This window comes from Buteo buteo, chromosome 4 (assembly GCF_964188355.1).
Source record: "Buteo buteo chromosome 4, bButBut1.hap1.1, whole genome shotgun sequence".
Taxonomy (NCBI): Eukaryota; Metazoa; Chordata; class Aves; order Accipitriformes; family Accipitridae; genus Buteo; species Buteo buteo.
The window spans coordinates 62,637,849-62,709,937 of record NC_134174.1 but is presented as its reverse complement, the minus strand read 5'-3'; the positions used below and the strand labels follow the sequence as shown (position 1 = coordinate 62,709,937).

The following is a 72,089-nucleotide window of genomic DNA, read 5'->3' as shown; positions in this document are numbered from 1 at the left end:
AAACCTTTTGTCCCTTCTGTTTCCTTTGTGCTTCTCAGACGGCACCGAGGGGATACCGAGAAAAACCAGCAAGGAATGTCCGTATTTATGAAGTTAGAATCAGATGATGCAAGCCGAACAAGCATGTAAGCAATTGTTTCATTTACTGTGGCATTCCCTCTGTGGGGGAAGAAGAAATACTGGCCCCATATTTTGGGGACGTGAGCACTAAGAACTTCAAGAAAAGTTTTAAAAACTGAAGGCAGGAAAGGTGTGCCAAAACCTAGCTATGACGGTGAACCTCCCTAATGAGAACCAAGAAGGGGTTTACTGGGGGTAAAAAAGGGTCAGCTAAAGGGGCTATATAGCTCCCCATTAGCAGTGCCTGATGAAGTCCTCGTTTGTGGGTTGATAGGACACAGCTGCAGCTGCCCAGCCAGGCTGGGCTGCGTACACCCTGGCACACGTTCCGTTTGTGCTGGCCAAAGAGTGCTTTTCTGGTCTAGCCTGAAACAGTTCTGCAAACAAGGCAAGCTGTATGAGCAAAAATCACTTGATGCCAGTATAAGCTCTGTTTCCCTGAAAGCTTTTGCCAGCGTGAAGTGTTCTTAAAAACTGTAAAAATAAAAACCAAAAAATGTCACACCCTTGGCTGGCATTGGCATGTGTGCAGACGTTTTAAAGATATATTTGGCCCAGGTTTGCTTTTGCTGGATAAGACTGTACCAATGTAATTGAAGAATGTTATGTTAATAATAAATGTCATGTTTATTAACGTATTTAACAACATTAATAACTGGGAAGCTGTCAAACTGGTGTTACCCTGAGCAAAGACCATAATAACACTAAGTGGTAACTCTAGGGGACTACGTGAAAACAAGAACCTTTCTTCTGATGGAGCTGCAAAGTACTGTAACTGAAAAATAAAACAATATCTCTCCCGTCTTTGTGAAGACCAACTTTTAGATAGGGCAGGTTACTTAGGCAGGGTCTAGAACATACAATGAGAGCAGGAAAGGGAAAAGAAATGAGCTTGTACTATAACAGGTCAAGGTCTCCGGGTTCCCAAAGGCTATTCCTTTGCTAATAAAAGTGCTTTGCTGTCTATGAAACAGAGATAGTGTATGCATTTGTCTACTGAGGAGCATCTAAAGTGATTTAGCCTGCCACAGTGAAATGAAGACTTCCACGAGAGAGTCCCTGAGGAAAAATTAGTGGCCCTGAATATACCTGCCTGGGACAAAGCACTTGTCCTCCCAGGGACAGACAGGCCAAACTCTCCCCTAGAAGTCTGAATACAAATCCTTGAAAACTAAAATTAAAAAGTAATTACCTGAATAAGGGTCACAGAATCCATTACTTCGTAGATAGGGCTTATTAGAACAAGAGAATATCAGACAGATATGACAAGCATGACCTGCCATAATCCAGCTAAACCACAGCTGCATATAAAAATGCACTATTTTATTCTGCAAAGCTGCCTGATTTTCAGAGCACTGTTAGCGGTGCAGTATAGCTTTGCTCTGTGGCAAACAAGTGATTGCCTACCTTCTTCATAACTGGCATATAACGGGGGCTATAAACTGGGGAGACTAAACAGTTGGGATTCAGAATAGACCATTTGCCAGTTGAGGTTTGGAGAGGGGAGGTTTAAAGTATATTTTAGCACCACAATTTTTCCTATTCAGCCAGCACTTTTTTCCATAATTGCTTGCAGGTTAGAAGGACATTTGGACCCTGACCAGGCAAAGCTCATGAGTATTTCCAAGTCAAGAGCTTGGAAGTCAAGAGGATTACTCACCTATTTGAGAGCTCAAAGGAGCAAGGGAGGCAAGGTTTGTAGGGAGAGGTAATGTATTTTATGAGGAAAACTGATACCACTGGAAAAAATGGACAAGCTCTCACGGACACAAGTTCTAAGTGCGAGCCCTGTCAAAGGCTTTCATTTCTGGTGCGGATGAATTACTTGATTCACACCTTCTGTTGCCTTAAAACACCTCAGGGCCAGTTTCCTCCCATTTTCAGGCACTTGGCTGCGGTGCCTTTTCCCACAGCCTCGTCAATGAGATCTGAACTGCTCTCTAGACGTACCTATCTTTTTTTTTCCCAGGGCACCTGAGGCACCGCCTGAATTATGTGCCTATAATTCAGGGGGATTTAGGACACCTGACGTGTCATTTAATGTTACACAATTACATCCCAGATCCTGGCTTTCAACATCTAAAATCCAGCAAACCTAGATGAGGTGATTGCAGGCTGAGTTTCTTTGTGATTCCATTATGGTTTTTTGGACAATGATTAGCTGCAACATAAAGCGAATCTAAAAAAAACTGGCTCTGAATTCTCTATATACTCAATCCTCTAATCCACCCCCGCATAATCTATTATATCATACAGCCCTTGGTGTAGGTGTGTAGTTCAGATCTGATGACTGAACGCTATTATGTGAACACCCACACAGCACTGGCAGATGGAGCGATGCTGCAGTTCTCCCCCCTGCACAGCAGCCAAGCTTGAGCATCCTTACTCCCCCCCAACCTTTCACCCCATCCGCGCTCTCTTCTTTAGCGCACCCCAGTGCCAGAGAATCGGTCCCGACTGGTGTCTGTGCTCCACTCCCTCCTCTGAATCTGCTTCAGCAAGGTGGAAAAAGGTACTTACTTGGGTTTGACCTCACCAGAGCAGCAGGATCCCAGCTCTGCAGGTGAGAGTGGAAAATATGATGTACTGTGCTTCGTATTGCGTAAACCCATGAGCTGACGGTTAGGTTTTGGGAAGATGAGCAAGAGAAGAAGAGGGCGGGCATAAGGATTTCAACTGCATGTTGCCCAGATGTTCCACTGCATTTGACATACGAGGTCTTCATTTAGTTGAACTCCTGTTGGGGAGACTGAAACCCTACTAGAAGTCATGTCGGCAAGATAGCTGCTCTTACAATATATATACACCAGTATATTGCCATTTTGTGCTTTCAAGAGAAAATCATGCCTTCTACTTGCATATAGCGCACATTCTTACTGCCTGCCTTCCTCCACATATATTATTTATGCCAGAAATGCAACTTTGAAACCAAATGACTTCTTATACCAATTTATAGTTGCCAGCCTTCACAATATGTGCTGAATGCAGAGTTCCTGAAAAACAAGGGGCTGGTGAACAAGTGCTACTGCCTGCCAATTAAGTAAGTTGTGCTACAGAAACTTAATACGAAGCTTGTTGAATGTTTAAAAAAATACCAACAACTTCCACCCACCCAAATATTAATTGAACAAATTGGCCAAAAGCCTCCTATTACATAAAGCTACTTTATTATTATTAAGGAAAGATGTACGAAGGAAGATTCAGTCCCTAGCAGGATGAAGCTTAAGAAATTGGGAAGTAGCAAAAGGGAGCTTAGAAAAAGCAATGTCAGTAAGATATAGGACAATGGCAATACATCCCATAGATGTTACTTGTCTAAAGGAATCCCTTCTCATTTTGAAATCTAATGAAAAATTGTTACCAAATATCACTTTAGCTGATTCCAGAATCTGTTTCATCAGCTCAAAACTTTTTCGTATCATTGGGGCTGCACAGGTGAATACAAAAGTATAATTTGAATTTGTTTCTTATGAAACAGCTCATAAGTAAAAAACACACTGTTTTAGTTACTATCAGACATATTTTTCTAGGTGCCCATAATGGCAAAACTAGCGCAAGTCATTCACATCATTAAAGCTTTGGGAGCTGACCAGGCTTGATACACAAGCTCTATGAAACCATAAAACAGAGGGACTCGGAGCAGGAGTCTGTGCGCACTAAGGACAGAACAAATCAACCTGTGTCATAAATCAGCTTTATTCTTACAGGAGCCAACCTTGGAGGTTCCTTTGTGAGCTCTGGAGGTAAAACCAAAGCAGTCAAGCTCCCACTCAGGCTGTTCTTAATCAAGCTGGCATATTTTGTCCAACCATGCATCACTGACCCAGAATCCCAGACAAATGACCAAAGTCTTTGTATTCAGATAACATTTCCAAGCAGAAAAATATAGACTGTGTTGTAGGAAACCTAGGTGGGTATGAGTCTTTTTTTTTTTTTTTTAAAGTAGTAACACATCCTCATTCTAAAATTCACTATCACATCATTTAACAGCTATGGCTTATGCCAGCTCTCTGGATTAGTAAATCAAAATAGTGAAATTGTGAAATATCTTCCCACCATCAAGAAAAGAAAAAAAAAAAAAAAAAGAGTTTTAGGGCTTTCTCAAGCATTTGCAGTGAAGAGCTTGCCAATCAATTCTTGTTGTGTAGTGAGCAGAAAAGAACTAATTATGTGACTTTTTTTTTTTTTTAATTTCAGAACAAAGAACATATAATAATTGTTGGTCCTGGAAACTTAAATATAGAATATGCTATAATCCAGAGTTCATTATGACTTGCGGGACTGGTAATAATAATAAGGCATTATGCAGTCCTAAGGAGCTTCATATCTAGAAGGTAAATACTTAAAAGCCATGGTACCTCAGCAAATCCAGAGGCAGGAATAGAGATTATTATGGTTTTAGGTGGGGGAACATTATAATTCTTGTTTTTAAATCAGCTTTAAATCTGATTGCAGAAGAGCTTGATTTCAAAAGGGAGATTTGGTGTTCAACAACATGGGAAGGACCTACATTTCAGGTACTTTCTACCACTTCTCTGTTGATATTTCTCAGTAAAAAAAGCAGCCTGAAAATCATTCAGAATTAAACAAACTGAAGTTAAAAGCTTTGATCATGTAGTGGAAATAGGAAGCAGATAAGTGTGTAGCGTTTTCCTTTATTGTTCTGCCCTCAGACCAGGACAACTGAAATTTAAAACCATAGTTTGCTGATTTTTTTTTTTGTTTACACTTTATACATATAATGTTTTGATCATCTTGGTTCAGTTCTTCATACAGAAGGACTCTCACTGCAAAAAGCAACCAGAAAACTGCCCTTGTTTTTGACAAGCTACAAAACCTGGGTGGTTAAATTTATTAAATGATCTCCTTATCCTTAAAGCAATGAATAGCACCTGAGCCATAATTCTACATCAATAATAACATATAATCTACATGACATTATATAACTCTAGTTATAGAGCCTAACTATCGTTCCTCTATAAGCCTAGTAAATATATTAGTGGTAATTAATGAAGGGTTGCAATGGGGTGTTCTGTCTCCTGAAGGGCCAGGCTGCCTTCAGTCACCTACCCTGTGCTTTGCTTTGACCCTGAGTAACTCAAGCCTTGTGGAGGAAAAGGAGTGGAGAGATCACCCTTGGGGCACTCCGGATTTACTTCTTGGAAGTGGCAGTGGTTTCATAGTCCTGCTCCAAATAAGATAGAGGATTTCAGTCACGGGCTACCCATGTCCCAGCTACATATGCTAGCCATTGGACTACAGGAGAGAGGGATTAGTGGTAGACTTGCTCTTTGAAATACAAATTTTGGTTGGAAATGAATCCTGCAGAACTGACTTTCCTACCCGTTGTGTTTCTGAATGGCTGCTTTAGCTAGCTCTGCTGCTGTGACTCCTCTCGTTAAGATGCTACCTCTCCACAAACACCAGGAGTAGCACAGGTCACAGAGCCCACTAGTCAGCATAAATATTCCGTTCCTATAATGCTTGACGCTGGCTGTAAGTTGCTTTCTGGATTTAGCACTGATGAGTGACAAAGAGTAACTTGTCATCTTATTGAAATGAGCCTCCTCCTGCAGCAAGGGACTCTTGGGGAAACGTTCTGTACAACTAAGGGTGGAAAAGACAAGACGACGAGAAAAGCATCCCAAAGAACCCCCTGAATTGAGGGAAAGGTAACAGCTGGATTAATGTTCAACTGCTTCATTTTGGGGTTTGCCATGAATAATTAAGTGTAATTAATAAATAGTGCCCTGAAGATAGGATCAAACAGACTTTGGGTGTGGTGCTTAATCCTTCCTGAGTTGGGGAGTAAGGCCAGCAGCCTATAATGGATTTAACTAATTCTCTTAATTGCAGCTTCATTTGCCTGATCTTTCTAAATGGTATTAATCTAGTGATTTGCAGAATAAGCACATGGAAAAGACTTACCAAAATCACGTTAGGATCTCAAAGATATATTTCTCTTCTTAGACTTTCTTTCAGTGGGAGAAGAGAATTCATTGACAATGCAAATTCTATTAATTTGGCTAAGCATTCACAGTCTTTGTTGGTATAAAATAAGAATTTAAAATGCCATTAACAAATTCAACCTTTAGAATCAACATTGGTAATGACAATTCTGCAGGGCTCCTAATTAGTTATTTATAGATTAAATATTTTGTAAAAGACACAACTGCAGCATTTCACTCTCATTGCCATGCTGGGTACTAAAGCATTGCACAGATTTCTGTGTCTCACAGAAGCATGCACAAGAAACTCCTCCAGCGACCACACTGGGAGACAAGGAGATAATCACATTTCTTTGTCACCCTTTGCCTGGACAACAACAAATCTGTGCAAGAAGCCTTTAGCTCTGAGGAAATTCCAGCTAACAGAAGTTATAGCTCGTATCCTCAGGTTTTCCATATCAGATCTGCTCTCTGCTCCCACCACACACCACCACTCAGGTGTTCCATTCCCTTCTCTAAAGAGCTCGCTAAGTTCAGCCCAGCAGAGCTAAAACAATTAATGAAATCTTGAGATGCAGACTACTGCCAACAGTTTCCCTCCTTGGGCACAACAGAAAATTTCTTCTCTGACAGCGGTTTGTCAGAGAAAAAGCTAATGAACTGCAGCTCACGTGGAAAGAAGTGAGGCTGAATGAATGCCGTTGACTTGCCATAGGTGACTGACTCTGCCAGTTTTGACTCTTGAGCCATTTTGAGTTTGATTCCATTCATAAGTATTGCAGAGGTAACTTCTGTTCTCCTTGCCTGAAACTCAACAACATCATTTGTGCTTTCACCCGTGCAAATAAATGGCAAAGTTCCCACTGGCTCAGCGGTGCAGCATCTACCAGCTAAGTCCAGTTCTGCTGTGCCTTTAGCTCATGGGAAGGATTCTTCTATTTTTTAATTACAAGCTACAAATAAGATATATAAAAAAACTTAATCAAACACCAGTAACGTGGGCTGTCCAACCACGCACACAGCTGTGCTGGCTTAATGTAGGTTCACACTGCTTGTCCTTCTCCTTCCTATGGTTTGCTGCCTCCATGGCTGTTTTGCCTTCAGCTGGGCTGTAAGTTATTAGGAAAGACTTTTTTTCTGCTCTGTGTTTGTACAGCATCAAGCACAGTGAGAGTCCAAGGGCCTCTCACTCTACTGTACTATTAATAATTAAGAACAGTCATTATTTTATTCTCATTATCAAATCAAAGAAATAACGCTCCTTCGAAGCTATACATGCTGTTGCAAGTAGCAAAGTGCTTGTGATACCCATGGCCCTTTCGCTGCTCTTAGCTAGCCACTAACTCACTTAATTTTGTGTAGTTTAGCACATTACAAGATTGTTCAAGAGTGCCATAAATGATGTCAGGCACCATCAGAAACCACTTCAGAAAATCATTGCCTGTAGCCAGATCAAAAGGTGAACACCTGGAAACTTGCAGTTCTGGGAAAGCAGAATAAATCTTTTTTTTTTTTTTTTTTTCTTTCTCTTCCTCTTGGAGATTTGTTTCTTTTTGCCTTAAAGAATTTGAAAGGTTTATTTACAGCTTTTCAAATGACCCCTAATCTATTTAGAAAAACATAGCATGGCAAATTCATCTCGGGTGTAACTCCATTTGTTGACTTAAGCAGACTTGTGCCAGAAGGGAGCCTAGCCCAGGAGTTTCTCTGCAGAGAAAAACAAAGCATTTGAATACAACACTTAATTGGCTTGTTGAGTCCCATCACAGACTGTCCTGGAATATATTTATTAAAGGTAATTCTTTTATTTTGGTAAGATTGTATCAGTAACTGAAACTCATGGTATTAGCTTTAAACCTTGTCTTGTTCCCCAGGCTTCACTGCTTGAGACTGATAATTTCCACAGCACCTGACAACATTTAAAGAGACATTGTATTATGTAGTTTAGTGAAATCTAAGACTATAAATAACTGGGAATGTTGCTTATTCTGTCAGATATCAGCAATATAATTAATTAAACAATCCATCAGGTTTTACTTTTGGGAAGTAATATAAAAAGTTTTTTATTGTGGTACTGCAGAATTTAGAGACGTGCTGGGAGCCTGTTGCAAAGACACACAGAGTCCATAAGTAATACTAAAATGATGTCTGCTATAGATAGTTTAATCAAAAGATATTTGGTTGGTTTAAGCTCTCAAATTGCTGGCATTCTTCTCTTGGTCAGGTATATATTGATTCATTGAGTCCCAAACCGTGAATACTTTTATGAACACATAAACCCCAGAAAAAGAGTCTGGGGCACAAACAGTCCCGTCAAAATTGGTCGCTGCCACTTTTCATGTGATACTGCCCTAAATGTAGAGCACGCATCTGGCTGTTGGAGCCCTCTCCACATGTTGTATGTGGAGTGGGGGCACGGGGCGAGAGTGGAAGGACTTTGAGGGAAAGGACTGGCAAAAAGGATAAGAGACAAAGCAGAAAGCAAGGAGAAAAATAGGCAGGGATAGAGATATTTTGAAAAGCAGGAATAAGCAAATGAGATTGGGAGGTAGGGATGGAGCCAAAGCATCAATGGACAGCGAACCCTTTTCCCTGCATGGCTGTTGAGTGGCTATACCAGTTTATAGCATGAATTCTCCCGGTCCTGTCCCAAGAAACAAGTCTTTATTAACAAACCAGTGATGAAGTCAATAGAAAACTGCTGAATAACTCGTGTATGTTTTGGAAGAATTGGTTGCTTTGTTTTCATGTGGATGCTAACAATGTTGTGACTGTGTTAGGGTAAACTGGTTTTTGGTTTTCTCAAGTACAAAAAATTCTGTACAATCTTAATTATTTTACTATGAATGACCTCACTTTAAAGAGTAGCATTTTGTGTAGATTTGTAGAAGATTTCCATCCCTTTTCCTCTGACTTTAATATACCAGTGTGAGCATTGGGCTTACTGTACTATTCTGGCCTTTCACCATGGCTTTAGCCATATAGTTTAACAATTTATAGGAAAATCCTGAGGCCACAGAACATATGCAAATGTATATCAAGCTGAACTGATGGACCCAGCAGTAAGAGGGATATTTGTTTCAAAAATGGAAATGACCTTCCATGTGCAAGCAAACTGATTTGCAGAAAAAGAACTAATAAAACAGAGTCTTTTAATGAGATCCAAACAATTTTTTTTACAAACCAACTTCTTGCTAAAGAAGCTGGCTGGGTGTACGCACATGCGTTGCTGCTAAAACCAACTGGTTTATTGCATATGCTAATAACACATATGTATTATTAGCAAATACATATGCTAATAATTCAGCCAGGACAAAAATATTAAAGAAAAAAAGTAGTATTCTGTAGAAGGCTTGTTTCATATATCCAATAAATTTTTGAATTTATACACTGTGAGAGAGAAAAAGAACACTTTTTCTCATATGAAACAACAGCAGGTAATTTAAAAGCGACAAATATCAACAGTATCAAACCCTAAACAATTTTTTTGAGATAAAGTAAATGAAATGCCCAAATTACTTCTGTATATATATCTGATCCAGCATCGCTGGGATGTTAAAATTGACTTCATGAGAGAAAGATCAAGCTCTGTAGCAACAATGATATTAGAGACTCTATTTTGATCTGGAATTACAAAGTCCGAAAAATTTTGGTTTTGGTCCGGTGAGCTCTCCCGAATGAAGCACACTTACAATCCTTTCAGTGGTTCCAGGTTACAAACGACAAACCTAATCTGAAGAGAAACATTTATATGTTTGATGTTAACTGTAATAACAGCTTTATTCAGTTAGACCTCTTAAACCTTTTAATAAAGCAGATACTTGACACATAGTTTTTATTTTATTTTTATAATAGATGTATCCCCCAAAAGCTTGAAGTGATACTCAGAATATAGAGTAATATTTCTCAGTATTTGCCATATAGTTTGTATGTATCACTATTGCATAATAAATAGATGTTTTAAATATTTGTTCGTAGAGGTCTTTCCTTGAACTTAAGCATAAGTTATCTAAACAGTTGAAAAAAGATTTATAGTTATGAAGAGGCCTATATGTCAAGCAAAGTTTTATGATATGTTCCATAATAAATTAGCAATAAATGGATACAGGTGACTGTGGAATTTATGGCCTTTAATGTTTTAATGCTTCACTAAAGAAAAACCTATTATTAAGGTCCTAAAGGGTAATACAGGAATACCATCTACAAATTGTCAAATTAAATAGTTGTTGCCAGGTATTTGAACAGCGGAACATTTTGGCTTGACCAGCAGCAGGGGTAGACAGAAAAAAAAGCAACAGAAAACTAGATCATTTCAGAAGCACGAATGATAATTTCACCCTGCAAACCCTACTCAAGCGTGTCACCTCTGCTCCCGTCGTACTGAAAACAACGGGCCTGATCCTTAACCATCCCTCATTTGAAAAATCTGTAATTATGCAGGTAATCTAAGCCTACTCGTAGGGCTCTGAATTACTCATACAGGCAAAGGCTGCGGGACTCATCCCAGTTTAACTGATGGCTGAGTGAAGCACCGTGCCCCGCTTTGCTTGCTGGAGACCTTTTCGAATGTTTCTATGCACCTGAAAACTGTTGCTTGAATCCAAGAAATAACACACTGTGGGAAAGAAAGGGATTTTACTGTCCTAACACTGTGACCTCAGGTAACACTGGAAATTGCCCTGAAAGAGATTCGGACAAATGCCGAAACTAGATGATGCACCTACTGCAGATGCCTGCAAATCCTTTCTGCTAACCCCTCTTGAGTGGTTAAACTCCATCAAAAGACAAAAATATCAATAAAGATGATGAGAATCTGACCAGAAGTGAAACCAAACCTTTGGATCAAAACAGGGATGGTATTTGGTGGGGTAAAGGGAGAGAGATTTATCTTTGAAGGGAGATCAGACCTGGCAGTAAGGAATTAAGATCCCAAAGCTGCTTGGCAGCGCCTGCCCGCTCCTGGGAAAGAGCCCTCCCAGAGATATAACACAGACCCAGCCCAGCACTCACGAAAAGACTGGGTCAAAATTGCTTTTTAAGATTAGGCATACCCAAGCCATTAGCACGATGTCTGCACGTTAACACATCAGCACAAAGATAGGGCAAGGGGGAGGGGGAAAGAGTTATGCCAAAGTGCTCTGCGACTGCCACTGGGGCAGTTCATCTCTAAAAGGAAACACATGTTATCCAACCCTACACCTAATAGGGTTGGACAGTAATTAAAAAATATCTTTTATTTGGAGAGCTGGGTCTTGAAACTACCAACTCGCACCATTAATCTTTTTGATCTACTGCAAAGACCTGCAGCAAGGGTCAGCGAGCAGGATCTCTGCCGTTTGTAGAGGGACGAGCACACTGACAGGACAGGGAACTGTAAAACAGATAGAGTCACGACATACAGTTATCGATTAACAGTGGTCGGGAAAGGGATCGCACGGTAACCATTACCTGATCACATCACCATCTGCTCTCATATCACAGGGCTGCCTTTGGTAAATCACCTCGAAAACTACCAGCAGCTCCTCAGAAATAAAATTTAGGTGAGGCGATTGCACGGGGAAACTATTTGGATTGAATGGGAAGCAGGAACAGGGCTCAGGGAAAGGTCTCATTGCCCTCAGGCTGCCGTGTTCTGCTCACCAGAGATGGCAGAGCAAAACCTACTGCTAGGCTGGAAATCTTGAGATTTGCTCAAGACGTTCACACTCCCACATGTGAATGTGTCAAATGGGTTGGCTGAGCTTCAAGCTCAGTTCATGTTGACTGTGCCGTAACAGTCAAAGCAGCGGACCCAGCTCGTCTGTCCCGTGCGACACGCGTTCCTCCCGGCACCCACACAGGGCTGCTCCACCAAATGGTTACGTCGGTCCCATTTGCCCCAGCTGGGGAACCCTTCGGGTCTAACGCTCCTTGACATCCTCCACCAGTAAAACTAAATCCACAGAGGGACTACTGCCCATATAACCAGGCAGAGCTTGTGATCGGGGGAAAATCTATCCATAACCAGAACAGTCACCAAAAACCAGTTTCCTAGCACAGCTTGGAGGGCAGCGTTTTAGCCAGTCTCTAAGGCTACCTTGCTGTCTCGGAAGATGTGTCAGTTTAGGTCCTGTTGTCATTCAATTAATCTCCAGCGTGGCTTCAGTAAAGAAAGAAGCTCTCCACTCCAGATAGCTGGGATAATCATTAATTAACCCATTAGTCTTACTCACTTCACCATTCCTATCCTTTCTGTGCTTTACTGTCATGACACCACTAGATGTTTCTCCTTATTTTGAAGGGGCTAAGAATCTCCCTTTGTTTTTGTTTTAGATTTTGGGGTGTTTTTAAAAAGAATTTGATGAACACCTGTGATTTCATCTGGAAGTTGTTTATATTCTCACGCTGTGAAGAGCTAACTTCCAGATCACCCTCCTGTCCATATGTCTATCAGATGTGTTCGTGCTGTGCCGGGTTGGGCAGGGTCGGGGGGGTTCACTACGAACTCTGAGTTTACCTGACCCGCAGCAATGACTGCCGCAGGTGAGTTGTAAAGCTAGCTGCTGTTCCGATAAAACTCAGATGCTATGCTACAGGTGCGACCTCTGTTCCCAAGAGCCTTCTCCTGTGCTCTGTCCAGAGGGCCACCAGCTTTTGCTCCCCAGGGAAGGCTCCTTTGCCTCCAGGGAGCCTTATCGGCTACAGCAGAGTCAAATATTACGGAAACTCTAAATAATTGCTATGTTTCCTTGTGCTTTTATTTGTTATTCATCACTTGCCCTACAATTCTGTATCACTGTAAAAGATAGATTATCGAATAAAGATCCCGTGATTATTTCTTTGAATTCTTTCTCCCCCAGGACAGAACAAACTGAGATGATTGTGTGAGCAACGGATTAGTTTAGCTTGAGCAAGTGTTCCCAGATCTGGCTCTAGGGTATAATAACACCTTTCTGTTGTCTCTGAAGTACCTCCACTCAGGAAATATGGGGGGAAAGACACCCTCAGATACATTTTCTTTTTCTCCTTAGACAATAGAATTTAGCAGACTTAGAGCTAATCTGATCCCTCTTAGGTTAATAGTGTTTTTATGACTGACTTCAGTAGCTATGATGAAGAGCCCACATACAGAAATACTCTGGAAAGGTTAGTTCACAAGAACACTCGACTTCGGGGGACAGGGCAAGTAAAACAACTCTGATGTAAAGACAGTTGATATCTCCTTCTAAATAAAAAGTTACAAAAAATTAGGACCAATTTGCTGGTTCAAGCCAAGTTTTATTTAATTTACATATTTAGCTAGCATACTTGTGCAAACAAGATAAAAAAATGCACTACTACTTTACCGCAGGTAAGGTTCTTCATTATAACTACAGACTTCTAAAATATAGTTTTCAGGCTATTCTGCCTTTATATACTATTCCACCATGATAAATCTTTAAACATATTATATAGCTACATTTCATGAGATTTCCAATGTATGGATATTTTAATGGCACCTGCAGTAGTGTTTAAATGAGTATAAAGAAATAAAATTTATGGATTTCAGATGCTTGTGAGTTTAAAAGCAGACTGAAAAACACAAAAATGAGGAAGTGATGAAGTATAATGAGCTACAATTGCTTTGCATTTGGGATTTTCAAACATCTTTAAACCATTGGAATCTCTTCTTGCATTCAGATGTATTTCGAAGAGCTTTAAAGATTCTTTCTTCCTAGAGATGCTGTGCATGGGGAATGGGTGTGAACCAAAGCCTTACCCTGAACCCTCCTGTTCCAGCCCGTGGCTCTGCCCCACAACCTGAACTTTGGAGCTAAGGTCCCTCTCTGTTACGTCCAGGATTGCCAATTCTTGTAACACTTTGTGTAAGGTGCCCCCTCGAGTACTAAAATCGTATCAGTGACCTCCGAGGGCTACAACTGGGAAGAAGGGATGCTGAACTTCAGCTGGAGCCTCCAGACTGGTGCTTGGAGACTGGACTGCAGGGACAGATGGAGTTCCCAGTGACCACCTGGGGAAACGGCAGTACCGCCTGTCATGTCCTGCAAAATATGATTGCTCTTCTGCCTGAGCAGTGTGTACTGAGCTAAAAAACAGTACACGCTGCGGTGAGTAAAGATACAGGAGGTATGTGGCCTTCACATCCAGGCTGCTGGAACCACTGTCAGAGAGTAACTGGGACAGAAGGGAAAGAGGAGCAAAGCCTGCCTGCAGACACAAAGGTGAAGCGAGCTGGATGCAGGCAGGAGGTCTTCTCCTGTCAGGAAGATGCTGAGATACAGCAGCGTTTCAAAGAGTTGCTGTACACGTATCATACTGACGAAAAAGTCACAAAAGAAAAAAGAGGTATGTCAGTTCATTTGATTTTAGACGTTTCAGGAGTTACTGTAGAGTCTACACAGGAAAAAAAAAAGGCCAATGATGTTGAAAAAAGGAAAAATAAAACAGGACAGAGAAGTGAATGAGTCAGCCTCAAGAACTATGATGCTGGTGATACTTTCCACATGCTTAGTAGGGGCTTCCTAAAAAGTAGAGTGTCTTCTGATGCTGAAAGAGAAACAGATAAGAAAAGCACCAGTAGCTACAACTGTATCTCCATAAAACTTAAAGGTACACTTGCACATACAGCTTCACTATGAAGCAAGGGTCTAAAAGGTCTGGGTTACTGTGTGACTTCCTAGGTTAATTTATTTATTTATAGTCTATTTTTTCATGTTAAATATTTCCAAGTTGGTGATAATGGAGCGCGATGCTTTTTTTTCTTCTCCTCTCCTGAAAGTTTGCAGCAAGCTGAGTTTTGTATCCAAATATAAGTGTCTCCTTTGATACTGGTTTAATGACTACTTTCCCAAATACAATAATGCCTAGCCTCAACAACATTTCTACTGCAATTTATATAACAGTCAAGTGCAGGGCCATTTCTCCTTTTTCTCTTTGTCTTACAATATCTCATCTTTTTTTTTTTCTTGTTTATTTCAACTCAGGAGTGACTGGGGGCAGGGGGGAAGTGGAAGTTATGCTAATGAAATTCTGTGTTTCCCTTTTAAAGATACAAGCATAATCTTTTCCTAACATGCTTACTGCAAATTCAAGCATGCAGGATCCAAATTCAAAATTATTCTCACTCTCAAACAAATACATAAAAATCTCTAGAACACAAATTTAAACCACAGCAGAGAATACCACACCTTGAAATCAACAGACAAGTTCAAATATAAACCTGAAATCCCACCACTAAAGACACTGTGTGGTGAATCCAGCCCAAGACTTTGTCTGTAGATGCACTTTATCGAACAACCCCACCTGGGACTGGGAGAATGAAGCGATAGCAGAGACCTCTCCGGAGTCACCTCTCCAGGAACTAAACTGACTGCAACTGGTCTGGAGTGGGATGTCTGGTTCTGGTTTTATTTCTACAAGGCTGAAGTTAAACTATATACTCTTGCCCTCTGTCATTTGACAGAAGAATGTACTCAGACCCCTAACATTTGCACTGCCTGTCTTGCTGCCATGGTTAAGAGAACCTACTGCCTTGTAAAAATGTAACTACACGTGTTTCATAAAAATCAATATAAAAATAACAACACCAGGGTACTTACATCTTTCTGGAACAATTGAATTCTGAAACAAGCATCTCTGGTTCTTCCTCCTGCAAATGGATCAAATTACATTTCACTAGGTAATAAAGTGTGGTACAATAGCCTGCCCAATCTGTTTTCATCTTGTCTTGTACAAAGTCTCAGATATACTTACTCATTATTCAACCTAATGGGCCTGCATTTGGCATATATTGAATGTTAGCGCTCTCCTTGGAAGTTGCAGAGGTTAACTGCTCCTAACAGTCTCTTTCTTTCCTTTCTGGGCATGTTTTCACCATGAATAATAGGAAAAACAGAACGGAATGTCATAATACCCTAGAATGAAGGTGCCGGTACAAACCACAGAGATGAAGTAATGGTAGCAAATGTTTGTCCTAATCCCTGATCATCCCAATGGAACCTAGCCCATACCTGGAAATATTTTGAAATGTATCGGGGAAGGAATCTGCTTCTGCCAAAATGCTTGCAGAATTGAAGGCCCACATTGTTAAGCATTATTATCATTCTTTATTCACTTTATTGGTAGTGTTTGCATGATTGTGGCTACGCATGAGAAAAAAAAAATGCTGTCAGAAGCTGAACTGGAGATGTTACACCCTTCATTCAATTATCGTTTCAGAGGAGGAAAGAAATATTTCTAAATACAAATGACCTTACTTAATGTTAACTATGAGATAAATCATGGTAATTGTAGTCCTGGAAGTGGTCCTGCTGCAGCAAGTTAAAAGTAAAATTACTTTTGAAAACAGAAGCTTGAAAAATATTTGTATATAATTCCTAGGCTCTAGAGCAAGGAATTGCACAAACTGCTAATCATGCACAAAAAATGAAAAAACTGTTGATACAGCTGAAATTTTTTCTTTGCTCTTGTTTTGTGCTATAATATTTTTCTAGTCCCTGCACTCAAAGTAGATACATCACATTTTGATGTAGTTAGGCTCTTTTCAAGGTGTGAAATTGGTAAGTACCAACACCAAAGGAAAAAAATTCTTTTAATACTGCACTGTGCCACTTGAAGCAGTATTACCCTTTGGCTTCAAGCCAACAAACTCCAGTGAGAACTATTTTATAGCACATGACTATAATAAAAGATATTTAAACATGGCCTAACAATGGATTAAACTAGTAAGACATAGTTTCTGTTAGATCCCAAGGATGAATATCAAAAATAGAGGCAATAGTTTTGAAACAACAGCCAGCAGTGAAAAGTTTATTTCTAATATAAACCAGACAGTCCTCAAAATAATTTGTGGTTTATTTAATTCTTACCGTTCATCTTGTGTTCTTTTGAGTAAGCTAAAGTAAGACACCCGCCTAAAAACACCAGCTGGTTTAGATTTTGATTCTGGATCTCTAGTGAGCTGAAAAACTGTAATCTGCATCTGCAAGGGTGGGGAGTCATTTCTGTAAACAGGGAAAATAAGGATTTGCTGGGGGGGGGGAGGGCAGCGTATGAGAAGGTGAATTTTGGGAGAAGAGAGAAAAACCAACCTCGCTAATATATTATAATAAATTACTGTTTTGTCATTATCTGGTTATGTTTGCACAAACATCAATTGCATGTGAGCCCTGAAAAAGAATGTCTCATTGCCTTTAATATGCACTGCAGTGTGCACCCATACAAAATCATTACTGTAACAAAACCAGCTGCGTGTAATAGAAAGCAAATGATTTGCAATGTTACTATAAGAAACTACTTTATTTCATATTATCATAAAAAGCACAGCACTGAAAATTTGCATGACAAACACAAGAATCCAGGAAATTCCAAATCTAATTCATTTTTAGGTTTTAATAGGTATTAACTTACGGAGGTGAATTGTTAAGAACATTTCTTGAAGAATATTTCCAGAGAGTTTAGCTGCAATACTAGTCCAGTAGATGCAGAAAATGCAGAAGCCTTAAATAGCGGATTCACTGCTGGACCTAAAAAAGCATATTTATTTTTATCACCACGCTATGGCTGAAGGTTTGGGTCTATCAAGGACCTCTCTCTTAAGTCATTGGGACTTCACTCCTCTGAACAAAGACTGCTGGATCAGATGCTGTTCTTCTTAAAATTTCAGTTCTGTTATCAACCTGCACAGTTACAGTTCTCGACTATTGTGAAATTATAACAAATAAACACGAGCAGCTTCAAAGCCATGTTCTGCCCGGTCATACGGAGTAGTTGGGTTACTCAACTGATTTAGCAGATTACGAAGGATCAACTCCCAACTCTATCTCACACAAGTCATGAACCAAGTTTCTGTTGTCTTGTGGAAGGTAAGCCTATTTTATGTAACTATTGAAGGAGATAACAGCTGTTACCAAAAAGGTGGCAGGCATGTAAAACAAAAACTAAAGTCTTGAACAAATGAAGCTTTATAAGACCCAGGCAGGACTCAAACAAATGTTCAATGAAAGTCACTTTTATGGCTTTACTTTGGTTTATCGCAAGGCAGTAATAAATGTGTCTCATTAAAAGCCAGTAAAAGAACACCACCTACACCACCAATTGCTGTAACTGCAGATATAGCAGATCTGGAATAGTTACCTAAAGACCCTCATTTCCTAGCATTTAATGCTTCCATGTCCATATAAACTAGCCTTCTATGGATTTAAAGACTGTTGGATGCTAAAAGCAGCAGCTGTTGCTGGGAAAACGACACTTTCAAATCCCTCTTTCTTTCTCAAGGTGAAGTTAGAGGGAGGTTGAATGAACATGGAGCTCTCCTTGGCTAAAAAAAAAAATTGCCAGAGGAGAACACGCCAACAGAAAGACAAGCAATTCCCCTATTCTGGCTAGAGTGTAAGTGTTTTGCCTCAGCTTTATTGCTCAGCGGGTCAAATTCATTCCTGGTGAAATGGCAGTTCCCATGGTGAAGCCGCAAGAAAATTCTGAAACCTTCTGGCACCTGTCAAGAAATGGGGATGTGAAAGTGGGGGGAGGAACTGGCATGTAGAAGCTGGGATTAAGGGTGGGAGCCACCACATAAAAGGTTATTCTTGTTCTAGTTGTTAGAACTTTTTTATTGCACAGAATTTACATACATGCTTATTAAGTGGTTTAAAAAAGAAGCCTGACAGATATTAAACAGCATGCCACACTCTTTATGCTGCTGCCATACAGATGTGTCCAAAGCATAAACAGACTTACAGTCAGCACTCGGTTGCTCTATGGGAGAGTATCTCTGCAGTAAATTTCTCCAAACTTTTCAGGACAATTAACTTGAGAATTGGAAACTTTTTTTTCCCCCAGATTTGATCCTTTGCTTGATCTCTCACTGCTTTCCAATTATGCAGGGAAAATATATAGCAAGTGTTTTAATACCCTAGATTGAATTTCCTAAACCTAAGCTAGCAGCAGAATTACTGGGCCAGGGATTCTGGCACAAGAAGTACAGCTGTGTGTGAGCTGGTGGGAAAACTACTGGAATATCATGACTAGTCTTGGTGTTCACACTTCAAAGAAGCCATGGAAAATTGAAAATAGATCAGAAAAGAATGATTTCAAGAGCTGGAATATCTGCCTTGTAGGGATAGATGTATGCAGCCTAATCTGTTTACTTTATCAAAAGAAAGGTTAAGAGTCTTGATCATGATATATTAATACCTACATGTGGAGAAGATTTGTAATGGCTCTGTAATTTAGCATATAAAAATTCATCAAGACCTAGAAGCTGAAAATGGCCAAATTCTGATTATGGATAAAGCAGACAGGATTAGCAGTGAGGTTAATTAGTCAGCAGGAAAATTTCTACAAGAGGACTGTGGGTTCTTCACCCCAGAAGCTTTTCAGTCAAGACTGGATGGCTCTTTGGCATAAGGAGACCCGTGAACTGGGCTGGGTGCAGGATTCCCAAGTAAGGCATTCTGGCCAGGGCAAATCTGTCAATCGTGATGATCCCTATGACCAAGGATGTGCTGGGGCAGGTCAATCTTATTCAGTTGAACTAGTTGGCAAAATCAACATTGGTATATGAACCACGGTAAAACCTACATCTCAAATAGTCCCCTCTTCACAGCAACGCTGATGTTCTGGGAAGCCCTGTCACCTATGCCTGCCTTGGTGCGCAGCTCCTTCTTTCCTTCCCGATACCTCTCATGCCTGGACTTTTCTGTAGAAAATATAAAAATGGAGCCAAGTAATCTGCTTTGTCCGATCCCACTGTTGCAACACACAACCCAACTGCTCCAATCTTCCTTCTACCTCTCTACCCCTTTTCTGTCACAGACTCCTAAATTTCAGGCTTGCCACTGGATAGAAAACTCTGGAAAAAATGTCTTCTTTGGGAACATATGCTGGATACTTAAATGTTGAAGTGAATGTCTGTTTCTGTGATTTAAGTAATTTCAGGGATGAGCCTGAGTAAAGGTTATTTACACAGTAATGTTAGTTTTGTGCCTCTTTAGTCACCACTCTCTAGGCATTATCATGCTGCTCAAACCCAGCAATGGTGCAATTATCAATGCCTTACCTAAAACTTTCCATGAGCTCTTGATATTGTCACTAGGGATGGAAGGACCCACGTAGTGGCAGGACACTGTACAAAAGATCCTGAGATAAATCAATCAGCAAGAACATCTGATCGCCAAAGTGGAGCATTTAATTATATAGCCTTTTCTATCACTGTAAATGAAGGTGGACATGCTGTTGCAGTAGTATGGGAGAGAAATGGGAAAGGAAAAAAAATGAGATTGAGCAGCAGCAAAGAAACAAAGGAGAAGCTGAAGGAAAACAAAATATGGAGATGATTTAAAATCACTTATGAGACCTGTGCCTGCTAATGTATTTTTTCAAATGATTATGACTTACATAAAATACATTCAGACATCTTCTTCTCATTAGAAATACTGAGTTGAAAAAGATATAACCAGTATCCCAGTGTGTTCCTCTTACATGAGCTTTTGAATCACAGCTACGAAGTTGCATCCAACATTGGTATGCCTTAACATCATATGTTCTTGGATGATGAGACATCTGTGTTCTTACATGGACAATCACATTTACTCCAACATCAGTGAAAGTGTTTCTAGAGAACAATTGCTGATGTGTTAGCATGGCTTCTACTTTGCTATTGAGACTGGTATGCTCATCTTTGATTTCGTATTTTTCTAGCAGATGGGAATTTCAAAAGAGCTGCTATAGAGAACCTTCACTGTTATTCACTGCTTTTCACAGTGAGATAGACAATCCTCTCAAACATCAATGGAGAAAGAAGCACCATTGGCTTAAGCCATGAAGATGCAGTGAAAACCTAAGGTAATGACCAAAGTAAGAAAATAAATCACTTTTGCTAATGCAAGGTCCTTTCAAAGTGGTAGGTGAAGAAGCTCAGAGGGTGACGTCTGTATCCTAACACTGTTAGTATTGACTTTTTAGTGAGGTTCAACCAGAGAGCGCTCCAGTGGCAAACTTCCACAGCAACTCCTCTTTTAGAAGCAAAGACAAAGGAGCATGAAGTGCGAAGCTATATATCCAAGAAGAGATTGCAACACCAGGTAACTGTCTTCATCTTTATTTACTCAGACTCTAAAAAGAACTAAATCTGACTACATCGCTTTGCTTTCATGAGCAGGTACATTTTCTGAGCACAATTCTAAAGCGATAGTGGACAAAGTGACAGAAGAGCCTTGGTAGATTTCTAGTGTAGGGGAAAGGGCTTCAGAGCTGCAAATAATAACCAGAGGCTAAATTCTGCTCTCCATCCCACTGGAGAAAGTTCAAAGTAATTACCCCACTGACTTCAGTGGAGTGATCCTAGATTTATATTACTGTAAATGACAGAAAAAATTGGACACAATATAGAAATAATTTATTTAAGGCCCTAAGTACAGTTGCACAATTCAATCTGTAAATAATGCCACTAATGCACATATGGCTAATTTACATCTGGACTATGAGAACATATCCAGTGCTGATTTCCAGGATACTTGAAGCACCAGGCAGTGCCAAAATAAATTTGCAGTATTCCCATAGCCCTCACAATCTTTCCAACTTTTGGTGTTGAGAAAAAGATGCACTACAGATATTTTGAAAAACTGAAATTTTATCTGTTATATAACTAGGTATTGGATAATTCTTACAAAAAAAGGCATAGCAAGCTGTTAAGCAGCACTCCACATCTACTTGCATGAGCTCTGCAAGCTCTCTCCTCTCAATAAGTTGTTTTTATCTAATTTGTCTCTTACTGGGAGCAGAATTTTAGGAGCAGCTTGAGTTTTCTAAGAATAAACCATGCTTCAAAGAAAGAAGGGTTGTAAGTAACATTGGAGAAGAGTGCTTGGAGTACATACATTTAACGCACATAAAACTTAACTACAGCAATTTAATTTAGATTCCTTCTCTAATCACATATTTATATTAAGACCTTGCCGAAGCCAAATTGAAATTTATATTGCTAGGAGGCAAAGATGATATAAAATCTAAATTATTCATCAATTCAGTAAGAGAAAAAATTTCTCCCCCAACACCAAATATTGTTCTGGGTTTCTCTCAGCTCTGCAATGTGGGGTGGAGACTTAGAAAATCCATGTCTTGGTTTACCAGGGCTTGAAAGGAGACATGTTAAGTCAAAGTGTAGCAAATACATCAACCCTTCTTCCTTCCTTCCTTCATAAAATATTTTATGTTATTTTATTTTACTTTTTTTTTTTTTTTTTTGGTATCATCAGGGAAGAAGGGTTCTCTTGTTACCAACACGCAGGAGGTGTGGAGACCCTGCAGTTAACTGCAGATTAATCACGGCTGACTCAGTGCTGCAGGTGGATTCCATTAGACCCTTCAACAACAGAAGAGACATGGGGTAGTCCTCTGGTAGAAGCAAATCCCTGGGAAGAAATTTTGAGGGCAGCTAAGCCTGGGAAAAAGTCTTGGGAATGAGCAGGAAGTTTAAATGTGTTGTTTTAGTTAAGACGACCAAACTTCAAGAAGGACTTTTCACTTTTTTCAAGGGGCATGCTATACTTTAAGGTGGGTAGGTATTTTACCTGTTTGCTGCAATTGCTAACTTAGTAGACAAAGGAAAGATGTAAGTATAGCAATTTAATCTTCTTGCAAATAATTCCATTTTGTCTGCCTGTGTATGGCAGCCTACTGATGTTCAATGTGTAGGTCCTGTAAAGTATTTTGAGGCCCGAGAGGGGAAAGAAGTAGAGCAGTTCAGAACTTCCATTACTAAGAACATTTTTTAGGAGATAATTTTCTGGTATTTGCTGAGATTCTCCTTAAGAGAGTTGATAACTCTGGATAATTTCTGAAGTAATGGTCTCTGAGATCCTTGGAGACCTATAAAGAGAGAATAAATGCATGAGTTATTTAACCAGGAAAAATACCTCTGAAGAAGCCTCATACTCAGACAATGATAAAAATCTCTCTTTTTTTTTTTTTCCCCTCCCTGTTCATTAGGAAACTAGAAAGAAGGTCATAATTTTGAAGTTGTTTTTTTCTATTGATAAATGTTTCTTAGGTTCTGACAAGAATGAAAAAGATTATTCTCTGCACAGATGGCAAAATTATCCTTGACTTTCCTTATATTATTTATGTCCATTTCCAATGCATAAAAGTTGTTTGTGACCTTCAAGCATCGGATATGTACTGAAAACAAGACAAGAATGTGCATATTTAAGCCTGAAAATAGATGTCATATAGCCAATTTCCATTTCTAATGTAACTCTTTAGTTTGAGCCCCAGTTTGTGGTTCTGTGATTTTTGAACGGGTACTTCTCTGAGCGTCAACTTGGAGGTTTCTGTGAAGTTTTAGGAAAGCCAATGGCAAATCTGAATCTAGTCCTTAGCAGATAATTGTAGAAGAGCTGGATGTGACTCGTCCTGTCCCTCGTGGAGGTATTGCTGAAGACAGTTTGAATTCTACAGCGTCTAGGGCAGGGCGATGACTTTTCAGTGTGCCTGAGGTATCCCATGGCTATTGCAGGTTAGAAGTGCTCAGGGAGTTTGCATGATGGGGATGCTTTGACAGAAGAGCAAAATGGTTTGCCTGCTTACGATTTGTGCAAAAGCTGCCGAGAGCTATGTGTTTTCATGTTTTTAAAAGACTGAATTGAAATCTAACCCAGACAGCTAACTAACATCTTGAGACACAGGCAGTTTGGGTCAAATCTGGATGACTGGCAAGTTTAATTATAGCATTTGATGACTGTTTTACAGCATTTAAGCCTCTTTGAACTTCACAATGGATGACAGTGTTGAAAGGCTGTGAAAGAAGTTCAGCTAAAAATGAACAAAAAAGATGATGCTTCCAACACTCTTAGTGGTACCTGGCGTTCATCTGAAGTCTGATATTGCACACAGTTCTGCTCTATCTGTGACTCCAGGTTTCTGGTGCAAAAGTACTGGATTTTTATCAGAACAATGGACTATGGGTATTTGCCTGATTTCAAGCCTTTGCTCCCCTCTTCAGAGACGCATTTCCTTTGCTGTTTTTTGTATGATCCTGTTTATTGCGGTAATGCAAGAAAGACAGTGAAGAATGAGGGAGGGGAGACACAAATTGCATCCTAAGCAGAGGGTAGGATAAAACCATAGCTGGCTAGAGAGAACAGCAGCACAGAAGCAATGACAGTGGCCAGTACCTGAGAGCTCAGTACCAGTCAGGTGTCTGTAGGGCTGTCAAAAGCTATCGGAGAAGATTCAGCCCTGGTGTTGAGGCCAAACGCCAGCTCCTGAGGAGATGTTCCGTAAGAGTGAATGTGAAAGGTAAAAGAGAGCACACAGAGCAAGACAGTGCCTAACTCACCCAGCCTCAGAAAACCTTGAACATTTTGGGATGTAAAATTTGGGTTCAGGGCAGAAATATGATGAATATTCATCTAGCTTTTAATATTTACATGAAAATACTTTCAGCTTAACGAATCATTTTCAAACCAAGAGACAAAAACAGTAGCTTGAGAAAAACCTTCCAATTCACAGTGGTGGGCTTGAGCCCAGCTATTTGATTTCTGCAATCAATTAATTCTAGTGAATTCCTGAAGAAGTCACTAATTGAAAAAATAACGGCAGCTAAGATAAAGTTAACAGTCAACAATGCTCAGTCTCAAAATTTGCATAGTCTCTCCAGAAAATGTGCAATCTGGACAGTTGCAACAGCTACTGAAAGTTAGAGTCAGCTAGGCAGAAAGCAGAAGCTTGTTACATGTCTAGACAAAACCAGCCTCTGCCTCACAACTACATAACGTTCAAAACAAACACACTGCCCGAGATCTGCCAACAAAGAATTATTCAGCAAATAATTTCAAAGAAGAGATAGCATTTTCATTAAAAATAACAAAATGTTTCCTACTTCATAAACAGAAATCGGGGAGAAATTAAATCACCAAATTATCTGCTACAGTTTACCACTGTAAAGCACAACTGCTCTGATCCTCTTTAGCAAGTACGCAACTGGAAATGAAAAGCAGTGGATGGAGCTGTCTCGGCAGCACAGGCAAAAAGATTTTCTTGCATTTTCTTTTGCAAGGGCAGCCAGAATATCAAGCCTCATGTTTAATCAGATGTCCTGTTGGCTCAGGAGGGAGAATTGAGACGGTATTTCAAATTACTGAAATTGAAAAAAATCCACCATAATTCTGGGAATTCCCTCTTTAAAAAACAATCTAGATCTCCTGGGCCAGAAATGCCTGGAAGAATGTGTAATAGAGATAGATAGCGTGCATGAGGATTAAGGTTCTGTATTAAATACGCCATAGATATCCACTGTTGTTCTCTGATAAACAATCATTTTTTAAACTCACTCTCATCACTATATCATGTTTTCTGTCCCAGTCCACTCACGCTGAGGATGTTCTAGCATGAATCCTTCCAGTCCTTGGTTTTGTTTCTTTTAGAGGATTTTGAGCTCAAAGTGTTGTTTGGAGCTTGCTATCAAAAGTAGCTCCCTTGAGGGCTATATTGTGGTAAAAAGCGCTTTTCTCTGAGGATGGTTGGTAGCTCCTGTATCGTTCTCTGCCTTGCCCCTTTCCCCTGTCCTCCCAGAGCCTGTGCAGGACTGGAGAAAGACAGCCAAGAGAAGCAAGCCCAGAATTCTTGCTGCTGAAGAAAAAGCCATCAAAGCTGGAACATCTGGCCTCAGAACACTGTTTCTCCATTTCTGATTTGCGCTATCTGTATTATGCTCCTGATGGCTGTTCCAATGCCCCCTCCCCTTGTAGATAATGTCCCTCCCTTCTCTCGTGTTGTTAGTCCGCTTAGCTATTCATTCCTAAATAAACCACTGAAAATAAACAAACTTGTGGGATTAAGGAGCATTTTGATGACGTGAGCTAACTAGAAGGAATATGGTGACCTTGATATATGAAAAGATGCGAGTCCTTTTCACAGAGAAAGCATGAATTACAGATCTTGCCAAAAACCAATCTAAGAAAAATTCCTCCCTTTACCCAAGAGACATTTGACTTTTAATTATCTCTTTCAGAGTCCCTAGACTTTTCTTCTCTTGTATCTATTTTTGTCTGCGTATTCTAATCTGCAAAGAGACAGTGAAAACGGAATTTGTCCATCACTTCTGTCAGCTTCATGGTATCCTTCCTCACGTGAGCTGTTGTTTGGTTAGTGCCCATTTCAAATTCAGGCAGAAAAAATGATTTCTCAAAGATTAGTCATCCTCATTAGCATTCCCACTGTACTGCTAAGGCAAAGTATTTAATATTAATGACCACTGATATTCCCGCACTGTTTGTCCTGCATCCACAATGCTTGGACTCAACATGGGGAGGAAAACAAAAGCAAAGAAACAGTACGGTCTCGTAACCAAAATGGTGCATAGAAAACAAAATGGGTTTTCTAATATAACATTCACTAAATCGTGGAGAGTGAAGAGCAAAACCTACAGTGCATGCAGCCACCGAGTGGTGGTGGTGGTTTAGTGAGCGGGAATCTGAGTCGTTTCTGGATTAATGCTTTAACATAGTGCCAGGGGATACTGTGTTGCTGGAGATATCATTATTTCCCTGAGATGTTTTGTCATTTATATCGCACGTTACATTCAAGAAGATGACAATGTCCCTATTCCAAAGAGAACGAAATCAAAAGGCCGGATTGCAACTTGACCCTAGAGGGGTATAAGAGGGAATAAAACGTATCTGGTGCACCTTTGAGCAGAATTTACTTCAAGCGCAGGGGTGCTAGAGAGGGCATCTCCCTAATGCCTGCCCCACCAGCTGTGCAGAGAGAGGGAGAGACATGGGAAAGGGAGAAGGGCTCCGCTCTCCTCGCGTGCCAGATTGCGCGTGAGGAGTAGAGGACTAATAATCTGCTTATTTTTGAAAGCAGGAAAGGCAGGTTGGGTATTGTATTGATATATTGCATGTGGAGCTACAGAAGTTCTTCTACCTTCCCCTGTTCAGCTATGTGCGTATGCATACCAGTCAGCCCCTGTTTAGAAAGAGACAATAATAAGAAATTATGGAATACCAATAAAAGACAAGGGAAAAGCACAAATCCTGCCTGTTGTACGAACTCATAAAACTTTTCCTAAGACACAGCATGCGAGACATGATGTTTGACTTAAATTTCTGATTAAATAAATACATTCTGCCTACCTAAATTTCATTTCTTGTTTTGATTTGACGAGTGCATCGTGCTTGGTTTCGATTTAGCACAGCGAAGAATATTCTATTAAAACAGAATTTGGATGTGGTAAAATTCATTTAAGAAATAATGCGATGTACATATGTCTCCCCGGTTTCCAACAAGAACCCTGTGGTTTTCTCCCATGGCCTAAGCCTCCTGCAGAACACTGTCACCATAATCCTTTCTGGCTCTTCCAGCCTGAAATGCTGCTACTCTTTCCCCAAGCACAGCAGTTCACCCTGGGAGCTTTGTTGACAGCTCTCTGCAAAACATTTGGGAAAGATACCTGACGATGTGGTACACTGGCAGCTGGAGAGGGGGGGTAGTGATTTTCAGGTGAGGGGGACAGCAGTTTATGCCAAAGAGTTGATGTGCAACCATAATTTGACCATTAGTATCTCACCGATACAAACCAAGGCAGATAACCATAGCATTAATAACTCTACAAAATTCCTACCCTAGATAATCCATTTACACGCTTTTGTCTAAGTATGATCCCAAGACACGTTGTGAAGTTATCATTTCCAACTGGACCATCTATTTTCCAACATCAACAAAAATCAGATACGATGTGGAGAAGGAAAGAAGTGCCAGCACCGTGTTAATTACCACAGCACGCAGATAAATATCGTTCCCAGTCAAAACTTAAGGGTCATTTAAGTAGTTATTTAAATTGTGTACAGAGATAATGCGAGCTGGGACTCAGACTAATGACCGTGTGGAGACTGGTGATCCCCAACCTTTTCTGACCCTGGACAATAACTCGCTCAGCATTGCGCGTTGTGGGCAGCATCATACTTTACACTCCCTAATGGCCTTCAGCTTTAAGTTTTTAATTTCCTGTAGGTCTCAGCAGTATGAGAAGGTCTCCCAAGGTTTTTGTTGCTCGCTAACCCGTGAGCCGTGGACTGGGGACTCATGAGCGAGGGGCGGTGGATGAAGTATGATCTGACTCGGCCGCCGATCTCCCTGCTTGTTATGGTTTGCGGGGGTGGGATACGCAGCCTCGCAAACCCTAATTGCGTGTGGGCTTCTCTTCTCTTTTTTTTGGGGGGAAACAAAGCTAATACCTGTGACTCCGCTTACAGGTGCGCATGTAGGCGCACGCGTACACATGTAGCCTCCAGGTGTACCATCAATAAAGTTACGTCTCCTCAAAACATCTGACAATTATTTCCGCTTTCTCATTTAAATCCAAACGAATTACCAGGGCGGATGGGGTGGAAAATAAGGAAGGACTTCTCAAAGCAGCTCGCAGCGGGACGGGCCGCCTGTGCGCTCGCTCCAAGTCGGCGGCCGGCTGCACGGCCGCCCCTGAGGCCCTAATATGTAATATTAAAGAATAACGATAATAACAACAGATGTCTATGGAAGTTCCCTCCTCCCCGCAGCCGCCACAGAGCTCTCTGTTCCCTCCACAAATAAAAACACTGAGGGGTTAATTAACGAGACGGCCATCTCCGGCGGGAGGGGACCCCGAGGGCCCAGCTCCCCGGCACCCCCCGGGGGGAAAACCCCGGCCTCTTCCCCACCGGGGGGGGGGGGGGGAGGCCGTCCGCCGCCGGTGCCCTCAGCATCCCCTGCCCCGGGCGACCGTGGAGGGGAAAGGCGGAGGCGAAGCGGTCGGCGGCGATGGCGGGGAGGGGGCGAACCCTGCCCTCTGCCCTCTGACCGCCGCGGAGGCCGCCGCCGCCGCCGCTGGCAGCATGGGGAAGGCGGAAGCGGCGGAGCCGGCCCGTCAGGCCGGGCGGCGGCGGCGGCAGGGGGGGAGCGCGGCGAGAGGCTGAGGGAGAAAAGCGGGCGGGAGGGCAGCGCCGTGACGGGCGGCGGCGGCAGCCCGGCCCGACACCGCCGTGAGGAGCGGGCCGGCGGCGGCGAACCAGCCTCCCTGCCCGCCGCCCTGAGGCACCGAGCTGTGAGGGGGCCTGCGGGGCCGGGCCGCGCTGAGCTGAGGGGGCCGCGGCGCTCCGGGGCCGGGCGGCGGAGGGGCCCTGCCCGGGGGATGCCCCCGGGGAGGCGGGGAGCGGTGCCGGCGGGCCGGGGGAGGCCGGGGGCGGGAGGGGAGTAGTGTGGGTGTTGCGGGGGGGAAGCCTGCGGCCCCCAGGCATGGAGTGGCGGGTAGGGCTGCGCGGGGAGGGGGGGACCTGAGGGCCGGCGAGGGCCACCCGCGGCGGGGAGCGCTGGAAGGAGGACCGCGCCGAGCCCCTGGCAGGTGCCTGCGCCGTTAAGTGCCCTTAGGCAGGAACTCGAAGACTTACGGACTCGGTGTTTGCTGCTGCTGCTGCTGCTGCGATCCGTCAAAGATGATGTTGGCAGAGCAAGCCCAGAAGTGGTTCCCAACCCACGTGCAAGTGACGGTCCTGCAAGCCAAAGGCCTGAAGCCGAAAGGTAAAAATGGCAGCAACGATGCCTACACCATCATACAGCTGGGCAAGGAGAAGTACTCCACCTCGGTGGCCGAGAAGACCCTGGATCCCGTCTGGAAAGAAGAGGCCTCCTTCGAGCTCCCTGGATTACTCATGCAGGAGAATCCAGAAAAATACGTCCTGTACCTGATTGTCATGCACAGGTCGCTGGTGGGGCTGGACAAGTTCTTGGGACAGGTGGCGATAAGTCTGAATGATATATTTGAGGACAAGCAAAGACGGAAAACAGAGTAAGTCATGGTTGGTTGTTTCCATCATCATTTGTATTCCTTGTACGCTTGGGAGGGTGGGAAATAGTAGCTTTAGTATCAATGTACTTTGAAATGAAATTAGGACGTTTCTCTCGTCTGTGGTGTGCTCAAAGCCCCTAACGTATGCAGTCGTGTCATTGTGGCCTGACCTCTTCCAGAGAGAAGTTTACTGTAATCACAGTGGTCGCCCTGCATGGGGAAGGACTGTCAATAACATTAACATTTTTTGACAAATTCTTGTGTGCAACATGAACTCATTACAGTCTGTTTTTCTAAAGTTTTCTTTTTCGTTCTGCTCAGGGCCATATTCCCGTTCAACTCCTACCTCAGTTTGAACCATGTACGAGACTCAGACTCCCTCGAAGCCTGGTGTCGTTCTCTTTAAAAATGTTTTCCTTCAGTTGCCGCAACCAAGTGTCTTTAAATATTTTATATTTATGTTTTAGTGGTCAGTGAACCGTCACTTAATGAAGGCTTACCACAGCAGCGCAGTGCTTTTCTGATCCTGATTAGTCTTAGGCCGCGATCCTGCAGGCTGCTCTATACAGCAGGCCTCAACAGAGAAGACTGAAGAGAAATTTCTGCTGTTGTGGTAACCTCTACCGTTACCTACATAAGCCTTTGTCAAATAAATTGGCTATTTGCCAGCAAATTCTGGCACTGGAATGCAAAAAAAAAAAAGCATCACAGCAGTTTATTAGGCTGAACTGTAAACGTATCTAACTCTCTGGGTTTTTCAACTAAATTAGTAAAATTGTTTTAATTCCTAGTTAGGACACGGTTGCACGAAGATATGTGGTACCTGTGTAATTTATTCTCCAGAGTGTATGGGAATAAACTGTAGGCGTAAGCGTACAGCAGGCATGCCTGTGACTATATGATTTGTGTTTGTTTTAGCTGTGCTTGTCCCACAGAAGTAGTCTGAGCGCAGCATGGAGACCTCCAAGCTAGCTATATGTAGGCAGAGACGTATGAGAGCTGACAAATCTTTCTGCAGCGGTTAAAAAGTTCCTGGCCCAGGTGCCTTTCCTCCTCTAGTGTCTCTTCAGTGGAGTAAAAAGGTTGCTTTGCCCAAAGCTCAGCTGTTAAGATTAAAGTCTGGTATTTCTTTTGTTAGTGATGCTGGGTCTATGGTAAGATGCTGGACTTTGCATCAGAGTGACCAAGAGGCTGGCATGGTTTGTCTGTCACTAACTGTGCTGGGGAGGCATGAACCTCCAGCAGAGTCAGAGCAGGCAGCTGGAAGCGGAAATCAGTACAGCAACACCAGCCAGGTCTAGTTGATAAGACAACTGTTTCTGCAGGAACCGTCTCAAAACCTGGTCCTGCTTATGTGCAGTGGCTGAGGTTGAAGGAGCACCAAAGACAAGTCAAGGCTGTCTTTGCCCTAGTGGTGTTTTGGTGGGGTTTTTTTGTAAACTAAATTTTTAGCAAAACAGTATGTCCAATAACCATATAATAGGAAAGAACGTGTCTGTGCAGAATCTCTTGTGGGTTCGTGGTCTGAAGTATTATACTTTTTAATTGCTTATCTTTTTAAGGACAAACCAGTTATCTTGATGCAATACATGGTAATGCCTGTAGCCTTAGGGTCTTAATTTCTATTTACACTTGATTCAGGAAGTTTCAGTGCTCTTTAGACATGCATCTTAAATATTCTTTAATCATCAGTTGTAATTATCTTGCAAGTCAGTAGGCAACTGCCTTAGTTTAAATACCTAGCTGCTCTACAGTAAAAAAGGTGAATGAATGAAGTAGAAATTCTACTAACTGTAAAAACTTTGTAAATCTAGGTAGAAATTTGTATTCAGAAACTGGAGGAAAATATGTAAATTATTCATGTATTACTGTGAATAACAAAACATCTTTTCCCTTTGAGGAACTATACGCTTCTGCACCAATTTTAGCAAAAGTAGTGTTGGAGTCTTACGAAATTATTGCAAAAATTTGTAAGTGGTGTAATTAACATAGTCCTCGTGGTAGTTAAATAAACATTCAGATCTCCTCAGTATTTTTATATGAAGTTGTGCTTAGCAGGGCTTCATAGATGTTCTTTATTTTTTTATTTCTTTCTCTGAAGTGTGAGAGAGGAACTCATGCTATGTAAACGTGCAGCAGTGCTTCCCTAGACCACTGCTGAAATTACTAGGGCTCCCCCAGAAAGCTGTGCTTTGCCTGCGAGCTGTACTGCACAAGATGGGGCCTATGGGGAAATTTTTACAAACAGCCTTAGTCCTATTTTCAGAAGTTACTTGAGCATTTAAGATTGGAAATCTTATTAAAAGTTGATGGGTGTTAGGCTTCTAGAGCCGAACAGCTGTACTTGTAAAAGTCTTATATACATGTAAAAGTGCAGATAGGTGGTTAGTGGGATTTTTGGCAGCACATACTCACTTAATGCCAGTTTAAATTGTTATGAGATAAGAGCCACTGAAAGTCCCGTTTTCCCATTGGTGTCTTTAGGTGCTTAGAAGCCTAGAAAATGTCCTTTTTGAAACTCACTTCTGAAAAAATAATTCTGAGTCCTTAAGTGTTTAGATGTTTTTGTAAAGTTATCATGGTTTTCTACTTGTATGCCTTTGTGCAATGCGGGTGTGTAGTTGCTGTCTCCTTTAAGCATTAGTTGGAGACGTGGATGCAATATTTGTACGTATATGTGGGAGGAGGGCAAACTTTCAAGAATATATTTGCAAATGCGATCTCAAACAAAACGCTCTTTCTTTTTTTCCTTTTATTAAATCCTTTTAGATACAAAATATTCCTAGTCCTGTGTTGGCAGTAAACTAAGGGTAATATATTTGGACCCAAAGACCTTCTAGCCGTGACTATGGTGTGGGAACTGAGACACCCAGTGCCTTTCAAGACCAAGTCCAATGTCTTTATTACCAAAGCATTCTGATGGTTGAAAGCTATATTCATTGTTTCAGAAACACTAATCTGTTTTATTAAGCAATGTTTTTACTTTCAAATATGTTCAACAGGCTTGTGGTGTTATTAAATCCAGAGTTATTTTCTTATGTTGATGTAACCTTAACATTTCTTGCTTTGTTTGGGGATGAATGAGATCCAGTTATTTGATGAAGTGTCTATTGGTAATATTTCTACTTTTTAATATATTTAATAGCTTCCTCTTTCCAACACAGCTGTACATATGGTGCTGGAAGAGACAGACTCAAGAGTCACCGGGGTATTGCAAAAAAGATATTTAATATTCTGCACAATGCTGAACCCTGTCAGCAATTCCCTAGTGCTTTTTTAGTAAGGAGGTATGAGAAGTGAAGGCTACCAGCTGATTTTGAATTCCTAGGAAGACCGTAGGGTGTGTGACATTCAGCTTTTTGTATTTTTATATTTTTTTTATTTAGCATTTTAAAATTTGGAATAAAAATTTAAAAATTCACTGCAGCTTCAGAAACATTATGTTAGGGAAAATTAATCCTTTTTTTCTGTATAGCTTTTTTTTGTTACTTGTCATATCTTAAGAAAAATACTCTCTGCAGTAAAGTTTTCAGAGAGAGGCCTCATGATAGGATTTGAGCGTCTTTGTTCTAGTAAACTTGCTCTGGCGCAGGACTTAATGAAACAAAGCAGTATATTTACCATAATTTGATAGTGAAAATTTTGTAAGCACCATCATGCAATGTCCTTTCTCTTTCTTTCTGAAACTAATGATTTTTTGAATTCTTAAAAGTGAAAATTCCTGGGACGGTTAGATCCAGATGTGGCTCAGATGGTCCCTTACTTGGTCTCTTCCAGAGACTTCAGCCAAAGCATCTGCAGGATCCTAGTTAATTTTCTTTCCGTCTTGGTGCAAAAATGCCCATCACACTGTGCTAACTTTGTAAATTTATGTCTCTGGCATCTCTGCTGTAGTTGGAAATGGACAGGCTTTTTTTACTTCTTCTGCTCTTTTTCTCCAGAGTTGAAAACTACGCTGCAGATGCTGAGAGATTTTACTGAGGTTTTTTTAACAGTTCAAAAAGCTTGGGAGATACTGCTTTATTGGAAGTATATTTAGCGTAAGTTTTCAGATCTTAGATTTCTGACATGGTTTTTATTTTTTGCAGTAAAATCTTGTGGGGTTTTTTTTTTAATTCATCCTGAGAAATACATGACAATTTTTTTGGTCTGCTGTTGCAGAATAAATATACCTCTTTTGCTCTTGCAGTTTAAATGTACATGATGATCAATGAATGTGTTGTTTTAAAGCATATATACTTTTTTGTAATAATTTCAATTCAGTTATAGTTGCCTTAATACTGCTGATGATCTGACAATGCATAACATCAAAACAAATTTTTGAGTGATCATGGAATAAAAAAATACTCATTTACTGACATGTCTTAATTTAGTATTTTTCAGTAGTTTTTCTTAATGACTTAATTTTCCTAAGGACTTTTCTTAATGCTTAGGTTTTTTTCTCTACTGTGCTAAATGAACAGAGCAATAGAAGAACAAAATCCGTTAGCTTTCACCATTATGTTACTTATTGCATCAGCATTTGGTTCGTCCTTGTTGTTCTCTAAAACACTCTATTTATTGTCCATTTTTATTAGCTTTCCTGAAGAGCTAACTGTATTGTACGTTCAGCTGATTTAAGATGCAACACTTGTCTGGAATGTTATAAATTTGAGGAGGGCAGGTGATGGTAGAGTTATTATTTCTTATGGAAGTTTTGTTGGAGGAGACATCTTTTATTTGTGACTTAATTCCCCTTCTCCCTGGTTTCTGTAATACCTCAACACCACACCACCCACCCACCCTCAAACCCAAATTTTGTAGTAGCAGTATTGTAAAAAGTTCTTATTTGAGCACAATACAGTGAAGGAATCTTGGCCTTACCTAAGATACTTCTCCTCTGCTTACATCGATCATATAAAATAGTCCATAGAAAATCATCAAAAACAGCTTCTCTGCAAACAAACAAAAAGAATAATGATTGCCCACGATCAATACCCCTGTGTTGTAAGCACTTATTCTTTAGGGCTGCTGAGCTTCCTGAATGATATGAAAATTGTGTGACTTCCTCCAAATTAATGTGAATTCCTTCTTGGCAGCCTCCTTCTTGTGTATGGACAGGTTCCCCCTTTGATTGCTTCTGCCCTGGCCCCTCTCATCTGTAGCGGCATAAGCAAGAGGCAGGTGCTCAAGAAGGTGGCTTCAAATACAACTTGAATTGTGAACGAGCAGACACCTAGTAAATAGATAGTATGTCGTGGGCTCAGTGCTTGTTAATGAATAGTGCCTTTTAAAAATAATTCTACAAAACATAATGCTTTATAAATATTATTTACTAATTTTGCATCTTAAATTTAGTTTAAACCAGAAAAATGCGTTTTAGATGATTTTTGGTGATAAAACTAAATAGTAGTGGAAATGGCAGGCTGTAACAGAAATTACCAAAATGTTGTGGTTAAAGAGAAAAAACTTACTCCCCTCTAGTCAAAAGTGGGAAGAGTAGTAACAGATATTTGTTAAAGGCGCAGAAATAATGAGCAGCCTGGAGGATCCATATGGATTTGTGCTGTTCCTTTTGTGGTACTGCTCAGGAAATGTAAAAAGAATGAAGGAAAGTTAGCAGTGAGGAACAGAAGAGAAAGGTAGTTATGGGGGAAAACAAAAAGTTGCACCCAGTTGTAGTTTTATGGGATTATAGCAATATTTTCAAATTATCTAGTAATATTCTCAGCATTTACATTTTGACAACAAATGCAAGCACATCCTCTGAATAGGTCATCATTCTGAGTCAGAGTCTGAGTACCATCTGGATTGAAATACTCCATTTTCTGTGCACACACATGCTCAGCTGAAATAATTGACCTTAATTCGCATACCTTCAGTTATTTTGTTTCTAAAATAAAAGTTTTCACACATAGTCTTTAGCCAAAATAATAAGTAAACTAAGACCACTTTAATTACTGTGATTCCAGTTGATGTTAGCTAACCCCTTTGTAAGGGTGTTGTGATATGTCTCAGTTCCCATATGTATTGTGGTGTTACGATGTCACTCTGTAGTATTTATTTTTAAACTCTACTTTGTGTATCTCATTTCAGTTGGCTTCCAGAAAGTAATAGCATTCATCTTTGCAAATGTCATCACTTATTTTAATAAATAATCTGTTTTCTTCTTCATTTCCCCTCATACAGAATGTAGTCTGTGCTCTGCCCCTTGCCTTAATTTTCCTACTTACTGACTTTTGGGGCAGTCTCTTGGCATAGTATCTGAGTGATTTACCACAAAACGTACTTCTGCATTTTTTCAAAGTGCATTTGCTGCTAATCAAACTGTTAGACAGTTCTGGGCTCTGGGTGTTGTTTTTTTATCCATTAGCTATGGATGTTTAATTTAGTGAGATTTTGTGAAGTGAGTTTCTTCAGTGCATCTCGCTTGAACATCATAATCTAAGATGAAGTACTGCTTTCCTGTGACAGCTGATGGATGTGTTGTCTCATTGGGATTTTGATGGTCCTTTTTAGGGGTAATTTTGCTGGTGCAGAAAATTCTCATCACTGTGTAGCAGATTAAAGTTGCTTAGCAGATCAGGATGCTGATTTTACCTGTAAATCAAGGTTAGAAGCCTTGTCGATACTGTGATGATTGTGTGGCTTTTTGCAGAATTCCTTCAGTAATTTGGGAATTAAAATCAAGATTTTGCAAAAATCTTTGGGTGCAATCTGATGATTTCAGCAAAGCAAATTATATCAGCTCAATAGATATTTACTGGTAGAGTGAAGGCAGAGTGGCATATTTGCGAAGCAGCAAAATGGGTGGGAAAATTCTTTTAGCAGTTTCCATCTTCGCCACTGGCAAGAAGGTGGAGTCAGAAGGTCATCTGTCATGCATAGGTTGAATGTGCCAGCTAGAAGTCTTCTAATTCCTTTTGAAATTGGTAGGTGAGTATCCCAGTGGTTTTGGAGGCTGTATATAGTATATAATTAAAGTATATAATTAAAATGTAATTAAGATTACATAGTGTTTTTTCTTACCCATACTGGTACTATTTTTCTTACTGGTATTGTCAACCTATCCTGCTCACTGTTAAATGGTGAGCAGGATAGGTTGAATGACACTTCTTAAAAGAAGAGACCAGACTAAGACTTGGAACTGTCAAATTCCGTGGCAGATTTGGAGGATAAGACACCGTGACATCAGCTTCCTGCTATTTGGAGAAGAGAAACAAGATACTGGTTTCAAAATATTTGTTAAATGCAGGATGAAGGTGCAATGAGAATAGTGTATATAAGGAAAAGAGAGTTGGAAAACCAAGTTCATGGGAAGAAAATGAAGTCAGAAAAAGGGGAGGAAAAGAACAGTTGAAGAAATTGTTTTGAAAATATGTTTGTAGATCACTAGCTATTTAGATAGAATAGGCAAGCTACAATTTTATAACTTGCACGTTTATAGTAACTTACTTCAGTTTTCTCCTTCACTCTTCCTGTCTCTGTTCTCTAAAGTAAAGGGTTCAGCACTGCTAATACTACAAAATTTACTTTAATAGAATTGCAGAAGATGGTTACTGTCTTTCTTAGAAATAAGGGAGTTAGCTTTTTCCACCCCTAATTGTAAGTATTGCCAAAATTCAGTAATTTTGTCACGGTTAGAAAATAGCCATGTTTATTCAGATAGGGGTTGAGTTTTTCAGGGCTGACTGGGCAGCAGGATTTTTCCTATTCAGCCTTGAATCTTGATCTTCTCTTTACGGGTTCAAAAAAATTGTCAGCATACAGAGTGGCAATTTATATAATACTTACAAAATAAAAATGATCAGAAACCTGTGCAAGACAGGCAAAGCCCATTAGCGGACTCAAAACCAGATGAGAAAAAGAAGCAAGCGTTGTTCTGATGGAAACCATAGGGGAAAAGTCGAAATTAGAGGGTGTATGGAGGACGTTGTCCTACAGAACATTTGAAGGTGAGAGCAAGAAGTATGAATGTGATTCAGAAGGCAATAGGGCTTCCTTTGAAGTTGGGAAAATTTGCCAGACTTTGTACAAGGTCTGTTTAAATAAAGACTGTCTGCAAGACTGGATGTAATATTTGGTTATTAAATAAAAGGGCATCTGCTCTCATAAAAGCCACCCTGTTTTGTTCGTGTATGTTATTGGCTATTTTCCTACTTTGTACAGGCTTTCTATAGAATAAGCTTATGGCAGCCTGACAAATGGAGCATTTATTGTGGCTAAAAGTACTGTAAACAAAACCAAAATAGCAAGTTTTATTGGCTTTTATAATACATTACAATTTTTTAAATTGGCAGTGGTATAGTGGAATTCAGTATTTTAGGACCCAAATGTTGTTATCTGAAAACAGTGGACTTAATTTTCCAATTCTTTTTTCTATTATATACAGCGCTGTTTTTTCTATTTGTTGCTCACGCCCATGTGTTGTAGAAAGCGATTCTAATAAGAAACATTTACAGACTCAGTTGCTCATTCACGTGCAGTTCCACACAAATGCATTGCCTGCATTTGTTCTCATCTGTTTAAAAAAAGTAATTATTTGCCTTTGAATTTGAAGAAAATCATGATTTGAGTCTGCTTCTCATATTGTCTTGTTATGAGCTGAAGCATATGGAACCTTCATTATAACTAAAACAAGATAAACTCTCCAAGGTAACAAAGAAACCCCCTTGAAATGCCTATGAAAATTAAATATCTGTGTTTTATACAAAGATTTAATCCAGCAATCATTATTCAAATAGAAATTCCACTGAACTCCAGAGGAATTTTGCTGGAGAAAAGAGTTTATGATTAAAGTCTATTGGAATCAGTGGTAGTGTCGAACGCGGTCCCAGCAGGTATGAGGTCCAGTCTCTTATGCTGTTGCGTTCTCTTCTTTGCGTAAGGTGAGTTTCTTTGTTTTCCCAGCTGAACTTAGTTTTAGTGTCAAGTTCTTCAAAGTCTAATTTGAAAACAAATGTACAGGCTGCAAAGGCAGTGTATTAGTTGTGTGCTGGAATTCTGTCCTTCAGACCTGGTGAATGTCAAAATAGTATGCGGACATATGCCGTTAGCAGGTGAGTACTGATAGTGACACCGAGTGGTTGTTGATTCATGATAACAACGTCAATAATTGAGTTAATTTAAGTTCTAAAAGAAAAGGCTTTCTTCCACACAGCAAAAGAATTAATGTCTTAAGAATTTATGTCTTGATATTGTTCTAAAACAAGTTAGCAAGTGTCATACATCTGTTTAAAGTTTCACTAATTCCTGAGTAGAAACATACGATAATTTGGCAATCTTATTATCAGAGATACAGTATTAATGTTTGAGATCTGTGAGGTGGGGGGAGGAGATGGAGAAGGGGAATATCTTTTCTTACAGTGTAGGCTGAACCATTAAATTTGAATGTCAAAAAATGAGGTCCTGTCTGCCTATTAAGCCTCTTAAAACACTCATAAGCCTTATTTATGTTTAGTGTTTGTCTAAGAAATCATGGTGAGGACTTTCTTACTTTCAAAGTGATTTTTGGTTTGTTTTTTTTTTTTTTCTGCATGGGCAAGATCTGTCTGATGGTGATTTGTAAGCAAGAGCTTGCTCATTATGGCTGTGTATTATTTTTATTTTTTTAAGAGAATATATGAACATATCTTCTTTTAAAGAAGAGTTTTAAAGGAAATGGGCTATCTTGTCTACTAGTTTTTGCGATATTATATGTCACAAAAAAGATTTACTCTTGGTTCTGTTGTGTGTGTTTTCTGTAATGACTCTATAGATGAATTAAAGAGTTTCTGGAATCAGTTACCGAGAAGTGAACTGTTATTAACTAAAAGGAAAAATGATCCATCTTCTTCAGACACATAACATATTTCAGGTTTTGCATTTCATTTAAAATACATAAATGAAGTTACCTCACAAGAGAAGAAAAGCTTTCTTCCTAAAGGTTTAATTGTCCTACTGGTTTGAGCTTATGGATCTACTGGTCTGGATTCATGTTGTCCAGTACTGGGACAAAGAAGGTCTGATATTTCTCAGTTATTCTGGTTTGGTATGGGATATAAAACCTTTTGGACAGCACAAAGCAACAAAAAAAGTCATAATACTCTTTATCATTTCATTATTTATTTGGCGGGTCACTTTTAGAAGTATTTTCACAACTCAAAAAATAGTATCTCTGCCTGAAAATTTGATTTCAGCTGTCACCTTTAAAAATATTTATGAAATCTGAAAGGAAATTGAGGGTTATTTTTCTCTTTTCCTGACCTTGTTTTCTATATTTGGCAGTATTGAATAATGTATGTATAACTGCATAATCAATTTTGCATCTGTGCTGATAGGCAATTTCATTTCTTTGTCTCCAGTTCAAAAGTTACTTCATCATGATAATACACTGTTGTGTTAGTATGTGTGCATGCATTTCTCCTGACAGTGGGTTTAGAGCGCTTCTTTGGAGCTGGCGGATCTGAAATATGCCCTTGTGCCCTTTTTGAAATAGGAAAAGGCTATTGATGATGGGTCTGGAGATGGGGTTGTCTTTTGGTCATTCATTTAGGTGAAGCTGTGGAAGGAGGATTGAGCCATAATTCTGCAGGGACAACGGAGCACAACAGGGAGTGAATCAGACACTTGGATAATGATAAAGCCTTTGTTGGACCTGGCAAAGAAGCATGCTTGGCTTTTTGAAACAGATGATCACACCTTTGATCTCTTTTCAAGGAGGGGGGGTTTATGTCATGGTTCCAAAGCCTGTGGAAATATTTCTGAAGTTAATCCTCCTGGTGACCTGCAAAAGAAGGGTCGGCTGTTAGGTACACCTACGTGCTCGCTGTTCTGCCACCGGCGCTTGTGGAGTTACCGTCAACATCAGTAGGGGTTGCGGGTGCAGAACAGAAATGATGGTTGACTCTTCAGGGGTCTTGGATACTTCATTGCTAGTGCTAGTGCAGTTGACATAAATCTTAACCAGTGGCTAGAAGGAAGGGGAAAAATGTCTGCTAGCATATAAACTGGAGCAAAACCAAAGGAGAAAAGGTTACTAGATGAAATATTTGCCACGTAGTATACATTCAGATTATATACACCACTGTTAAATGAAGGCCAATTGAAAAATATCAAGTGTTCTTTTAAATAGCAAAACAAAATGTATTTGTATTTATAATTAACATTAGATACAAATACTCCTTTGTGAGCAGATGTGAGCCCATTAGCTTTGATGAAGTTTAGTAAGCTTCCATGGAGTTGAGTTTGGTTCTCAAAACACGTGAACACTGCAAAGAGCTTCATGCTTGCTTAGTTTTAGGTTTTCTTTTCAAAAACAAATAATAGACAAAGAAGTTTTTCAGTACAGGCTTGTTTCAATTTTTGATATGGAATTTGGTTTTCATATTTTAAATTATACTAGCCAGATATATTAACCAACTAACCAGAGTTTAATGACTAGCCTCCAGAAAACACAACTTAACTTGCTCTTTTTCTCCTTTAAGGTGGTTTCACCTAGAGTCCAGACAAGGGAAGAGAACTAAAGACAGAGGAGAAATAAAGGTCAATATTCAGTTTATGAGGAATAACATGACAGCAAGTATGTTTGATTTGTCAATGAAGGACAAAACCAAATCTCCTTTTGCTAAACTAAAAGACAAAATGAAGGGTCGAAAAAATGATGGGACGTTTTCGGATACATCCTCTGCAATCATCCCAAGTACTCACATACCTAATGCAAACATAGAGGTATGTAGTGGTGAAGTACAGATGAAATCAAAACCAAAAAAACCTTTCCTTTTGGGACCTCAGCGGCTATCCTCAGCTCATTCGATGTCAGATTTAACAGGCTCACATGTCTACTCAGAAAAAATGAAAACCAGCACAGTTGGCTACTCTCATCTTTTCAGGCGTCAGCTAGACTCTTTTGGTTCCGTTGATGAAGGTGGTAAGTAAAACTCATGACCATTATAATTACAGTTCACTGCTATTAGAGCATTCAAAAGTCTGTTTCTTTAGTTTATGAAGCAATTACAAGGCCAAAAAGTTAAGAATTATTGTTGGCCTATTTTTTTTTTTCACTACCATTAGTTGGTGGTAACTCGTAACTGCTGTTTCTGAGCATAAGAAATAACTTGCATTGGTCATAATTTATGGTAATTCAGCATTTTTCTTCTTATGTCCTCATTTGAGAGTATGTTGTAATGAAGTATTGCATTCTAGAGGGAACTGGAGGCAAAATAACGTCTTGTGAAAAAGAATTCTGTTTAAAAAGTTGAAAACTCTCACCAAAGTTTTAAACCTGATTTATACAAAGAACTGAAAATACTTTGCATTGGTCAAAGTTACTGCGCAGCAGTAGACTACTGTCGCTTTCTGGAATGGCACACTAGTCACAGCTGCCTTCTTTGTAGAATTTAGTTTTCACACAGGAAACAAAAGTTTGCTGTAGTGTCTACCCATAAGCATTTCTGAATCACAAAGTCAAGGCCATAGCTGTTCTTTTCTGTTTTTTTTTTTTTTAAATAGCTTGCTTACTCAGCAGTGTTTTGAACTGAGACTCAGTTGCAAAGCTTCTAGACCTAAGCTAAAATGGGTTCTCTGCATGTCATAAACTATGCTATAGTATCTCGCTGATAATATACTAATGACAGATTGTTTGCAGGGAGTCTAAAATCTCCACATAGAAGGACATTAAGTGTTGATACTTCTAAAATGAACCAGCTTGACAGCACAGTTGATGAAACTGCACTTGAAGCACAAAATGACCCATTTACGAATGTGAGTGCTTCGTTACCCCAAAAATTTGCTACACTGCCAAGACAGAAGAATCCATTTGAAGAAAGCCCAGCAACATGGGATCAAAACATAAGTCTGTTTTCCAAACCTGTTGAAATCAGAAAAGAAATTAAAAAAGAGAAAAAAGAGAAAGTTAGTCTTTTTGAAAGAGTGACTGGAAAAAAAGATAGCAAGAGGTCAGATAAACTTAGCAATGGGGGATCAGACAGTTCTACTGACTTGAAATCACCCAGTGCGTTTGGTGAAACTCATCAGGAGAGTTTTGATTATGATTCGACTAATCCGTTTATGACAAACTTCAAGCCTACAAGCATGTTGCCATCTTCAAGGTAGGTTTTTGCCGTATTTCGATCTGATATCTTGAACATGTTATATAAATGAAAATGTGAAGTGTTGAGGAGCACAATCTTTATGCTTTATATACATTTATATCATTGCTTATCTGTTTCTAAGTAAAAGTTATGAACTTTTTATATAGTTTGATCTTTTCTTACTTCATTTTGAAGTTATATTTATATTACTAATACGTACTGTGAATGTTCTTGGGTGCTTGCGTTTTTGGGAGACCTTGTTCGTACTTCAGAATTGGTTCTTCCTGAAAGTCTTCTGCTTTCACTGAACACTCATTGCTAATTATTACACTGTCCAAAGTCAGTGTTTTAGAGGGAAAGGTTTCAAGTCTAAGGGAAAGATGAAACGGAATAAATAAGAGTGAAGAAAATGTGAGTAATGAACACAAATCCTGGATGTCACCATTTGGGAAAAAAATGGATTTAGGTTCTATACATTAAAGCACAAGAGTTAAAGACCATTCTGTTTTTAAATTGTAGCACCCACATGGGCACTTATCACGCTTGAATTCATTTGGCTCACTGTAGCTTTGCTGAATTCAAGTCATTGCACAAGGCAGCAGTTTATGTGCTAAGCAGAATGAATTAAGTTACAGAGGCTGATAAGAAATTTTGATTTAAATAATCCATTTTAATCTTTTTTTGTCTATCAACAGTTGTTTTCCAAAAAAAAAAAAAAAAAAAAGGTGTGTCCCACAGTTTGTTTCCTTTCTGGCTTTTGTTTGCTAGTGAGGAAGATATACTCTTCTCTTTTGCCCTCTTTCTTTTGCTTCCCCTCTTCCCCCCCCCTCTTCCTCCCCCCATACACTGTTCCCAATAGGTAAATATTTAAGCAGATAATTATGTAACTTTTATTCATTTTTTTCTGTATATTCACACCAGAAGTTAAGTCTTTTTTTTTTCCAAGGGAATGATTAATTTTTATTTAATGACTTAAATTTGGTAGAAATTGAATTTAAAATTAAAATGCTCCAAACTGGAATTTTAAGGTTGTAAAATAAATCACCATGTTAAAGGAAAACATGGCTTTAATAAATTTGCCTTTTCCCTGTCTATTAATTCCTTAATTAATGACACGGTAGTATTTTCTTTAAAAAATAAAAAAGTAATTTGTTTCTTGTTATCTTTTTCTTTAAGATTTTACAACAGATTGATCTTATTGTATCCCAACTCAGTTTTATTCATAGGTTAGAATGCATACACCCCTGATTTAAACTTATAATCATTTTCTTAACAAAACTAATCATGGATGTGAATTAGAAAAATGAAATGAAATGGAACTGCTATAGAAAAGATTTGGTTGCTAGAAGCTCATGCAGACTTCAATGAATTATCTTCTTAGCGTCTTCTATGAGTCAAGTCAGTTCCTAGTGTCTTAAATAACATGTTTACAGACAGAGTCTTAGAATATTATTTATTTAATAAAGGATTTCTCTAGATTAGAGTAAGGTTAGGTTGTAGCTTGGTTTGTCAGAAGTTAAACTTCCATTTAAATAAGCTCCTTTAAAGAGAAGGAATTTAAATAACAATTAAAATTACATAGCATTTAATTTTTTTAAAATGAAAAAATGTATTCAGGCAGATGCTAGATATAAGTAGTGAAATCTTTTGAAGTTCTTGAATGCAGCAGATCTTGATAAATATAAATCTTTAACGGTAATCATGATGGACTTTTTTTTCTTTATTTTGTAATTAAAAAGCTCATCACAGTCCCCATTCAGAAGGACTCTAGTCATTTGTTCCCCCTCTTTGTATGAGTCTCTTTTACTAGTTCTTGACTTTCATGTAAACATAAACTTTTGATAAGACAAATAGATATTCTGTTATTTTCAAAAAGCCAAAAATAGTAAACATTTTGACCTTTTCTATAAGACAGCTGTTATGGAATAATATCTATCACGCAATAATTTAAGTTAGGAGCTCTCCGTTTTTATATGCTTCAGTATTATGTTCTGTGAGAATCTTTTAGAATAAGTTCACTTTCTTTCAAATGTATCTTGTACAATTATTTTCTTTTGAAGTAGAAACTAATACAAAATGTGCATATTTAATAAGTTTACAGTTTAAGTTTACCTTTTATCTGTGGAGGATTTGTTGAATAGAATCCATTTTTAATTTTTCAAACTAGTAATACTGTGAAGAAAGAATTGTATAAATCTGTGGGCTCAAAATAAATGAGGCTGAGTAACAAATTCAGTATGCAGAAAGCATACACAGGGAATTGAGACTTTGAGTTGTTTTTTATTTACTTAACGTGCTATTAAGCTCTTTTGGACGGATACCATTTCCAGAAGTAAACCAGGCAGTATCTTTTTATTAAGGTGTGTCCAAAATCAGTGTTCTGGTGCGAATGAGGAGTTTGCTCTGCAGGTGGATCTCCCGGTTAACCCCACTTAGCTAAACCTTTGTATGAGTGATGGAACGGTCCTGGGGCATGTGAACTGGATTCCTGTCTGATGAAACTCAACTGAAAGATGTATTCCAGGAGCACACTGTAGCCAGAAAAGGGTGTTCAGTCCATGGGACCAGGCTGGAGATAATGCAAAGTGGAAGAAAAAAAACCCCACAGCAACCCTCTTTTCCCACCCTCAAAAAAAATGACCAAACCCAGCTCCTTTATGTGCAGAGTGTGAAGGTCAGGTTCTTGGCACCAATGAACCTATGTCTGTAAAGTTAGTGCGAGTCTTTTCAGCAGCTTTGGTGAGCTTTGGGTCAGGCTCAAGTGCATCCTAATTAATTGTGTTTGGTAATGTTGACTAAGCAGTAATGATGTGCAGGACAGCAGCTCATAACAACATCACTAACTGATGGCTAGGTGAGTTGCAGAACAGAGTTGCTGAATAGCCATTCCCCCAACCAATTGTTAAGTGCTAACTGGCTGTGTGCATACTCTGTCACTAATTACTCTTATTTGCTAATTAAAAGAATGAAGATAAATGCATCTTCCACATGTTTTTCAGCTGTTGATACAGAAGATGTAGAAATGGTTCAGCAACAGTTACAGGATGTTTTTTTCCTAAAAGCAAGTATCCCAGGGTTATTTGAAAATTATTATTTACTTTTATTACTACTATTTATTATTGTTATTTCAAGAAGGTTTGAGAAGTATTTTGGAAAAGCAAAACAAAACCTGCCTGGTTTGTGTATAATACTAGTTGTCAGGAAATCACAAAATATGGACCCCTAATTTCTATTAACCTCTGCTCTGGCCAAGGCTTGTTCCATGTCTTTGGCTAAATCATTTAGTCTCCCTGCTCCTGATCTGTAAAATGGGGATGATATTTTGTTACCTCTTACAAATGCTGAGTGTATAAATTAGTATTTTTTAAGGGTTTTATAGACACGGTATTACAGTATTACATAAGTGTTAAGATTGGGTTTTTTTATTGTCTGGTGTAGGTGTAATATAGATATTTATGAGCTGATTTCTTGACAATTTAAAAATGCTGCAGTCTCATAGTGAAACAAGAAACGCTGTTTCTGCAAATATTACAAAACCTGTTAGCTCCAGAGGATTTATATCATACAGCCAATGAAGAATTTTTAAGTGCACAATATGTCTAGTATTTTTAGCCAGCATTTACCAATGATAGTTTTGTCATTGTACTTCTTAATCCACTGCTTTGAAACTTTTACCTAATATTATCTTAAATTGCATTCATTCTTAGAATTACTGCTATGGTCATGGCTCTCAAGAGGTTAATTTGCAGTCAGGAGCCACGTGGATTTTGTATTGAACACAGTTAAAGAAATTGAGGGTACTCCTGGAAAACAAAGATTTTTTTGTGCTGTGACCAAACCTTATGCATCATTTCTCTGAAATTGTTTGTGTTTAGGAAAATACACTACAGTAGGCTAATAAACTGATGTGAAAATTTCTCAATTTACACCACTTGACAAGTGCTAAAAGAAAAGCATCTTTAATTTTAATGTGTTATTAGGACCTTTTTAGAGAGATTGTACAAGTTATTAACAAGGTCCTCTGAGACAGGAGACGGGTAATTAACAAGACCTACAGAAAGAGAGTTTAGGTAATTAACAAGATCTTAGGCACTGGACAGAGGGAAACAAATAGTCCAATATTTAAAGCTGACAGGTTGTTACTAGTCTGATCAAATTCCAGATCTGGGAAACTGAATTGACAGGTGTTTGGGAACTTTCTAACGTTATATATATAATATATGTATACATAGACACAAACAATATAACTGTGTGGCTGTGTATACATATATGTACACATATAGAGAGAGATGTATTAAAAAAACCTTTAAAAGTAGCACTTTCCTGACCTAAGTATTGTTAAACTCAGAGAAAAGAAGATAAAGCTTGTGCCTACATACCGGTTACACTTTATCTCAAGTTCTGGCAATAAATATGTTACATTCTAAACAATGTGGAAGATGGAATAGTGGAGGAGAAAGAAACATGTATCTTCTTAGGATTCACTGTAACAATTACAAATAATGTTAATATTTATAAAATTAGTTATTGGTCAATTGGAGCATAAAATACAAAAATATTTTTTAATTTTTTCTCTGTGTTCTTTTACTGCTTCAGCGTTTTTCAAAAATTGCAACTCAAAAAAACCCCAAACAACCCAACCTTTAAACTCATTTATTTTGTATCTTTCTGCTTTGTCTGTCATTTCCAAATGTGGTTATTTTCTTCAGCCTCTCTGCCCCATACTGTCATCACACATAGCCGTTAGAGCTGCCTGCCTCTCCAGTGTTGCCTCTTCCAGACAAATCAGTATCTGCAGTTTCATTTTTCCCAATGGATGCAATGTTTGAAATAAGCAGTGTCTCTGCATTTTGATGTGTTCATTACTAGATTTGGAAAAAACCAAACACTGAGGTGCCATGAAAACGTGAGGCTCTTGGTAACTGTGATGTGTTTAGATCATGTGAAATTGTTAAGTCTAAAGAACAGCTGATGTCTGTTACGTTTCAGCAAATATTAGAAGTTTGTGTGTGTGATGGTCAACCAGTTGGAGCAGCTTTTGCAAAATCATGGTGTTACCCTGACTTTCTAGGTTACTGCTTGTCAGTTGAGCTATGTTAGTAGAGCAGGTGCCTGTCTCTAGTCAACTGCAGTGGTAAAGTAAAACCTGTTAGCTTAAACCATAGTGAAGATAAGTTATTAGTGCAATAACTTCAACATCGTCAAAAGATAAATGGCTGTTAAATGGTTTCGATCTCGCCTGTTGCATATGATGTGCCTGAGGCATAGTTACTGGCCACAGCTCCATTGGAATGAACCTGAGACGTTGCCTGATCAAAGCAAATGGTTGTAATGGCTGTATATTTCTTTACCAAATAGGTCATCCTTTTCCAGTGTACAATACAACTCACTATTTTTAATTTTCATATGCCTTGTTCAGAAATATTAATCTCTAACAAGTTTATTATTGTGCTTGCTAGACTGTTCCGACATTTTAACATATTTTTTTCCTCTGTTAGTCAAAAAATGACATCAAGTGAACTATGCTATTTTCAGAATCTTGTTTCCCCTGTCAGTGTTAGCATGTTTTATTTTAAGAACAGCATACTTCTGCATTGCTTTTCTTGAAATGAAAGGATTTTTTTCAGTTCTCTACTGAAATTTGACTAGACTTATCTCTAGTCAACTGTGTTTATCTATAGTCTAGGTAGAATATTGATAGACTATGACAGTGCATTAATTATACTGTAGACTGTTAATATTTGTTAATTCAGTGGGGTAAAGCTGTCAGCAGAGCATTATTTCAACAAAACAAATACATTACGGGTACATGAGAGGTAAAGGGAAACTACAAAACGAACAGAAGTCATGCAAGGATTCTTAGTCTGTCCTGCCAGGACTGTTATCATCAAATTTAGAAAGATCACCACATGTGTTGAGAGAATAATGGAATCTTTTGCAAAGCTACTACAAAGCAATGGTCACAGTATTTGCGACATTACTAGAGTGCGTTGGAGCAATCAATTCTGAGAGAGATATTGTAGAAATACTTAGTATTAATCTTGACTTTTACAGACTCTTCACCAGCAATCACTTACTCCTAATTAGTTGTCTTAGGAACGTTGTTTTGAAAGTTCATCCTGCTGGCTCCATGACAAGATTTTTTTCAAGCTGTCCTTGTCTATTGGTGTACATTGGGGAATGTGAAATCTTTTCTGAGTGGATGCACGAGGCATATTATCTGTCCCAAGGGGAAATGCACTGCCTGTTCTATTTTCTTTTAAGAGAAAAATAATTAAATAGTAAATCCAGTTTCTTTATTAATAAATGCAGAAACTATGTAAAATTAATGAACTTTTTTTTCCCCTGTTTCATTATAAGAACTAAGAATTAGTGGTATTTTTTTTAAGCATTCAAAAGTGGTTCTGGAAGTTTCAATATAAGATTTTACTTTAGGGTTGTTTGATATTTTTGGTTGACTTATAGATCTCTAATAGTAGGGTCTTCTAGTGGAGGTGCTGGCACAACTTTTAGTATAACAGTTCTTTAGTGGTCTCTTGAGAATAAAACTTCATTAGTTTTTTAGCCGTAGCATAACTGCCTAGTAAAAGGAGGAATATTTATATGCTTTAAAATACTAACTGTTTATGTAAAACTGTTGTTGTTTGTTTCCAGAAACTTTAATTAAATTTCAGCTGAGTACACTGTGTGAGATCACTTGATTTTAGAATGTCTTATAAGTCCTGAATAATAAATGAATTTGCACGACTAATGTGTCCAGTAGTGTGCAAGTACAAGTGCCATTGTTTTAAGATACTTAAATTTTTGGAAGGAGAAGGCTAGCGTTCTGGAGGAGCTTGTGAATACAGCCCTGTATGCTTCTGCTTCCCTTGATGTGTCTCCAGCAGTATCAGACACCTCAGAATTGGTCACCAGCCTTTTGTGGATCCAAATTCATGTCTGTTTTCAAAATGAAGGTGTTTATACATAAAGCCAGAATTTTGTTAAATTTTTTGAGTTGTTTTAACTGAAAGTTTCTGTGCTTCTATATAGTTGTATTGTCAGGTTTCTACTGTGCTAAATTTGAGATATACATGAGCTACAAGAGAAAAGGCAAGTTCCTTGAAGTGCATGTTGTTGAGAACCATTTTCAAGCACCATATTCTGAAACTATAACTTCTTTCTCTCATGGAGCCTTCTGCCTTCTTTGAAGGGCTCCATAGAGTGCAGCAGTATACTCGTGAACAGATCCTTTCCAAAGTAGTCTATGTAAAGAATATGTAACTGGAGAACAAACGATCTGCAAAAAAAGTGTGTCTTACATTGAAAGTTCAGGATTTTTCATCCAGTTTCTTAACTCTTGGCCTGAGACTTTATAGTAATATTAAGAAATGGAATGATAGCAACAAAACCTGATACTCTTTTTGTGTCCTCCTGGGGTTACACAAACTCCAGAAGGCCTTGGAGCATGGCTTGACAGCAGGACAATTTATATAGTGAAGTGTCTTAAGTGATGTTCCCCAGAATCTGATTGGGAAATAAATGGTAATACACTTACTCTATACTTGCTTAGCTGCCAGACATGACAGTCATTCCTTCTTAGAGTATAAAGTGATGTCTGCATTGCCAGGCACAGCAGGCTAATAATATTCTATGGAAAGCTAAGTTCCTGAATTTCATTAACTGTATCTGATTTTATTAATTTCTTTTGTGTTTCTAGTACGTTGGTAATAACTTAAATTGCATCCTGATATTTCAAGGTTTTGATACGTGTTGTGAGAATCCAAAGAAAAATGCATAAGCAATTGTCGTGGTTTAACCCCAGCCAGCAACTAAGCACCACGCAGCCGCTCCCTCACTCCCCCCCACCCAAGTGGGATGGGGGAGAAAATCGGGAAAAGAAGTAAAACTCGTGGGTTGAGATAAGAATGGTTTAATAGAACAGAAAAGAAGAAACTAATAATCATAATGATAACACTAATAAAATAACAACAGTAATAATAAAAGGATTGGAATTTACAAGTGATGCACAATGCAATTGCTCACCACTTGCTGACCGATGCCCAGTTAGTTAGTTCCTGAGCATCGATCCCCCGCAGGCTAACTTCCCCCAGTTTATATACTGGGCATGTCGTCACCTGGTATGGAATACCCCTTTGGCCAGTTTGGGTCAGCTGCTCCAGCTGTGTCCCCTCCCAACTCCTTGTGCCCCTCCAGCCTTCTTGCTGGCTGGGCATCGGAAGCTGAAAAATCCTTGACTTTCGACTAAATATTACTTAGCAACAACTGAAAACATCAGTGTGTTATCAACATTCTTCTCATACCTAACTCAAAAACACAGCACTGTACCAGCTACTAGGAAGACAATTAACTCTGTCCCAGCTGAAACCAGGACAGCAATGTAATAATCAGTCCAAAGACCGAGAAGTAGGAATAGGAATGATATTTCAACTCTAATGGAAAATGAACATGGTAGAGCTTTGCTAATTACCTGTACAGAGACGTTCCATATTAAAGGATAAAACCTGAAAGCTCATACTGAGCTTATTGGTGTAATGGATATTTTACAGGATGTCATATTAGTGTAGAAGATTTCAATACTTTGAATAGTAATGTTTAATGTAAATATCCTAGTTTTAATTTCTAATAATATATAGTACAATGATCATATAACTAATACGAAAAGCAAAAGATAACTAAAAAGCTTTTGTTCCTTAGGAAAATATGCTTTCCATACAGCATAATTTAGGAGCCCGATTCCCATTCATTATGTTGTCAGAGTAAATGGTTCAGGCACTAAAATGTTTAAATCAGTTATAGGAAGGATTTTTTTAAACATTGTTTTAATCTCTAGGCATTTAGAAACTAAATATTTAAGCAGCCACTAGACCTAATGTTTGAATTTTTAACTACTATCACACTTCAAAAGACAAAATTACAAGCTCCAGCCATAAACTTGAGCTTGTGATACATCCTGAACTCAACCCCACTGTATTGAAGATTCTATGCAAACTGCAAGTAATCAGCATGCAATGTAAGTATTTAACTACCTCATAAAAAGTAGGTGTTATGAAAAAGTGTGAGAGTTTCATGTAGTTCTAATGAAATGTATTTAACTAGGGAAAATAACAAGAAAGTATGAAATAATATGCTTGCTATGATTATGAAATAGTCATCCAAAACAGTCTACAGAATCAGCATTATACTATGTCTGTCTCCATTATTAGTTAATATTTTTATTTCTCATCACTTTTCTCCCCCCAGCAACATGGCAGTAGAGAAGGGTTCTCATCTCAGATGAGCTAAAATTTAAATCCAAGCTAATAAAACCCCAGAAATTCAAACAAACTTTACTATTCAGTAAAAATGCCCATGTAAAGAAAAAGGTGCAATAAAATAAGGGATATGATACAACCTGATAAAAAGATCTGATATAAAGTAACTGTTAAGGAAAGTAATTGAATTCCCAGATGAGTGGAATGGGGGACACAACTAATTTCTGTGCTAGATTGAAGTCTATTCTACTTATGGTGGGGTAGAGGCAGTGTAGAAGTTGGGTGGCTTGGTCAGCGTCACCTGCCTGATCCTACTGCAGCTGATTTTGAATCTGTGCTGGTGTGATTTACCTCCCTTTTACCAGTACCTAACTTTCTTGAAGGTGAATGAAAGTTTATTAGCTGTAAAAGACAACCCATGGAGCTTCTGTTAAAAATCATTATGGGACCTGGGACCTGATCTTGAGGCACGTGAGACTCTGCAGTGGTGGAGAACGGGGCTTCTTGTCCGGTCTGGATAAGTGGAAGAGGTAGATAATGACTTGATTCCTTGAGATGATGCAGGACGCAGGAGCAAGAAGCTAGATAAGCTCTTTTCAGTGAGCAGAAAGAGGAGTAGTCAAGCCAGTTAGTGTAGGTTGGAAAGTATTTCCAGTAAGGACGCATTAGGCTCAGATATAACACCTGGGAGTTACACACAGTGTTAATGACAATGAGCCAGAGAAACCCAGTTTGACTTTAGTTCTCAGGGTGAGTTGGCAGAAAGTCCATCTGTTAGAAAAGAATCATCCTTTTGCTTGTAAACTGAGCAAATTTACTTTGGGCATAATTGAGAAACAATAATTATAGAATCCCACAATGCCACTTTTTTTTAAAATCGCTGTTCACAGAAAACTGCACTCAGAAAAAAGCTAAAAGAATTTTTTTTTTCCCAAGCTGTGAACATAGTTTTTTCATGCTTCCATAGCAAAAGTTCCTGGCCAATTTACCAAACCCTGGGGAAAAAACAGAGATGGGACTATAACTAGCATTATCACTGTGAACTGTGATTTTAACACAAAAAACAAAATGACTTTTTTTTTTTTTATAATTGCTTAGATCAATGGTTTCAGAATGCTCTTAGGAAGTCAAGAAAATGGCTGCTCGAAGGAGGCTTACGATGGTTGTACAGCGTGCGGGCTGTAGTCCTAGAGGCATGTTTTCTGTAACCTATTGCCAGTAATCAAATGAGATGGTAACTTTAGGGGTGTATTTTTGTGATGAAATTTAAATTAAAAAACGAACGGTCTCACGAATTTCAATACACCAAACATGCAACTCCCCCAACTGTAGGCATTCATAATTTTACAGTATTTTCTTTTGAGGTATTACGTGGTCCTCTGACAGTGAATTACGGGTACAGCGGTGAGAGCCTGCGTCTGCTCACACTCACCTCGGGCTGGAAGCGCTGGCAGGAAACCTGCGGGGCTCAGCGGGGCCGTGGAGCTCCTACCTTGCTTAGCAGACAGTCAGATTTAAAAAATGTTACATGCAATCTCAGCACCTGTTTCTTCCTTAAGAAGCAGTATATTTTCCACATATCTCTTTAAAATATGAGTAAGAGCATTCATGGGGTTGGGGTTTTTATTGGGGAATATTTTGTTTAACAGTTTTTCATTTTTTGCAAGTATATTCAAATTGCTTCATGTAAAATACGCAGATGTGCTCTTTTGTAATTGCACTTACAATGTCCGCAATGTTACGGAAATGATTGCAGGTTTTTTAGCTAAAAAAAAAAAATTAGTCCGTATTGCCAGTGATTTATATTTCTGATTTTCAAACGTAACTTTTCGTAGTCAGAACTGCTGCTTTTCTTTTAAGCTGCTGCTATGAAAGAGTCCTAGAACTTATTTCACAGAAACTATAAAGTTATTCAAGGCAATGAAAGATCTTGCTTTTTTAACCTTTCAGAAAGTCACTCAGTTGAGCAGTCAGGCCGTATTATTCTATATCTTGTCTAACATGAGGAAACAGTCCCAAAAGAAAGATATCCCAAATTAACGCCACACTTCGTTAAATAGAGACATTCTTGGTTTTCACCAAGCTAATTCGATCCAGTTCAGTTAACTCATTTTTTTTGTACTCGGATCACGAAAGGCAGCCATGAATGAAGGAAGTTCATCATGTGTTTGACACATCAGTGTGAAACTAAAAGGCGGGCTGTGAGGGAGTGTTCCTGCCTTTAGCTTTTTAGACAATACCCGATGAAAGAGGCCCCTCATTCAGAACTGGTCTCCAGCAAACTAGGCAGGCTGCTGCGGATCACTGTTACAAACAGGTATAATGGGAATTAGCCAGAACTTGATTCGTCAGACACCTCTTGATTTCTAGTTGTGACTGTTCGTGTAATCCAATCTTTATCTAATATCCTCAGTCCAGCAGATGGTTCACGGGACTTCTGTATGAGCAAAAGACTGCCTACTTTGGAAATAAAAAATAATATACAGAATAAAAAAAATTCATGTAAAAACAGAAAAATTGTAATGTAAACAAAAGGGTTTTTTACAGAAACAAATCAAGTTTTACATTTTACATAATTTACTAATGTAAATCATGTCCCTTCCACTACTAGACCATGAAATACATGGCGCTTAAATTCAGATAACTGCGTGATGAACAGTCACAGAATACATGTTCCTTACTTTAAGCTACCTTTAAAATAAAAAAGAAGTGTAAACTTATTTTTGTAACTTTTTGCATTATTCTCAGTCAACAAACTTCACCCTTGACAGCCAGTACATGCAATCTAACGAAATAGTAGATTCTGTGATGTGAAAGAATGTCTGCTCTAATGCTACCAAGTAAATGGTACTTGTGAGCCATATCCAAATTCTGAACACATTTTCAGAGAGTTAGTTTCCTCTCCAAACTTGCTGTAGCAAGTACATGAGAACATAGCAGTACTGATTTTTGAAGATATTTGCATCAACCTGAGAGACCAGTGGACCATGTCTTAGGCCTGACACTTAGACAATGGCTGCTTTTATCAATATCAGCTGCGCTTTTGCAGTTGAGGAAGAAAAAACATCTCAGCAACATCATGAAATAGCTTTGCTTTTTGGATATGTGGGATAATTACTAGGTTTATAAAAGAATAGATTATTTACTCAATTTTAAGTTTGGAGCAAAAGTTGATGGCAGAAGATGGCTTTTCAGCTCTGACTTAAGCTGGTGATCTCACTGGAATTTCTAAAGGACCTTTCTCCTCTAGCAGCTGCCATGAAAGCTGGAAATACCTGTCAGTCTGCAGGGGTTTGTTGTTTTTTAACAATCTCATCCCAGGGACCTGTTCCCAGAATATTTCGTTTAAAGTATCTCCTTCTGCTTAGAAGCTCGAGCTAAGTCTAGAGATCAGAGAAGAGCAAGGGAAGCCCTATCCATAATATCCTTTCTTGCATTTCTTAATTACTTACTCAAATTTTGTGACAAAATAATGCAAAAAATACAAAAAAATATGGACAAAGAATATATGATTATTTCCATTAACTTTGAATATTTTCCTGCTTTTCCTAAGTTCAACGAATCAAGAAAATAAATCATATTAGATATTTTATGGCTCTATACCTAATTCAGTACTGTCTTCTAGTAGATGTTTTGGTCAGATAAGTATGCATGGCTAATATTTGGGCTTTTGGCTTTTTCCCACAGTTTTAATGTGAATCCTTCTGGCGTTGAGGACCTCAAGAAAACAATGGTGAGTTATGAAGTGTTATGGGAACCCATCAATAAATGCCAGCTAATTGGTGCTTGATACAATATAAGCTATTCTTGTTTAACCTCTTAGAAGGAATGTTGGGGTTTTTTTTGTTTTTCTTTTGACACATCCAGAAAAATCTAATTTGAAAATTACAGGCTTAGTATAAATTTGGAAATAAAGAAGAGTTTTACACTCAATATGCAGTGTACTTTTGGTATGATGATGTAGAGAAGAAGAGAAAAATTAGATCTTTGCAAAGTAATCTAAAGTAAAAAGAAAACTGTTGCTTTCAGGTATTTCAGATGACTCTAGAGAAGTAATAGTCAGGTGAGGAACTCTGCATTAGGCAGTGATGTATTAATTGACCTAACAGGAGTTTCCTGTCACTCCAGTTGGAGACTTGAGGACAGTCTTTAGATGGCAAACCAAAATAGAAGCAATGAACTGATATATGTGGTAGGATTAATAATACAAATAATAAATGAACAGCCTCTCAGAAAACACTAAAACCAGAAATACTAGAAGTTATTCAAAATACTCTTTTGACTCTAAAAGTACCTAGAATAAATTGTGCACTAAGAAAAGACCAAAAAAAAATCCACAGATTTCCTATGCAGTGTCTTTGTTTGAAAGAAAATGTGGTTGTACTAGAATCTGTTCTGTGAATAGATGAAATATTTGAAAGTGGGGGTTTTTTCAGTCTTTAAAATATATGGAAAACAAGTTTCACAAGCGAATATGACTCTGTACTGTTTGGTTTTTGTTGGTTTATGTAAATGATTTGTAATAACATTTGATGTTATTGTAAATGCCCAAGTTTTTATAATGTAAGTAACTGGTGGGAGATGTCAAAGTATATGAAGGCTGCCTTTGATCAGATAGTAAACTGAATTCTACCAGGCGGTTACTTAATCTCTGACAAAAAGCGACATCAAAAAAATTGATTTAACTTAGCAGCTATTGTCTGTAAAGTAACCATAATTACAGTTTCTATGTGCTTGCAAATGTACTACCGCAAATCATGTAATTTATTGCTGGTAAAAGCATCGGTTTAATTCTTTTAAGAAATAAGATGTGAATTGTTTTATTTAAAGGATTTAAAGGTGATAAAAGAAATCCTTGATGATTTTTCTTTTGGAATACCGGCTATCCTAGATGTCAGTTGTAGGATTATGGGGTGGTGTTCATTTAATACAAAATACAAATTAGGAGGAGAAGAAACTATATCTCAACCGTAGTTTTGAATGAAACCGTTTGAATTTTTTTTTAAATATTCAAGATTGCTTTCTAAGGTGTTTGAAGTAATTTATTATTAGATTCTGCAATAATAGCCCTCACCAAGTTATTATATTTTTTCCTTGTGCATCACATTTAGTAATTATGTTTGTATGTCTTCTACTCTGGTGCCAACACCTGTCTGAAAGCGGTGTTTAAATGGGAGCAGTAGCCAGTTGAAAGGGCAGCGTGAGCTCTTTAAGGCCTAATTAAGAACTGAAAGGAAGATGAAGTAAGTAGGACAAAAGATGTGAAAGTAGCTTAGATGATATTCCCAGAGCAGAATTCCTCATTAGAACAATAAAGAGATGATCAGAGATTTCCAGGCCTTCATTTTAGCTAACTCCATTTCCTCTGGCTGTCAGTGTGTACCCCCAGAGTATTTTGTAGCTGAAACAATCGCTCTTTGCGTAGCTTGTTATTTAGAATCTTTTTTTTCTTAATAATTCATTATAAGATTAATGTTTTGTATCAAAATTCTAGTATCTGTTTTTGTAAAGATATAGTCGTTCCTTATACATTTGAGTATCACTTATTTGCTCAAATTGAACATTTAAAATCTTCTCAACTTTAACAATATTTATTTCTAAGTACTAACATCCCTTAACTAGAATTTTCTTGTGTAATTAATGTCATAGGTTATTCCCCCCAAAGATCTATATGGAGCATGTGTATGATAAAACATCTTTAAAGCATATGTATTACACACAATTTTCCAGTAAACATTATATGATAATTAAAAACATCATTGCATCTTAATTCCTGTTTCTTTGCCAAATGAGAAAATTAGGCAAACCCTGTATTTTAGATGTGGAGGTGTTAATGATGTCTTTTCCAATGTGTACAAAAATTTAGTACCAGAAAGGGAAAATTTCACTTCCTTCTTGTAGAAGAAAATGTGCTAAAAATATAATGACCACAAAGTGAAGTTATTTTGTCTTCTGTACTAGTTGGAAATCAATTACTAACCAATTTATAAATTTCATCAAGTTAGCCACTTTAATAAAGTGGGAGTTATTGATCACTTACAATCTTGTAACTTGATAAGTTTAAAATCCTGAATACACGTACATAAATGTGACATTAAATATCTCAACTGTAGTGAGAAACCCCTAAAAGCGCATATTTTTGAGAGCTACTATTAGATTATAATTGATGGAGAGAGGCTGATTGATCTGTCGTACTTCAGCCTATTTGCAGTGCACCATCACTTTTAATTAGGTTTATTTGAAAACTTTGGCCACCTGCGTATTTTAATGATTCGACATATGCCAATGTGCAAATACGAAGCTGAAGGAAAAGGAATGAATATGACTTTATTACGTGGTGTGCTTCCTAGCTGTGCAAGCTTTATCGTTTTTAATGACAAGTTTCCACTATAAACAAAAGCTATTTTATGTTCTTCTTCTGCCCTGTTAGATGTGCAGGATTTGAGAGGTTAGATTATTTTACTTAATTAACAGTTCCATATTTTTTTAAATGTCTCCATTTCTGAATCAGATGAAACTTACTGCTTAGCATGTCTAACAGTGCTAATGCTTTTATAAATCAACTCTCACAATCTTTTTCTCAGTTATACATTTCCAAATGTTTCCTAATCTGGTTACTTAAGGTCACAGCTAATTCTTCTTGACACAGAGTAAGACATTCAAGTTTGATTTGGATCACTCGTTGCATGTTGTTGGGAAAAACTCTAGAGCAAATGGAGGTATGTTGTCTAAGAGAAGTGGCTTCTGTCAAGAGGTGCACATGAGAAACATGGGAAAAGTGATAACCCATCAACTTGTTCAGAACACTGAACTATTTAATAAAATCTGGTGTTTTTCTTAAACTTATCTCTAGGATGGAAATCCTTTTGACGCCACTGCAGGATACCGTAACCTTACTTACGAAGAGGTTTTGCAGGAGCTGGTGAAACATAAAGAGCAACTTAAGAAGAAAGACACCCATATTCGTGAACTTGAGGATTACATTGATAATCTTCTTGTACGAGTAATGGAAGAAACACCTAGTATTCTCAGAGTGCCATATGAACCTTCTCGAAAAGCTGGCAAATTTTCCAAAAGCTAAGATAGCGATACTTGATGGTACTTTCTGCTGAATACGTTTGTGGAAGGAAATCACACTTTAACATTTTGACTTCTCTTCATTCCTTTTCTCCTAAGAAATTCCAGGAATCAGGAGAGGACGGGACTATGGCGTGGATTTTTTTCATTTGTTTTTTACTCCAAACACTAGCAGGGACTGCCAAAAGTAATATTCTGTTAGATTACCTAAATAACTTTTTTTTTTTCTCTTTGAAAACACCTTTAGGTACAGAATACTTATGGTAGAGTTAATAATACACATTAAATACGTCCATGCAGTTTATATAATAGCTTAGTGTTCACCATGTGGCAGTTTCAGCTGGGAAGCCTGTGCTGTTACAAATGTTTTCTTGAATGATTATTGGTATTATGCAAATACATCGATTCTGATACTACAGCATGCCATCAAGACCACTGTTTTCAAGCCAGTGTAGTATGCTTTACTAAACCTAAGTGTGGTTTGTTGCAATGGAATGTGGTTTGTTCTACACATATTAGAGGAAAACAGTGATGCACAGTCTTTGCAGAGTAAATGCTATAATTCTATACAATGTGCTTTTTGTATAACAATGTAAAAAATACCATGCCATTTCAGTAATGGCACATGCTGGCATCAGTTATTTTACACTTAAATGCTGAATTTTGTGTATAATGATTGAACTTTGGTAGTGAGCTCATGACATAAGGTTGTTTTGAGGATCTTTTTGTATGAAGTTATTGCATGCCTTTTTATATGTTAAAGTACTTTGAACAGTGTTAATAGAGTCAGAGGTAGGACTGGAGAAAAGTATGGAATAAAGGTATGAATACTTTGTTCAGTCAAAGTCTACTACAGTGAAAATGTAGGAGAAATGAACAGACTGACTTAAATAGACATGATAATTCAAAAAATATATAACTGACTCAATTTAAGGTTGAGTTTTACATGATACATATCTGTCTTAGGTTTTTAAAAATCTTATGACAATGAAGTATATGCCTTTAGAAATAGGCTATGTTGCTGAAACACATATAGAGTACTTAGAAAGGCTTTTCATTAAAAAAATCTGTATTCCTTGTAAGTACTTCTAAAAGTCAGTTTTCAATGAGGCAAATGAAAGAAGAATGTAGTCAATGACTTCCTGATCATTTAAGAATTGTTTGTAAAATGACATATGAAAAGGTATCTGTTATTCAATAAATTGGCAAAATATAGTGATGAACGTATAATGGGAAAGTACTGTAGGAGAAGAATCCTCACAATATTAACATAAAAAGATTTTAATTTTATTTTCCTTCATAAGAGTCTCAGTTGGATTGTCTGTTGCTGTGAAACAGTAAGATGAGATTAAAAAAAAGTACAGAGAATATTTTAGATTTGGATTTAAGAAAACTAATTGTGTTTTCCTCCTCCTCTTCTTTTTCTACACCTGATCTGTTTTTTTCTTCTTACAGCACCATGTAATGGCTGTTGCTGAGGAGGGGAAAAAAGCTTGAAATTAAATTGCAATTTTTTGTTGTTGTTGTAAAAGTTCTAAATATGTTTTCATTTTTAAAACTGCAAAAATTAGTAGTATCTTGAATAATTATGATCTGGAAAAGTTGAAAAAGTTCTACTGTCTGAATGCTTTTGACAATGTTAGTGTTGTTCGACAGCACAGAATTATTTTTGTTAGAAAAAAATACTTCTTTGTACAATTGTTCTCAGATTTCATGTACTTACTTTTGGCTTTTTCTTTTTTTCTTCTTTGTTCTTTTTCTTTTCTTCGTTTTTTTAGCAACTACCTCCCATCCCCCTAGTGCTGTGTCCCTAAAATATATGCAGTTTGAGTGTTCCCAACCCACCGTTGGGATCCCTTAGCATAGATCATTGTGCCTGGATGGAGCCTGAGTGATTCAAGCCCTGCCTATTTGTCGTGCTCTGCAGTTAGACATTTGTAGCACAGAAATGGGCCCGCTTCATCAGGTAGTCTCTCTTTTGACTACCTAAGGATTTATCAAGTTCGGTACCTCATAAACCGATGAATGTTCTTTTGACCCACTTAAGATCTAAATGACTGTAAATTTGTTGTAATATATTCGAAGTGCCAAAGGTTATGTACTAAGTTATGGTACGTTTACTGTTGGAAGTTAGGTTTTGCACTCAATTAGATTTTGATTTCCTAATTACACCAAGATGTATTTCGGTTACACAGTATTTCCATAAAAGTTCTTAAACATTTTCAAATGTTTGGCCGAAGCAAGTGGTTTTCTCATATTGTTAATGGGGAAGTGTGCAGTTGTTTTGAATTCCACAGTCATTTTCAAACTAACTGGTATGAGACCATCTGTAGTATCTACAGTGATTAGATCATATGCACCAACGGGGTTTAACAAGTAAACTAACCAGAGAATATGCTCCAATGACTTTTCACTTGCAAGCCAACTTATAATTATTAAAATGAAACTCTACTATATTTAGCACCTCTGAAATCACTTCTTTTAGAATGTAAATGTAGAATATCAAACTGCATAATTGACTAAAAGCAGATCATTTGACATATTTGCATACCAAGAATGATAAGCAGATTAAAGGTAGCGAAAAGATCAATTTTTGTGCATTAGTGAAGAAATTTAGTGAAGCTTTGAATGTGCTATCTAGTCTTTATCTGATATGTAAGTGAATAAAAGCACCTTTTGTTTCTAACGGTTTGTCAAGAAAGAGGGGAGAATGACAAATGCAATTTAGGAAAAGGTAAAGTTACTAAGAGAGGCAGAATGGGACACTTACAGCTATGAAAATATTTTTATAGAGTTCTGTAGCTAAAGATAGAGGCTGCTTTTGGAGCAATTCTGTAAAGGTTACATGCACGCCATTTTCTGCTTAGAAAGACAATTTTAATGTTTTTCTGTGTTTTGAGATTATTTTTGAAAAGCATCTTCACCCCACATGTAGTTTTTGAACCATGCAGCTTTTCAAATGAAAACTTTTCATACAGAGTAATTTATATGTTGAAAACAAAGTTCTGTTTCTCCCATAGGATAAAATTGTAAACTTTCTTGCAGATAATTTTAAAATTTTAAAAGGGATGAAAATTTTGGACATCTCCACATTATTTTGTTTTTTTCCCTCAAAAATTAGCGTAAGAGTTTATCCATGCGCACACTATACTTTGAAATTATCCTTTGAAACAGCTCTGCTCATAGCCATGTACATTACGTACTTTAAAGAACAAATATCAAGGCCATACTTTAACGTTGTAAGTAACAAATTTAAACTTTCTGCCATTCGAGAAGGATGTTTAATATTTATATATGTTACCTCTTGCTGCTGTATTTTACGTTTAGCTGAGTTTTCCACCTACTAATGAATGTAGCATTCTCTCTAGATTATACATAACTACATTTATTGCTGTTGGCTCTGTATCAAGAACTATTTGTAATTTTCCAGCTGTGAAAATGTTGCCTTGCATTTAGAAAGGTTTCATGATTTGGGGACCTAATGAAACTCATGCTCATTGGGTACTAGTCTGCATTTCTTTCTGTACAGGATGCTCTTTCTTAGATGCATCTTAAAACAAACAGAACTGCTGTCTTAATATGTTTACTGCTGCACTGGAGGTTTATTGACTTCCAGCTTTAAAGAAAAATTATTGTCCTACATCAAGTACGTAAAATAAGCTCATGGTTTTTCGCTTTTTATGTATCCATTACTGTTGTAGATATGATAGAGGCGTTAGCTGTGGGCTTTTAAAATGGTGGTACTTAAAGCATGTTGACTAACTTCCTCTCTTTGAAGTACATGGTGAAGGATTATAGCGCTGCTGTGTTGATGATGCTAGATTTAAGGGTCTGTCAGCACTTTCGGTATGAAACCCTATTTTCAGGGATTTATAACTTCTAAATGTAGATACAGTCACTGGAAGTATTTAATATGCAATAGGTAGCACTTTAATCTGTTTATGAAGGGTTTGAGATTTGTTTCTGTTGAAAAAGTCATGGTCTCTTAAAGCGTGGTGGGCATTTGCTTTATCTTTCATAATTTGTACATTGAAGAAGCCACTGTATGTTACAAATGGTAGAGCCATTCCTATTCATCTTAGAAGCTTCCAGATGTCTTGTATTACAATGTACTATAAAAAGCTGAAGATCCAGGTTATATAGGAAGTCTGTAAAAGATATGAACATACTTATAACTTAAGGGTTGATTTCGTCTCGTGCAATCAATGGTAGTTTGTCTACATTTAATAATGGTACAGAATCACAACTATATGCACATGTGAGAACTATAAACTTAGGATGCATGAAAAACTTTACTTTTGTTTCATTATTGCAACTTCAACTCCTTTAATTTGATTAAAATGTTAACTTAATATTTTAATTTCTGTTCATTAAATAAATATTGCATGTCTAACACTAATAAAGCACCACAATGCACTACCGCAGTATTTCTTGAATTGTGATATTAATCTGTGTTATGCAAAGCATCTAACTCCTAAGCTCCGCTTAAGTATGTGTTTGGAAGAACACTGCTGTTAAGACTCACAGACCACGGAGAGGTGTATTTCCTTAAGGACAGCTCTAAATGAATATCCCAGCTGTTTGCAGGATAGCCATTAAGGGAAATCTCTTCAGTAGTGTCCAAAACTTATAATTAGTGAAACAAATGGCATGTTCTTAAATGTGCTAATGTCTTATGTCTTTTTTAATATGACAGCTGTAGTGCCTTTAAACGTGCCATTCCTCCAGTTCTGTAGTTGTGTAAATATTACTAGGAGATCTTTGGCACTGCAGGCCAGATCGGCATTTAGCATGAGGACAAACACTGTGCAAATTTTGATATGGAAAACATGATGCGTATTTCTCTTCATGCTTGACAGAATAAAACCCAGCCAGAATGACAAAAAAACTAGAGCATTCTCCCCCACCTCCCTGCCCCATAGGTATTTTTTTTCTATGCTCCCACAAGTTTTTCAACACACTTTTCTCAGAAAAAAAAATGCTTTTGCCTGTCTTCTTTTCCTCTTCCTTGAGGCAACAAGACAGTAAAGTCTGTCCCCTGACAATAGTAGGTTTTCAGGATGCTAAGGGGATAGGAAGAGTGGTCCTGGCTCAGGAGAAGAATGTTGTGAGTAGTTCACCCAGTTACTTGGAGGCTTGAATTTCACTGGGATGCGATTCCTTTCCTTGCATTTAACTTGCTCCGTGACTAGGTCCTTTGTCGTACAACTAGGAGGTTTAGAAAAGGTTCTTCTCTTTGAGATATACATGAAATGTGGTGGTTATGGGAAATCACAGTCAATTTTTGAGATGTACATGTACTTACATGTGCTTTGTTATGCAGGTTTCCATCGGCTGTTTCACCTCATGTCTCGCTGACTTTGCAACTGTCCCCCGATGGGTGAGTAGATGAGGAATGAGGACAGAGGAGGAAGGCAGGTTTCTGAAAGCACCATGCTGCTTACAGTTTCCATCTGTAATTCACATCTGGTAACTAATCTCAGTTCCTATGTCCATTGGAAAATGGAGCCAGTGCAATTTCCCTACCTCAGAGGCATAATGTTTGTTAGTTGATATCAACTGTAATTCTGTTGACGATATAAGAGCCCAGCTTGACTAAATAGCTTCCAGTTTCCCTGGCACAGAGTTGGGTTTTTGAGTTTTCATTATTTAACATCTCAACGCCCTAGTAAAGGTTTTCAAGGATATTTTGAATATAGTTTAGTAGTTAAAGAGCTATTGAAATATTTAGATGAAAACTAGAAGGATCATTAAGGACAATTCTTTCTTCAGTTACATTTATTAAAGTTAATTCTTTATGGAACCATACAGAGTTAAAATCAGGATTTCATTTCCATATTTTGTTGTTTAATTTGTTTTTATGGGAGTGTTCTGCAAGCTCTGGCTGCAGCTCACCTGGGATGCGTTGGCTTTTTGCGTAACACTGGGTGTGTTAGTAAAGTTATAAATAATGATGATGATGACGACCAAATCCTGTCTCTTATTCTGCATTAATAAATTAAATGTTGGTTTATTATGTTGGATTATTTTGTAATAGTGTCATTTTATGAGAGATAGGAATAAGGCTATCTGCTAAAGGAAGCTGTTTTCTCTTTGTCTGTACTACTTATTGAGTAATGATGATAGAAGGCTACCACATTAAGTACAGCCCAATTTGAGAACCGTGTGACATTGTCTGTGTAATGTTTATATAAATATCAGTATATTCAATGCTGGTAGCCAATGGCTATTAGATGGAGATTGTTACAATGTATTTATAGTGTGTTTTTACAGCATTTAGCAACGTAGATCAGTCTTTGATAAATGGATGATGATTGAGGACAGAAAAGTACCTTCCGGGGCTAAATGCTGGCATGTTTATACTTTAAAGGTAAGCAGCTTAGAAAGGTTTTAGGGACATGCAACATCATTTAAATGAAGCCAAATATTAAAAAGGGGGAAAACTTCATGGAAAGGTCTTTTGTATCAGCCTTAACAGTATTTGCTGTGTGACATAGAGGGAATGAGGATAAGCAACAGTGGGGAGATTCCACCGTTGGGATCCAAAAAAAACCCAACAACAAAAAGTTAGTAGGCCTGGGATTCAGATTTTAAGGGGTCTATTTGCCCAGCACGTGCCAGGTTCTTTTCGTAATAGGAAGTTAACACAGCATCCTTCACTAGCAAAATCAGTGTCAGGGTGAAAACCCCCCAAAAAAGTGGGAGTTAGTTCCCAAGGTGTTGGGCGCGAGGCAGGTGTCGGACAGAAGCGCAGTGCTTTAGCCAGCTGTCACCTCTGCTTTTTTAGTCCCTCTGACACTCACGTTAACTCTAGGGATTAAACGAACCGCTTTCCTAGGAAAGTTAGGAAATGCCTGAGGAAATTTGGTGTATGCAGCACGTGGCTGGCCAGATTGCCTCTTTTGTTACTTGAAGTAGGTGTCTGACTCAGGGTCTCATGGAGTCTAACAAATAAACCACCAAAATGTGTCATATCACCTTCTTGTCTAAATGATTCATTCGGGGCCTTCTTAGGTGATGAATGTCCCCTTCTCCGATAACTTGCTGCTTACATTATGAATTCCTTGAAAATTGACTCCCTGGGACATCTTTACAGGAGACATCAAGGGTCTCCATTTAAATTTAATGAATATTATGTAATTTGCCAAGGACTTCTACAACGAATTAAGAAAATCAGCCTCTTTGAGGCCAGAGCTTTGTCAAAATAATGGCAGCCTAATGGCATCCTTTAAAAGCAGCTGCTGACTCTCCAGCTATGAGTATTTTCTATTTCCTAATAAAATGTTTTCCCCATTGAAGCAGCTTATTTCATTAACTTATAAGTCATAGCTTAAATATGCTTATATTTTGCCAATTGTAGATTACTTAGTACTTATTTTTAAGGAACATTGAAGCACAAAATGCAAAATGTCAGGTTTTTTTAAAAGAAAACTCTTGCCTTGTGCATAGCAATTGCATTTGGATAAGCATTTTTCAATACGCTATTTTTAAGGAGTTTTTATGTGCTATTTTAAACTAAATCATTAAATGTGTATAACAAGAAACAATTCAAAGTGTTCATGCAATATAGAGTTTTAATTCCTTTATAGATATGCTCCCGTATTTTATAGTTATGATTCAAAAGCTACTACAGTTACATATTTTAAATTGTAAGGTAACATTGTGAGATTCCAAATCTGTACTTTCCAAAGTATATAGAGCCAAAGTATCTCATATACTCTTTTGCGTATTGTAGAAGTAAAAATGAGCTCTGGGAGAATTAAGGTTTTCCTAAAAAAATTGTACAAACCTTTGTGTTGAACTACAGTGCAGCTAAACTTGGGTATGTAGCCTCAGGCACTCCTTTATCCAACAGGCTAGCATCAAATTTGCTTTATTTCTTTATAAACTGGAGGACAAGAGAATAGGGATCGGTTTACAACAGGTGCTAGGTACTGCTTATGGAGCAAGGAAAAAAATGTTGATGCTTTGTGAGATGCGGTCTTGACTTTTTGTTGTATATGGAGTATACTGAATGTGAATACCAGGCTTATGTGTTTCCAGAATCAGATATAGAAAACTTCCTATTTTCTTACATTTTCACATTTAAAAACTTGTATAAATAACTATTTCTTTATTGTTAAGGGCCAGATTATTGTTTGCTGCTATATATGTAACAGTTCACTTGATTAACATTACTGCTATTTAAGAGCCTCTTGTAATTGACCTCCTCATAATCCACACAGAGAATACTGTGAAATGGTGTGAATTTTAAGTTGAGAGACTAAATGAAAGGAACATCCAACAGCAGTGGAGAGGAATAAAATAATCCTAATTAAAAGCAAAAGAATTGTGTGGTCTGAATTAAGATTCAGTTGGTGGATACTAAAGAGTATTTTTGCTGGTATTTTTATTATAACTGTCCAGTATAATTGCTTTGGAAAAAACCCTCATCCTTTGTGTTTGATGGCATAAACTTCACTAGCTCTTTGTAAACCACATACTAAGTTAAGGGCTTGTGCTTAACCTTTGTTTCGTCAGACATGGTTTCAGAGAGTTGAGGCAGTGTTTTATTGATGGAGTTGATCACGACAGAGTATATTTACTAATGGGGTCTTAGCTATTCTTTTATCTGTTTCAGGATTTTCTTTGTAGTTTTAAGTTCTGAACATTTCACCACAGTCTATTTAGAGCATTATTTAAAACTTGTTCCAGTTCTCTTCATTCTTGCGCACGCCTATGTGCTAAACTACTCCAGAAACCAGCTTAGCTCTCACCATATTTGGAGGCTGTTCCTCTTCTTTGCTCTTGGACTGTTTTGGCCGGGGACTTACGTCTAAAGTAACAAATGAAATATGTGACGAGAGCTGACTGCCAAAACTGGGATCAAAGCAAGTTTCTGAAGGGCTCATTGGAAAACTATCTTGAACTTTGGAAGGATGACTCAGAGCTACAGTCTGAATAGAGCAAAACATAGTGAAATAAACGTCAAGGTGAGAACAGATTTCTTGAATACAGGTGTGTGGGGGGGGTACCCCTAAGACTAGACAGTCATTTTAGTCTTAGGGCACAGGAAGCAAAAAAGCAGACAAATTTCCAAATGCTTATCAATCAGGATGGGTTGGTCAGAGTGTTCTTCATCTGCCAGCCCACAAAGTTTTGCAGTTCCTGTTTGGGCTTACTATACAAAAGTGTGTTAGCCAAGGAGCATTCAAAATAAAAGGCAACATTTGTTGATAATGTCATGTGGGACATCATTAACTTGTTTGAAAAGTTGCCAAGTTTGGAGGTGTGTTCTGTTAAATACATTCAGTGTCTTCTTCATCTGACGTAAAAATAGGAGAGCATTCAGCTCCAATTCATTAGTTTAAGCCAGCTCATCTGAATAAAGAGACCACATTTTTCCCTGTATCCTTCTAAGAAACCTGTAGTCTTGCAGAAGACAACTGCTGTAACTGAGTGGATAGCTGTACTTTGCAGTTGAGTGTGTGTTTAAAAAAAAGCTAGCATTGGAGAAAAGAGAGTTCTTCTGTGAAAAACCTAAACCTCTTTCACAATCACAGCATCTTGCAAAGTCTGAAGATTTAAAGTGTTCAGAAATAGGAGGAGAAAACGATTCAGCAATGATGGTCTCTAGCAATTGGGAGTTACGCATTTAGTTAAAAAAGAGAATTGTTAATTTTAGAAGGAGAGGAAGTGAGACAGGTTTTAGATAGTCACTGTATTGAAGATTGATCAAATACTAATATGTAAGATAGCTGTAGAAGGGAACAGTATCTCTCAGAATATAAAAGGTGAAGAATGAGCTTGTTGAGTTTTCCTGTGGTAGGCATGAGAAGCAATAACTGCTTCCTTACAGGAGGCAATAACTGACTAACTACAGTAAGCATCACACTTCAGGAGTGTGTTAGATGCTGTGAACACAAATAGTAACAGATTTCTCAGATTTTCCTAGTGCCTGGAAAAAAAGTACACAAATTTTCCCCCAAAGTAAATTGCTTGAATTACAAGCCCCTGATTTTCTTTCTTTCTTACGCAAAGGACAATTAGCAGATACACAAAATATTAGATATTTTACTGCTTTATTTGATTCCTCCTTTGACTTGTCTTTGAAAGAAAAATTATGGATTTTAGTCTGACTAAAGGCTGATGGAATCAATGCTTTGTTCAAAGACTGACATATAAACAAAGAGTGATGCAGTTATGAAGGGGAGATACCAGGCTAGTATAGTTCTTTTTACAATTAAAATCTTTCAGTGAAATGGTGGTCTTCTGGCAGGAGTGCTTTTTGTGATGTCCTGAGAAACATCCTTCCCTCAATAAATCCCCATACAATGTAGCTGTCATTCTAGCTTGAGAAGAGGTAATAGCATGATACTGGCCATTTGAAATAACCACTCGCTGCAATCCCATATACAAAGTGATGCTTTTTCTGAAGTATTTTAGAAGGCAATGCTTCCTCATTAGAGCACTATAAAAGATACGGAGGGATAAGATCATCACATTATAAAATTTCCAGAATTTCATCTTTTTCTCATTGCTAACCTAGGACTGGCACTTGGATAGCTGAGTCAGTGTCCGAAAACGTTTGAGCAAGTTGTTTGTAGCCCTTGCAGTTTGCACTGTAGCAGATCTCAGCATGACTTTGGATTATTGTTATCCTTTTGCTACGGTACCCAATGGCACCACCGTATATTATATCAGCTTGTATCTCTCAACTGCTGGATATTAATTATTTAGACCATTGGAAAGCTGAACCTCCCTGCTTCCCACAGGTATAAAATCTGTTTACTTTAGATGTGGCCTTCGAGTTTACACTGCCTGTTGCTGCCTGTGAGAAAAGCTGGCAGCATATCTACTAAAAAACATGAATCTCTTGTTCTCAGACCACTTCTCATGAGCAGCAAACCCCAGGAAGCTCGCTCCTGGTTAAAGGTTTTTTTCCTTTTTCTGTCTCTAGACCCTTACTAAGCAGAAAGTTGTGGAATTCTCAAAAAGCATAATTAATTTTTTTCAAACTTTGACATTAATGCCAAATTTTAGCATTATACCATGTCAAAATGAGCTTAAAAGGCTACTAAATTCCAATATTAACAGTTATTCCCACTTTGCATGGGTTTTAATGACTATCTTAGATCCAGGGCAGCAGACACTTACCACTCCTGTTTTCAAAGTAGCAATTATATTTGCTGACATATAGGAAAATTTAGGGCTGAGTATAAATCCTGGTCCCTATGAATGAAACATTTTGGCTTGTCTGGTGGTAATGTTACACAAAAACTAATGTCTTTGTAGCCCAGGATTTTTGTGAGATGGCAGTAGCATCAGTCTGTTTCTTCATGAGGCTTTTTCTTCCTCGTGGCACACAGCTAAGGAGTTGAAGACATTGATTTGCACAGCTTCAGTTCTGAATATAAGCTTTTTCTTCAGCTATTGAAATACTTTCTCACGTGTTGGTGCACCTGTACTTCCAATTTGGCTTCAAATCAGTATAGAGCATGCACTTTGGCAAGTTGTAAAAATTAGTGGAAGAATAATAATAAATAAAATGGCAAACTGCCCAAGCACATTTTATTTTCTTTACTAATCTAATTGCTCATTGAACTTATTTTCCAGATACAGTTCTGTATATTTAAGTATGTATCTGAATAACTGCACTTTTAAATTCCAAGAGTCAAGTAGCTACTTTGTATGCCGTGCTTATCTTAAATAGAGTTTGATTTAAAACATTTATCTTTCCCGGTATCATCTCCCATGTCAAAGCACATTTAAATCATGCTCTGTTCCTAATAGCGCTCGTGTTTAAAATGGTATCCGAGTACAAAAAAGTTTGATGAGTGCTCTGTTATTTGCCCACTTTGTAGTTACTAGCTGCTCTGTCATTGTTTTGAATATCACTGAAGTTGAGAAGGAGAAGCTTCAGCAAAGTAAACTTTTAAAAATTAAAGCCAAGGTCAGACTCCAGGGTTAGCAACACTAGAAGACTGCAATTTAAGATGCATCCAATTATGCAAAATCATGTGTTGAGTTACAGCCGCAGGTCTCCATTGGGATCTGTGAGGTTGCCTAGGTAAAAATATCAGAGGAATTTCAGGAGGGGTTTTCTTTTGTTTCTCCCTTCATCTTGGCAGAGAATGATGCAATTCTGGCAGTACTCGTCGTTTCTAGATCAGTAACTCAAAAGGAAAAGTGTTATTCCAGGAGCGTGTAGCAAGCGCATCATTTTGGTGAAGGCAGCAGACCCAGCACGAGACTTCGGAGGCGTTTGGCACCTTGTTGTGTTTTACTGGTTTGCACAGGTAGAACATTCAGGCCGCACCTCTGAATGTAGAAGTAAATCAGTCGAGGGACAGCAAGTGACCCACTAAGGCAGAGCAGATTTTGCTGATTATGTTCTCAGTATTTAAACCAAACACAGTCACAGTTAAGTGTTTTTTCCCAAGATCTTAACTTATCCTTACTTTTTCTTTATCTTTTCCTTCAGATAACTGGAAGGCTCATGCACGCAGTGGTGCCAAAGGGTGGCTCCCAGAAAGGCTGGAATGGAGAGGTCAGACTCAGTTTACTTGGATGATTTGCGTGGAAGTTAGGATAATTAATTTGCCAAAAAAATCTATTTTACTTCTCTTTTCTGGGTGAAAGAACAACATCATGTGCTCTGCTTTTGAAGTACTTATCCCCAAGCCAAAACACTGTAGAGGTATTTTGTAGTCTTCCTACTTCAGAAAACATCAAAACTTAGCACCATTACATTTTCTCAACTTCTGTGTGAATCTGAGGTATAAAGTTTCATAATGTTGATCATTTGTATGAAAGCATTCTTAATAAGAGAAACAGACAGATTATGTTCAATAAAAAC

At 38.3% G+C, this 72,089-nt stretch overlaps 1 protein-coding gene and 1 long non-coding RNA gene across 2 annotated transcripts; one reads left to right on the top strand and one right to left on the bottom strand.

Moving 5' to 3' along the window:
* Positions 1 to 13,313: 13,313 nt before the first annotated feature.
* Positions 13,314 to 29,538, bottom strand: LOC142030381 (uncharacterized). The gene is made up of 3 exons (XR_012650177.1): positions 29,474 to 29,538; positions 15,647 to 15,696; positions 13,314 to 14,594 (listed from the first exon to the last, which is right to left on the bottom strand). It is a non-coding gene; the product is annotated as an uncharacterized LOC142030381 (long non-coding RNA).
* On the top strand, positions 28,790 to 63,667 carry RAB11FIP2 (RAB11 family interacting protein 2). The gene is made up of 5 exons (XM_075026479.1): positions 28,790 to 29,871; positions 41,316 to 41,758; positions 42,476 to 42,938; positions 55,862 to 55,907; positions 59,028 to 63,667. The coding sequence occupies exons 1-5, from the start codon at positions 29,519 to 29,521 to the stop codon at positions 59,253 to 59,255; spliced, it is 1,533 nt and encodes a 510-aa protein (XP_074882580.1). The 5' UTR covers positions 28,790 to 29,518; the 3' UTR covers positions 59,256 to 63,667.
* Positions 63,668 to 72,089: the final 8,422 nt, after the last annotated feature.

Excerpts from the sequence above, each read along its gene's own strand:
- RAB11FIP2 (XM_075026479.1), top strand. The coding sequence starts at position 29,519 with ATGATGTTGGCAGAGCAAGCCCAGAAGTGGTTCCCAACCCACGTGCAA. Across the intron at positions 29,872-41,315 it reads AAGCAAAGACGGAAAACAGA|GTGGTTTCACCTAGAGTCCA; the intron begins GTAAGTCATGGT and ends TTCTCCTTTAAG. Across the intron at positions 41,759-42,475 it reads TGGTTCCGTTGATGAAGGTG|GGAGTCTAAAATCTCCACAT; the intron begins GTAAGTAAAACT and ends GATTGTTTGCAG.